This window comes from Rhinolophus sinicus, chromosome 15, assembly GCF_057876585.1.
Source record: "Rhinolophus sinicus isolate RSI-liver-muscle chromosome 15, RSI-T2T, whole genome shotgun sequence".
Taxonomy (NCBI): Eukaryota; Metazoa; Chordata; class Mammalia; order Chiroptera; family Rhinolophidae; genus Rhinolophus; species Rhinolophus sinicus.
The window spans coordinates 85806041-85866988 of record NC_142515.1 but is presented as its reverse complement, the minus strand read 5'-3'; the positions used below and the strand labels follow the sequence as shown (position 1 = coordinate 85866988).

The 60948-nt window shown below is 40.3% G+C and overlaps 3 protein-coding genes across 3 annotated transcripts; all 3 read right to left on the bottom strand.

The window, feature by feature from the left end:
- Positions 1-283: 283 nt before the first annotated feature.
- Positions 284-12261, bottom strand: LOC109439472 (uncharacterized). Its single transcript, XM_019719787.3, has 4 exons — positions 12123-12261; positions 2996-3122; positions 2749-2809; positions 284-2071 (listed from the first exon to the last, which is right to left on the bottom strand). Exons 1-4 carry the CDS (start codon positions 12123-12125, stop codon positions 418-420), a joined length of 1845 nt encoding a protein of 614 aa, XP_019575346.1. The 5' UTR covers positions 12126-12261; the 3' UTR covers positions 284-417.
- A 14540-nt stretch (positions 12262-26801) lies between these two features.
- Positions 26802-38793, bottom strand: LOC109439473 (uncharacterized). Its single transcript, XM_019719788.3, has 4 exons — positions 38625-38793; positions 29176-29302; positions 28916-28976; positions 26802-28509 (listed from the first exon to the last, which is right to left on the bottom strand). Exons 1-4 carry the CDS (start codon positions 38670-38672, stop codon positions 26949-26951), a joined length of 1797 nt encoding a protein of 598 aa, XP_019575347.3. The 5' UTR covers positions 38673-38793; the 3' UTR covers positions 26802-26948.
- Positions 38794-58891: 20098 nt separating this feature from the next.
- On the bottom strand, positions 58892-59842 carry LOC141572813 (olfactory receptor 7A17-like). The gene has a single exon (XM_074338683.2). The coding sequence runs from the start codon at positions 59834-59836 to the stop codon at positions 58892-58894; it is 945 nt and encodes a 314-aa protein (XP_074194784.2). The 5' UTR covers positions 59837-59842.
- Positions 59843-60948: the final 1106 nt, after the last annotated feature.

Below are 60948 nucleotides of genomic sequence, written 5' to 3'. Positions count from 1 at the left end.
AAATTAACCCTATTGGTATATTACAATTATATTTCATGGATCCAACAGACTTCAAAATGGGAAAACAAAAATTTTATAAGCTGATTTAAAGAAAAAGATTACCTACTAAAAGCTTATCTACTATTGCTTAGAGTACTTACAGAGTTGTCTCAACTCAGTGTTCATTTGCAAAAGTAACAAGCAGAATCCACAGTCCAGAGACTGACTTTCAGAATGACCCACCAATAAAAACAATGTATTTTTAACTTTAAAAACATTTCTTTCATGTTGTGAATTTTCTGGAGTATTATAAGAACTAATGTGCATTAGGCTTTCTCATATTACTTACATTTATGGCCATTTCTCTCCAGTGGAGTTTTCACATAACTTTGAGTGTATTTTTTACAACTGACATTTCCTGTATTAATCAGTTATACTTTATCCAGTGTGCATTCTCATGACATGCTTATGTAAGGATGTGGGCCAATTGAAGGCCTTTCCACAATGCTTACACTGAAGAAGTTTCTCTCCAGTGTGAATTCTTTCATGGCTTCTAAATGAACTGGGCCGACTAAAGGCTTTCCCACATTCTTCGCATTTATATGGTTTCTCTCCAGTGTGCACTCTCATGTGACCCCGAAAGGTTGTGCGATAAATGAAGGCTTTCCCACATTCCTTACATTCATAGGGTTTCTCTCCAGTATGAGTTCTTTCATGTACTTGGACGTAACTGGAACAACTGAAGGCTTTACCACATATTTTACATTCATAGGGTTTCTCTCCTGTGTGAGTTCTTTCGTGTATTCGAAATGAACTGGGACAGTTGAATGCTTTCCCACATTCCTTGCATTTATAAGGTCCATCTCCAGTGTGTGTCATCATATGTCTTCGAAAGCTTGTGAGAGATACAAATGCTTTCCCACATTCCTCACATTTATAGGGTTTCTCTCCAGTATGAGTTCTTTCATGGATTTGCAAACCTAGAGCAGAACTGAATGTTTTCCCACATTGTTTACATTCATAGGGTTTCTCTGCAGTGTGAGTCTTTTCATGTCTTCGAAAGGAAGTGGGACAACTGAGGGCTTTACCACATTGCTTACATATGTAGGGTTTCTCTCCAGTGTGAGTTCTCACATGGACTTGAAAAGTGGTGAGCCAATGGAAGGCTTTTCCACATTCTTTACATTGATAGGGTTTCTCTCCAGTGTGAGTTCTTTCATGTGTTCGAAAGGAACTGGAACAACTGAAGGCTCTACCACACTGTTTACATTCATAGGGTTTTTCTCCAGTGTGAGATCTTTCGTGTATTCGATATGAACTTGGACAATTGAATGCTTTCCCACATTCATTACATTTATAAGGTCCATCTCCCGTATGTGTTATCATGTGTCTTTGAAAGCTTCCAAGAGAAATGAAGGCTTTCCCGCATTCCTTGCAGTCATAGGGTTTCTCTCCAGTATGAGTTCTTTCATGTTTCCGAAGAGAACTGGGACAACTGAAGGCTTTATTACACTTTTTACATTCATAGGGTTTTTCTCCAGTGTGAGTCCTTTCATGACTTCGATAGGAACTGGGGCAACTGAGGGCTTTCCCACACTGCTTACATTCATAGGGTTTCTCTCCTGTGTGAGTTCTTTCATGTGTTTGGAAGGTCTGATGGTATCTAAAGGCTTTTCCACATTGTTTACATTGATAGGGTTTCTCTCCAGTGTGAGTCCGTTCATGTTTTCGAACAGACTGGCGATATCTAAAGGATTTCCCACATTCCTTACATTTATAGGATTTCTCTACACTGTGATTTCTTTCGTGTTTTTGAAAAGGTTGGAGATAACTGAAAGCTTTCCCGCATATCTTACACTTATAAAGCTTCTTTCCACCTTCCTGATACTTGTATGGTTTGGGCGCAGTGTGAGATCTCATGTGTCTATTAAGGGATGAACGACTCATGAAGACTTTCCCACACACACTGCACTCCCATGGTTTTACTTTAGTAGAAGTTTTCTTGTTCAGATTAAGATTTGGGATATGGCTGAAGTTTTCTCCACATTGACTACCTTCTTTATTTTCATAGAGTCTCTCGACCATATGACTTCTTTAAAAAAAAAAACACGGAGTAAATGATTAGTGATTTACTAGTGATTAGTAAAATTAGAATTATGTATTTACAATTTATAGGGAAAGAGGTTTTCTGAACTGTCTGAATTGTTTGAAACTCAATACACTGAATGTTCTGAAAGAAGATTAGACCATAGCTGTTATCAAAGTAGTGATATTCGTATGTGGAGTTTCTGAATAATGATTCCAAGTGAACTATTTTGGAAAAACTGAACATCTATGTAATAATTAAGAAAACATATTTTTGGTAGCATTTTTCCAAAAGGAAATAAATTTTTTTTTTTCATGGCTCCAAACCCATGTTTTTATTTTATTTTATTAAATTTATTGGGGTGACAATTGTTAGTAAAATTACATAGATTTCAGGTGTACAATTCTGTATTACATCATCTATAAATCCCATTGTGTGTTCATCACCCAGAGTCAGTTCTCCTTCCATCACCATATATTCGATCCCCCTTACCCTCATCTCCCACCCCCCACCCCCCGTCCCCCTTACCCTCTGGCAACCACTAAACTATTGTCTGTGTCTATGAGTTTCTGTAAGGAAATAAATTTGAAGCTGGGTTATTTTCTGTCTGCTTGTTTTTAAATTTTCATGACATATGAAGATTCCCCTGTGGGACACTGCTTTCTGTTGTGAGTGTAACTCACCTTAGATTTCTTCTCTGGCTTTTGTACTGATCTTCAATGTGATGGTCTTCCCATTTTTTCCCTAAGATGCAGATCCAGAAGAAAAAAATCACAGAATTATGACATTACTGGTCTATGATGAGCTCTGCCCATGTCTGGTTTATTTACCAAAGTGTTCCCTTTCCCATTCTAAATCAGAGAACAATGCTGACAGACAAGAAACACTTGTTCTGTAAGTGACTAAGTGAAGGAATGTCATCATCCTTACCTATTGAGGCCAGGTTCCTGAAGGTTTCCCGCATCACATCTCTGTAGAGTTTCTTCTGTGAAGGATCCAGTAAGGCCCACTCCTCCAGGGTGAAGGTCACAGCCACATCCTCAAAGGCCACTGAGTCCTAAAACATCCACCACATGTACACAGGAAGACAGGTATGATAGACAGAACTGGGGATCTATAGTCAATTCATAAGAAGTTCACGTATGATTCTGTGATCTCAAAATATTTATTTTACAACTCGGTCATCAGAATTCTTACTATACATAATCACTTCCTCCAATTTAATAATATCATGAAAACATGGAAATTATTTCTACGTTTTTACTATGATCACTTCAAGTCTTACTGTTTCCTAATGGCTAGGGCCCAAAGCACATTGGAGAAATGCGAGAAATGCTATAGAAATGAAAGAAGTATTTCCATTTTAAGATCATCAATTCTTTGTAAGAAAAATCTTTCCTCTCCTTCCTTGTTACCCACTGTATCATGCAGCACTCCATGATGTGTGAGGTTTTAATGACTAAAAACTCTGTGAAGAACTGGAAGCTTTTTATTCTATTCTGATTCCTAAATATGGGAGGCCATTATTTGTGGTAATCCAGCAAACAAGTAGGACCAACTGGCCATACAGTCCTTAAGCACATCAGGACATTAGCAGTAGCCATACAGCTAAACGAATGAAAATATTCTGTGGAGAGTATTAATTTTAACTTGTCTATAAAAACATTTATCACAGATTGTTACTCGTTTTCATTTCTGTCCCATTTCATGGGGCTGGGAAGTTATTCAGAAGTGAACAGCTCAGGCATGACAACTTCGACCTCCACAAAATCCCTACACTCATGGGATTCAGAGCTGCTTCTCACCAATTTCTAGCATATACCCTTGTATGCACACGTGAGAGGATAAGATACCAGAGGATAAGATACCAGAAGAGCTCTTTCTGGTAAAACCGTAACAGTGTATCCTGGGCCCTGCTGACCCTGAGGGAGTTAACTGAAGACCACAATTTGCCCATCATCATTATACAAAAAAAAAATAAAAAAAAAAAATAAAGGGCTCAGTAGTGCTTTCCTCTAAAAGAACATAAAACTTCCCTTTTCCACTTTCAGGAGGCAATGATTTTCAACCAACCACTCTAGAGGCTGCCCTCACTCTTCTCATTTCCATGACCTCATGTGGTGTACAGGAACATGACAGCCTGACCTCTGGCCATAGGAATCCCTCAGCCACATAATTCCCTGAAAAACTGGTCTCTGAAAAAGATCATTAACCTATTGATATCTATATGCAGGGGATAGAGAAAATGCTCCCACCAGTAATTCTGATGGTAGAATTTACCCATTTGGTTAAGGAACAGAATAGGAAATCCCCACTTCTCAGTGGGTGCACAGAGTAAAACGAGCTGCTTGGGTTGGTGCTAATTACTCTTTCTATGGTGGACCTGTAGTACTTGCTCATCTGTAGTACTGCCTAGTACATTAGCAAGCCTGAGACTGCCGACTATGAGGAATGGCTGCTCACATGTTTGTCCTTCGCTGGTATTTGGGAACTGGGATATAAGAGGCCACACCACCCTAACTGATAAGAGTGGCTCAGTGTGCTTAAACTGTATATGCAAAGAATATAGTATGTCCCAAACTCTTGTTTTTGTTCTGAGAGTGAATTTTTGTTATGCTTGGCAGAGGGTGCCTGTGTGATCTGCACCCTGAAACCACTCTGAGCATTGAATTTCTAATGAGCTTCCCTGGAAGACAACAGATTACATTATGTTGTTAAAACTTTGTTGTTGTGGAATTGAGCCCATCATGTCTAATTACACTAGGAGAGAACATCTGGAAGCTTGCATCTGGTTCCCTCCCTACAGGACAAATTTATTTACATACTAAACAAGACTAATGAATGACACTTACTGATCCTAATAAAAAATTTGAATTTTCCATTGGTTAACATAAAAGGAGAATGAAATAAATGAAAATATTGTGCAAGTTCTTAGAAATAATTCAATGTTACCTCTCCCAAAATATATCTTTATAAAATTCCATCAATCCCCAAAACAGACCTTTTAGGAGTCAACAAAAACAATTCCTCCAAACCTGATAGGAAGAATGAGTCGAAAAATGGTCAGGTCTTCTGAAGAACAAAGTGGCTGCTTGCCTAATATACAACAAGAATTCTTAAACCACGGAATTTCAGATAACTTCAAACTATACTGCAAAGACACAATAATCAAAATAGTATGATATTGGTAAAAAAAAGAGACACAAAGACCAATGGAACAGAACTGAAAGCCCAGAGATAAACCCACACATATGGCCAACTAATTTTCAACAAAGGAGCCAAGAATATACAATGGCAAAAGTAAAGTCTCTTCAATAAATGGTGTTGGGAAAACAGGACAGCCATATGTAAAAGAATGAAACTAGACTGTTATCTTATACCACACACAAAAATGAACTCAAAATGGATTAAAGACTTGAATGTAAGATCTGAAACAATAAAATACATAAAAGAAAACATAGGCATTAAGCTACTGGATATCAGTCTTAGTGTTTTTGCGAATTTGACTCTAAAGGCAAGGAAAACACAAACAAAAATAAACAAATGGGACTTCAATAAACTAAAAAGCTTTTGCACAGCAACGGAAACCAACAAAACAAAAAGGCAACCAACTACATGGGAGAACATATTTGCAAATGATATTTCTGATAAGGGGTTAATCTCCCCAAAATATGAAGAACTCATACAACTCAACAACAATGAAAAAAACCAACATGATTTAAAAAAATGGGCAGACATTTCACCAAAGATGTACAAATGGCCACTAGGCACATAAAAAGATATTCAACATCACTAACTATTAGGGAAATGAAAATCAAAATCACAGTGAGATATCACCTCATACCTATTAGAATGGCTATTATCAAAACAACAAGAACAAATGTTTCTTGGGGAATACTTGGAGAGAGGGGAACCCTTGTATACTGTTGGTGGGAGCATAAACTGAAACAGCCACTATGAAAACCAGTATGGAGGTTCCTCAAAAAATTAAGAATAGAATTACCATATGATCCAGCAATTTGTCCTCTAAGTATTTATCCAAAGAATATGAAAACACGAATTCAAAAAGATATCTGCACCCCTATGTTCACTGCAGCATTCCAGATGTGGAAACCTAAGTGTCCATCAACAGATGAATTGATAAAGAGGATGTGGATTATATACAGAGGGCGCCAAAAAAATGTAGACACATTTTAAGAAAGGAAAAAACTGTATTAAAATTGTTAATACTCAATGTATACTGATAACAAAAGATGAATACAAGTCATGTGTATATAGTTTTTTGGCACCCCTGGTATATACAATAGAATATTACTTAGGCATAAAAAGAAGAAATATTGCCATTTGTGACAATGGATGACAAATGGATCTTGAGGATATTATGCCAAGGGAAGTAAGTCAGGCGGAAAAGGATAAAAACCATATGATACAGACAACAGACGGGTGGTTATCAGAGGACAAGAGGGTGGGGAGAAGGCAAAATGAGTAAAGGGGGTCAAATATATGGTGATGGATGGAAACTAGACTTTTGGTGGTGAGCATGCTGTACAGTGTCTAGAGATGTTGAAGTAACAGTGTTGCCCACCTGAAATTTATGTTATTAACCAACATTACCTCAATAGAAAATAAAATGGTGAAAAAAAGTTAAAGAATTACATTTGGAAAAGAACGTAATTTTACTATTTTCATTTGCCCTGTAATGTGGCAGTCTGAGTTTCAAGTCACAAATTTTGGCAGCAAAAATTGGTAACAAGTATCTGTTTTTAAAGTGGTTACATAATCTCACCATCATATTCACTTTTTTTTTAAAATTAAAGTTTACTGGGGTGACAGTTGTTAGTAAAATTACCTAGATTTCAGGTGTACAATTCTGTCATACATCATCTGTGTATCACATTGTGTGTTCACCACCCAAAGTCAGTTCTCCTTCTATCACCATATATTGGATCCTTTTTACCCTCATCTACTGCCCTCTCCCCCCTAATCCTCTGGTAACCACTAGACTATTGTCTATGTCTATATTCACCTTTAAAAAAGAAGAGTGACGTACTGGTATGAAATCATGCGAAGGATTTACCAATAGAATACTTAAGCAAAGCGTATTGTAAGATATTCACCACGTGACACTGTCTACAACTCTTCCAGTTACCTGCAGAGGTAGGAGGAACCCCACCAGAGATTTGGCTGAGATGTCTAGACTGATGACAACACACACATGCCAAAGGGTCTGAAAGAATTTATGTTTATTACTTCCCTCCTGGAAGTATCTGAAGAGGGCAGGCCTCTCAAGCAGGTGAGAAATGCCTTGAGAGGGCAAGAAAAGGAGCCTTGCCTGGGTTTTCACTGAGGTTAGGTAGGGGGTGGGGTAGGGCGAGACTTTGTGCACAGGGGCAGCACCTTCCATGGACTGAATCTTTCACCAGCACTGAGGGAGTGAGAACCCCAGGCTTCCTTATCGCCACGCCATGTACAGACGTGGGGCAGAAGGGGAAATAAGGAGGGCTGAAGGTTTAAAGCTGTCAGCAAACATCAAAAAACAGACTCAGAGCCTTCTGGTCTTTGGTCTGGTATGTGCGGCGCTTGGAAAATGGCATTCAGTCCTCACAAGAAAAAACCCAGAGAACTAAAAATCAACAATTCTTTTTAGATCCATCAGAGAATTGAGGTTACAGGGAAACTGCGGGTTCCAAAATTAGAGAGACAAAAAACTTAGCCATTTAAAAATATGCCCAGAACATTCTGTTCTTAGCAAGGCCTGTCCTCAGTCTATTTTACAAGAGTGTATGTAAGTGACTGGGATTTTCCAGGTGCTAAATGATGGGGGTGGGGACAGGCAACTGGAGTCCCCTCTAGCCTTCCTGCTCACCAAAGGTGGGGGTGGGAGACTGAGATAGATGTTTTCCTCTCCTGACAACCAATATGTGGCATCTCAGAACTGACACTGCTGCTCCAACTGTCACCAAATGTATGTCCAACAGTTCAATTCAATACTAACACTACCCAGAGTTAGTGTCAGACTTCCCAGACTAAGCACTCACTCCTACAAGACTGCCCCCGCTTCAGATGCCAGCCATAAAACAGGTGCCTGGGCTACCGACATTTCTACCCAGTTGTCCCCAAGTCTATAGATTCCCTCGACACCCTTTTAGGTCTGGTAATTTGCCAGAACAATCCTAGCATCCAGGAAGGCATTTGATTTACTATTATTGGTTTTGAGAAAGGATACAGCCCCGGAACAGGCAAATGGAAGGGATGCATAGGGAAAAGTATGGGGACAGGGGGTGAAGGGGTGGGGTTAACCCGGAGCTTCCACAAGCAATCCTCCCAGCACCTCGACGTGTTTACCAACCTGGAAGCGCTCTAAATCCTGTCTTTAAGCATTTTGATGGACATTTCAATTACATAGGGACAACTAATTAACTCAAGACTGTTGGTGATTAACTCAATGTCCAGCCGATCTTAATCCCCACCCCGCTGGAGGATGGAATTGGGGCTCAAGTAGTCAACCTCTAATCAAGGCTTGGTGTTTCTGAAGCTCTCCAGGAGCCCACCAAGAAATGCCTCATTAGAACAAAAGACGCTGTATCACCCCTTTCATTCAGGAGATTTCACGGACTTTAGAAGGTCTTTGCTGAACTGATCAGTGTCATCAGACAACCAAATTTACTGAAAATACTTCATCATCAAGAAAGATATTAGGAAACACTTACATACAAATACTTGGAGGTTAAACAACACACTTCTAAATAACTCATGGATCAAAGAAGTCTCAAAAACAATGAAAAATTATTTTGAACTAAACAAAAATGAAAATACAATTTACCAAAATTTGTGGGATGTAACAAAAACATTATCTAGAGGGAAATTTATAGCATTGAAAGTATACACTTTAAAAAAGGTATCTGTAATCAAACCAGAAAAATAAAATCAAATTAAACCTAAGTAAGCACAAAAGTAGAAATATAAATCAGAGAAGAAATCAACAAAAATTACAGGAAACCAAAAGATTCTTTGAAAAGATTAATAAAATTGAGAAACATCTATACAAGCTGAGAAAAAAGAGAAAAGACAAATTATTAAGAATGAAAAGGAAGGTGAAAATGTAAAGGCATTTGACAAAATTCATAATCTATTTATGGTAGCAAACTAGGACTAGAGAGGCATTCCCTTTTCTTGAGAAAGATCATTACAAGAAACCTGCAGTTAACATATACTTAATGGGGAAAAATTGGATGCTTTTCTGGTAAAATCAGGGAGAAGGCAATGATGTCCTCTTTACCAATCCTAATCAACACTGTACTGGAAGTCTAAGCTAATACAATAAGACAAGAAAAACAAATAAAAGGTATACAGAATGAGAAGTAAAAAATTAAACTGTCTTTGTCACATAAGATGTGATTATCTATGGAGAAAATCTCAAAGAAAACAATAACAAAGAAAATCTCTTGAACTAATAAGAGGACAGCGTAAGGCTGAAAAATAAATGGTTAATTTACAAAAGTCAATCCTTTCCTGTAGATCTAAACAAATGTAATCAACTGATATTTCGCAAAGGATCAAAGGCAATCCAATGGAGAAAACACAGCATTTTCAACAAATAGTGCCAGGAAAGCTAGACATCCAGATGCAAAAATCAATTAATCTAGACACATATTACATTTTCAAAAAACTAACTAAAAATAGATCATAGATCTTATATAAAATGCAAAACTACAAAACTACTAGAAGATAACATAGGAGAAAATCTAGGTGACCTAAGGTTTGGTGATGTATTTTTTAGATACAACATCAAAAGCAAGACTGATGAAAGAAAAAATAAGTTTGACTTTATTAAAATAAAACCTGCCTGGTGAAAGACAGTGTTTAGAGATTGAAAACACAAGCCACGGACTAGGAGAAAAATCGCTGCAAAACACTAATCTGATAAACGACTGGTATCTAAAATGTCCAAATAACTCTTAAAACCCAACAAGAAGACAAACAACACAATTAAAAAGGACAAAAGATCTGAACACACACTTCACCAAACAAGAAAAACAAATGGTAAATATGCATAGGAAAAGATGCTCAACAGCACGTATCACTAGGAATTGCAAATACAAGAAGAATGAGATATTACTAAACACTTATTACAGTGGCTAAATTCAAAGCATGGAGAATAAATACCAAATGATGGTAAAGATGTGAAGCAACAGGCCCTTATCCATTGCTGGTGAGAATGGAAAAATGGTGTGTCTACTTTGGAAGACAAGCAGTTTCTTAATAAACTAAACTTATTCTTTGACAATTCAGCCATCATTCTCCTTATTTCCCCAAATAAGTTGAAAATCTATGTTCATAAACAAACTTGCACATGAATGGAAAGGCTTCCTCTCTCAGATTAAAGGCTTTAATTCTCACAACTCTTAGCCAGATCCAATTTAAGGTTCTCACCCCCCACCCCAAGTTCATAAACACTTCGTCTAGAAAACAGAACTGACCTTCACAGACTTTCTCACTGTACACAAATTACTGTGAGTGCACCTACATTGTGGCTGGAACGCGGAAGTCTACGTCTAGAAACAGGCCCAAGGAAACCACAGATACAACCTTAGAAAAGGGATCGCGGTCCTCCATCCCCTACCTCTGCACCCCTAGCTTTCCAGGGCTATAGCTTCTCTCAGCGTAAAGGCTCCTTCCATGGTGGGTGTGAGGACACTTGCAGGGGGAGGCTCCCAGGAAGAACCAACAGGGCCTTCAAGTATTTCCTTTGCAGGCTCAACGGGGCCTTAGCTTGGGTCACTGACCTCAGGCTTCTGCTTCCCACCAAATTGCTCTGGACCACCACAGACATTTTAAATACACAAACCCAATGTTTGAACAATCCAGAAAAATCATTCAAATCCAGTGTTTATGTGTAAAGGATAGAAGAAAATTGTAAGGCATTTTTCTATTTCAATAAGAAAACCTGCAAGTACATATTCCTTTCAGAAAATAAATGTCAGTTAATTATTACTTCCATGGCAAGTGTTTGGAAAACAGTCAAAGCCCTGATACTACATTTGAAATCACCCAAAAGAAAAGAACAGATCTTAGAATGCTGCTAAACCTGCTTATGGAAGAAAAAAAAGGAAAAAAAGTTTTTTAACAAATTCAACACAATAGTGCAATATTTTTTTATCCCTGAAATTCACCCCTTTTTTGCCTCTTTGGAAGTACTTTACACTGTCTGTCAAGATCTACTGATTAAATACATTTATATTTATTGAAAAATAGAGAATTAAAGTGAATAAAGTCACAAACCCAGAGAAGGGTAGTGCTGACCCAGAACTGTGATGAAAGGACAGATCACCCAGGAAAGTTACCAAACAGGGACACCCATTGGATGTCGGTGCCCAGGAAAGTTACTGGGGGGAGAGGCATGTGGCTTTTTATACAAAATAGTTCCAGCTGATTATTCTATGCTTTTCTCTTATGTCAAATATTCACAGGCAAAAAAATAAAACTTTAAAAAGAGCCATCCATGGCTGTGTGGAGAAATGATAAACAATTAAAATACTGCGTAGTGTGAAATGCACCACGGAGGACAAACAGTTAATAATGATGCCGTGAACTGGAGAGGGGAAGATGGCGTTTGGGAATGCAGGGAAAGATCTGGAAATTTAGGGATTGATAGTACCAGGAAGACCTAGGCTGGGAGGACAAGGTCATGGATTTGAGGCCGTGCTCCCCAAACATCTGGAAAACTCAGGAGTAAATGGGTGCCCCCGGGGAGAAAGGAGAGACTGGGGACCCGAGACCAGCTATTCCCATGTAGGAACCCAGAGACCGAGTCACGATTGTCTCCTGATGGCCCTTTCAGTGGTAACCGCAAATTCTGGGGGAGACGCAGCCGCACGGTGACCACAGAAAACTCTAGGGGATTCCGGTTGCCGGCCGAGCCCCAAAGCTGTTTGCCGCGCCCCTGGCGGACTCGCATCTGAAAACTCTTTAGTGACCGCGAGGAGGCCGGTCCAGCCACGCTGGTTTCACCAAACCCTCCTTCCCCCTCTTCAGACACTCGGCCCCGCACACTCACCATTTCTCGGTTTCTGGGGTTCCCTGTCTTCTACGCTTAGACTCTTGCGGCAACTGCAGGTGACAGGACAGAAGATGTGGCGGAGCCACCTGAAGCCTTAAAGGGCAGCGAGAGGGTACACGAGCCAAGCTGCAGGAAGAAGCGGCGTACACCCAGTCCACGCCATCCATGCCGTCATATAGCACCGCCCCCACGTACGTTACTTGCGACTCCTCTGATTGGACAGTTCGTAAGGCCCCGCCCTTCCCTGCCTGAGTGACAGCAGGCTGGAGGTCTCGTCTTTGAGCTGACCTTGTCTTGGCTGCGGGTCAGAACCTACCTTTTCAGAGGACCCTGTGTTTAACCGTAAGATGGCTAGGCCATTCACGGAACTGTGACCCTTCTTCACAAACACACTTAAAAGTGACCTCACCATAAGTAATGAATGATGAGTCTGGTTCCATTTTGATTTTTGACCTGTTCCAATAGGGAGACATCACCCTGCCCTCCCCCACCCCCACTCATCTGGTACTTTTATAGAATCCCACGGTCTTAGGGGCACTTGGCTCTGGTGGAAGTTTGACTCCACAGTCCTAGACCAGATCCGAGCCCTCAGACGACAGCATGTGTGAAACATATGAGGCAAAGTAATTCATTCCTTGAAAGATCAAAGGAGGCAAAACTAAAAGACCACTGCTTAGTGAAAAATAGTAGATGGCAAAAGTATGAAAAAATAAAGAATCAGGACAGTGGTCGTCTATGGGGCAGGACAGAGATGAGTCAGGGACGGGAATATCAGGCCACTGCCCACAGGCCATTTATGAATCTTGAGGATTCCAAGGCTGTTCATGTTGTTATTACTAAGTGTTACCACAACATGGTTTGTACAGTCTTTTCTGAATATATTTGATGATAAAAATTTTAAGTCAGGATAGAAAAGAACATCATTTGTTTATGTTCATTTGTCCTGTTATGTGGCAATCTGAGTATTCATTCATGGTTTCAACAGGAAAAATTGGTAACAAGCCATGTGTCTATTTAGAAAGAATGGGTTACATAAATTCATCATCATATGTACTTTTTCAAAACAGAGGATATTGATATGAAAAGATCTGGAAATTTTATCAACAGAACAAATAAGCAAAGTGTATTGCCATATATACACCACGTTACCGTTCCTATAACCTGTAGAGACAGGTGGACCCCCGATACCACCCAAGGTTTGGTTGACTAGTGGGGACTAACACACACCTACCAGGAATATGTGAAAGGGTTTATGACTTCCGTAATGGAAATGTCTGGAGAGGGGAGAGGAGGCCTCTCAAAGCCAGTGAGAAATGGCTTGAGAGAGCAAGGAAAGGATCCTGGCTTGTTTTTTTTTTTTTTTTTTTTTTTTTTTGATTGAGATTAGGGGGTAGGCTAGGGTTAGAGTTCACATGCACAGACACCAAGGGGGCTTTTCATGGATTGAATCTCTTGCCAGCGCCAAAGGAGTGAGCAGCCAGGTGCTTTTTTTTTTTTTTTTTTTTTTTATATCACCTTGTACAGATGTGGGGCACATGGGGAAGAAGGAGAGGTAAGGCTTTAAAGTTGTCAGCTGTCGGATAATAGAAAATACATACAGGCATACCTTGGAGATATTGCGGATTTAGTTCTAGACCACTACAATAAAGTGAGTATTGTAATAAAGGGAGTTGGAATCTTTTTACTGGTTGAGGGTCTTGCCCTCATTTTGTAAAAACCACAACATAAGTAAAGCACAATAAAGCAAAGTCTGCCAGCATGTTGGTCTCTGACCCTGATTTTTGGCAGACAGCTCCTGAAACCCTTGTAAATTCTGAAGTGATAAGAGCACTTAAGAGCATCTTTTGTTCTAATGAGGCAACTCTGGTTGAGCTCCTGGGTGGGGGTTTCACCAGAAACACTAAGCAATGCTTTGGAGCTTGGCATTTTCAGCCCCACCCACCCCGTCCTCCAGAGAGGGGCGAGGGGTCAAAAATGGAGTTAAAAATTGATTATGCCTTTGTGAGGAAGACTGCATATTCCCAATAGTATGGGGTTCACAGAACTTCCAGGTTGGTGAGACTATTCACATACCGGGAAGGCAACACACCCCAAGTTCATTGGGACTTTTCCAGACCTCACCCTAAGTATCTCTTCATTTATCTGTTCATCTTTATCCTTTATCATATCCTTTAATAAACCGGTAAACGTAAGTGTTTCTCTGAGTTCTGGGAGTTGCCCTAGTAAATTGATTGAACTCAAAGAGGGAGTTACAGGAATCTCTGATTTGTAGCCAAGTCAGAAATAAGCTGTGAGTAACCTGGAGACCTACTACTTGCTATTGGCATCTGAAATGTGTGTATGTGTGTGGGGGGGGGCAGTCTCGTGGGACTGAGACCTTAACCTGTAGGATATGACATTATCTCCAGATACATAGTGTTATGATTGAGTTAAGTTATAGGACACCAGCTGGTGTCACAGAGAATTGCTTCTTGTGGGGAAAAATGCTCACACAGTTGGTGACCAGAAGTGTCAGAACTGAAGTGTTCTAGGTGAAAGTGAAGGAGACACATAGGAGGCAAGAACTGAGTTTTATATACTCAGGAAGAAAACTGTGTTTTTCCAACATACTAGCAGTCAAACATTAAAACAGAGTCAGAGACCTCTGGTTACTCATCTGTATTGTAAGGAGCTTAGAAGGTGACATTCCCATCCTCACCAGAAAAAAAAGCAAACTTAAAATCAACAACTCTTTTTAGAGTTATCAAAGAATTGAGGTCTCAGGGCAAACTGGTGTCTCCAAAACTGGAAAGAGAGACAGGAAAATAACCAACTTAAAAAATGCCCACAATATTCTGTTCTTGTTAACAAGGCCTGTCCTCAAAGATTCTGTTTCACCAGCGCCTAGCAGGCTGGGATTTTACCGGCGCCAAACTGACATGGTGGGTGGGAAACTGGGAACTTAAGTCCCCTCTAGCCTTTCTGCCTGACCTAAGTTGAGGCTGGGGGCAGACACTTAAAAACACTTGTGAGGGTGGCTGGTTAGTTCAGTTGGGTAGAGCACGGTGCTGGTAGCACCAATGTTACCGGTTTGATCCCGGTATGGGCCACTGAAAGCTGCGCCCTTCTTAAAAACAAAAACAAAAAGACAAAAAAAACACCCCAGAACACTTGTGAGGTTCACAGGCAGGTTATCCTGCTGACAGTGAATATGTGGTGTGTTTTCCAAACTACTTCCCCACCTCTCTGATACCACCTGGGTGGCCTATGATTCAATTCTACCACTAACCAGAGTTTAACACCATACTCCACAGTGTAAGGCTCAGTCCCTTCAGGGCATTATATAATGATAAAGGGGTCAATTTTCCAAGAGGACATAGTAATCCTTCACATGTATGTGCATAATAACACAGGAGCAAAATACACAAGGCAAAAACAGAGATATGTGGGCAGTGAATCTTCTTAAGTTAGACTTTTCTATCTTACAAATTTATTTAAAATAAACTGAGAAATTTGTGTGACCATGTAGGACTATTTATTTACTAGTCTTTCTTTAAATTTAACTTTTGTACATAGGAACCCACTCTAAGATTTAATTCCTTTAAGCACTAATGGTTATAAAAGTGTAACCCACAGAAAGTGAAAATTCTCAAAATTTTCAAATCTCTTGCTAACTAAAAGGACAAATTGTATCCTAGTTTGTCCTTCCCCTCTAGCTCACATGGGGCTATTTTAGGAATAAGTAGTATATTATGATGCAATAGGCATTTGGATTTGCCTCCTTAAATGTAGTAGGATTTCCAAAGATGTACATAAACTTTGATTAGTTTTCCCCACATCAAATAAAACAGAAATTCAATTACTTTAGCCTTTTAAATTTCAGTGTTCTCCAGGGACACTCACATACAAAACACTGATGTAAAAATGAAACGTGGACCTGAAAACTTAAACACATTCATCTCACATCTTGAGGCTCTCTTGCCTAAAAGGAACAAAAAGTCTAATTCCACAATTTTCTTGCCTTACTGATATCATATCTCAATCAACTTACATTTTTAAGCCAAGAAACTAAAAATGTTATTTCTCACACAGGGAATAAAAGTATACGGTGCTCAGGGAGACCAGAGCCAAAGGGCTACACTATTCAGTCGATAAAGGATCCAAAGGAAAGAAACACAAGTTATTGGAATCAGCTCAGATGAACAGCCTGCTTTCCACAGCAGGAAAGCCACTTTTAGAGGGTTCTACATTCCAGACTTTCCCGGATGAGACAGAACCCCTGGAGTGGGTCAGTCATTGGGGAAGGAGGGAGGGACCCCTGAGCCGCCCCAGGAACTCTGGGAGCTCCCACACTTTCCTCTTCTGGGGGAATAATGGAAACGCTCCCTCCCTTAGGCTTCATCTCACAGTGAGGAAACTCTCAGCTGGATTCAGTATAAGGTTCTGACCCAAATGAACTCCTAATTCACAAACCCTAACCCAGGACACAGAACTCCTCTCCCCGACTTTCTCCACGTGCACAAATCACACCTGCACTGTGGATGCAAAACTCCTACCTATGTCTAGAAACAGTCCCGTGGAACCACAAGTAAAACCTAAGAAAGGGCGTCACTGCCCACCAGGTACTCCTGCACCCCCAGCTCTCCAGGGCTGCAGCTTCTCTCAGTGTAAAGGCCCCTCCACGTGGGTGTGAGCAGGTAGGACACCTGCAGGGGAGGCTCCCCAGGAAGAACCACTGGGCTTTCAAGTACTTTCCTTTACGGGTTCAAGGCGCCTGAACTTAGATACCCTGCCTTCAGGTCTCCACCCCCCACTGGAGTTGCTTTGGAACATTTTGATATTTTAAATACCAAAAATCCAGTGTTTGAACAATCCAACCAAATCACACAAACCCAGTATTTACATGAAAACGAAGGAAGAAAAAGGGCCTTTCATTTGTTCAATTAGAAAACCCCTAATACTATATTCTTTTCCGAAAAAGATGTCAATGAATTATATCTTCAGGAAAAGTAATTGGTTTGTAAATATTTAATCATACTTGAACACTTCTGCTGTGCAAGTCTAAACCTGGAATTTTATTTGAAAACACCCAAAGTAAGAAACAGACCTCAGAAACTTACTACACATTCTCAGAAAGAGTGAGCGATTTCTACCTCCACAAATAGAATGGATTTGAGACCCTGCTTCCCAAACATTTGGAAAGAAAACTCAGGAGAAAACGGGTGCCACTGGGGAGAAAGGAGGGGCTGGGGACCACACAGACCTTAGGTCCTCCCTCGTATGATCCCCGCAGATCCAGTCACGACTGTCCCCTGATGACCCTCCCCGTGGTCACCGCACCGTCTGGGGAGACGCGAGGCTGCGGGCGCAGAACTACCCAGAGACACTCCCCGGCCGGGGCGAAATCGCCGCGTGTAGTGACGGGACAGGACGCCCCGGGGTCCCCGCTGCCGGCCCAGCCCCCAAGCTGCGTTGTTGGAGTTGACTGAGGACCTACCAGCGCCCCTGCGGGCCTTGGCGCCACAGAGTCCGAATTTGACCGCGGGTCGGTCCACTGCCGTTGGGTTCTGGGACACCCGCTCTTCCACACTCACCATTTCCCGATTTCTGGGGTTCCTGGGCCTCGTCCCTATAGCTCCGGCGGCCAGTGCAGGTCACAGCGGGACTGACGCTGCATCAGAGACACCTGGATCGTTAACCGCAGGTGAGTCGCGGGATCCAGAGCGCAATCAGTAGCATCCCTGCGTTTGTCTGAGCGTCGCCCCACCCATCTGCCTTGCTGACCCGCCCCTCTGCCCCCCCCCCCCCGTTTTTCTGAGTGACAGCCCAGGGGAGGTCAGATGGCTGAACAGAACAAGCTTCGGTCGGTGTGTGAGGGCCCAGTATCTTCCAGAGAGGTTCTTTTTTCTTTCTTCTTATTTTTTCCTTAGTATTTTCATCTTTTATTAATCAACCTTTCCTTTTCCTTTTTTTTTTTTTTCAGTTTTTTTTATTGGGGAAGGGTAACAGAACTTTATTGGGGAACAGTGTGTACTTCTGGGACTTTTCCAAGTCATGTTGCTGTCTTTTCAATCTTAGTTGTGGATGGTGCAGCTCAGGTCCAACTCCAGTTGCTGTTTCTTCAATCTTAGTTGCAGGGGGTGCAGCTCACCATCCCATGCGGGAATTGAACTGACAACTTTATTGTTAAGAGCTCACGCTCTAACCAACTGAGCCATCTGGCTGCCCCTTCAGCAGCTCAGCGGCAGCTCATCTTCAATCTAGTTGTGGAGGGCACAACTCACTGCCCATGTGGGAATCGAACTGGCAACCCTTTTGTTAAGAGCTTGTGCTCTAAGCAACTCAGCCATCTGGCCACCCCCTTGAGCATTTTTATAACCATTGTTTTGAACTCTGTTTCTGGTAGGTTACTTACCTCCATTTTGTTTAGTTCTTTTTCTGGAGTGCTCTCCTGTCCCTTCATTTGGGATGTATTTCTTTGTTTCCTCATTTTGGCTGCCTCTCTGTGTTTGTTTCTATGTATTAGGTAAATCTGCTACATCCCAGTAAATCTGCTACACCTCCCAGTATTGGTAGGGTGGTCTTATGCAGTAGGTGCCCTGTGGGGCCCAGTGGGGCAGTCTCCTTGTTCACCTGAGCTGGGTGCTCCAGGAGTGTCCTTTGTGTGCATCGTGTTTGCCCTACTATTATAGCTGAGCCTTGATTGCTGTTGGCATGTTAGTGGGTAAAGTTGACCCTCAGGCTGACTGGCTGTGAGGACTGGCCATGACCACAGTGTATGAGCTGCTACAAGGGCCTGCCACCATGGAGCTGAATTTGCCCCAGTGTGCTCTGGTGCATGCCGAGACCACCCTTTGGGTATGCAGCTTGTGGGGCTAATTGGGAGGTACTCTAGTGCAGTCTGAAGCTGTGTATTGGTTCTGGGCCCTCTTTGGAGGGGCTCTAGTGCAGGCTAAGGTTGGCCACTGCCTGTGACCAGCCTGGGCCTTCCTGTTACAAGCTTCAAAGTGATCTGTGGTTTGTAGCTGTTTGTGGTGGGCCTGGAGGCACATGGGAGAGGTCATGTTGCGAATCGAATCTGACCAGTACTGGGCCTGGGGCTATTCATCCAAAGGTACAGTGGAGCCCAAAGCCTGCTGCTGCCTGCTGGTTGTTTGTAAAGCTCTGCCACTGAAAAAGCCTCGGGCAGTATGTTAGTTGGGTGAGGAGGGATCTCAGGTAGTCACCAAGGTTCAGCAAGTGGTGTTCACCAGGTTAATGTAGATTTGGATTTGGCCACATGGAAAGAGGGCTTAACATATGCATAATGGTGGCTGTCCCTCCAGCCCTCACCCTAAGCCACACAACTCAGTTTCTCCTTGTATGTCTCTGTTGCCACCAATCCGCTGTTGGAGCCCAGGCTGAGTACCGGTGAGACAGTAGTCTATGCGTGGGCCCTTTAAGAGGATGCTTGGGTTTTCAGCATCCTTCATCTCACCAGGACCAATAGAATCCCTGCTGATTTTCACAGCTAGATGTGTGGGGGCTTTTCTTCCCATCAGTCATAGGGAGAGAAAGCTAGGGAGCTTGATGTGGAGCTGGGACCCCTCGATCCTCAGGGGGGACCTCTGCAAATGAAATATCCCTCCCAATTTTCAACTGCCACATGTGGGTGTGGGGCTGACCCACTTCACATCTCCGCCCCTCCTACCAGCCTCTATGTGGCTTCTTCTTTAGATCCTTCATTATAGGACTTCTGTTCAGCTAGTCTTCAGATGGTTCTCCAGGTTGATTGTTCCGTAATTTAGTTGTAATTTTGATGTGGTCATGGGAGGAGGGGAACAATAGCATTTACTGACTCTGCCATCTTGACTGGAACCCCAGGAATGTTGGCTTTTCAATAAAATGTATTCCTGGCCCTAGAGGGACAGTGGTGTCTTCCTGCAGCTCATGCTGAATTCAGGACATATGTGTGTGCAGGGAATTCCAGAGTCAGTTTCCAGAGAGAGTGATGTCCTTGTCCTGAGCAAGAGGTGTGCTGAGGCCAGGCCAGACTGGGACCAGGGTTCTGAGGTCCTCCCTGGGTCAGGGGTTGGCACAGGGTGCTAATCAACTCATGGAACTGTAACTGTTATTAAAAACACACTGAAAAATGAACTCACCATACGTACGAGAAATAAAGTCTGGCTCCATTTTGATCTTTGACTGTTAACAGCATTGAGGCTTCCATCCATCCCTGTTCAACCTCCATACATTTGATACTTTAGCTAAAGAATCCCATGGCTGCCCAAGACCTTGGCTCTGCTGGGAAGTTGGGACCCTGAATTCCTCATCTGGGCTCAGGGACTTTTCTTTGACCAACCATAAGTTGTGAGATGTGATCAATATAAGTTGTACATTTTACAGTACAAGAACATTTATTTTAGATAGTTTTTGAGTGTATGCCTAGAGATTTTGAAATGTAAAATGCTGTGGTATCCCTAAGGCAACTGAATTCCTATTATCACCAATATAAGAAAAAACAATAAAGGTTTGGGAAACGTGGGAGGTACCTGAAAACTGTTAATTACTTAACCCATAATTCAAAACCCCAATTGCATTTATTTATTTGAAAGCTTTATTGATACACATACCATAAAATGCATCCCTTCAGTGGGTACAATTCAGTGGGTTTTTTAGTTATATTCACAGATATGTGTAATTAGCACTATGATTTTTGAATATTTTCATCACTTCAAAACGAATCCTCAGTAGGCTTTAGCTGTCACTTGTCTATCTTCCCATCTTCCTCATTCAAGCCACAGTCCTAGGCCACTTCTAAGTTAATATGTCTATGGATTTCCTTTTTCTGAATTTATATATATTTGGAATCATATACTAGATTGTCTTTGTAATTGACTTCAGTTGTTTAGCCTAGTTTTGGTTTATTCCTACCTTTTGGCAGTTGTGAATTATATTGCAATAAATTGTCATGTACAAATTTTTGTTTGGAGGTATATTTTCATTTCTTTTGGGCATATACCTAGGAATGAAATAATGGGTCTTATGGTAATTCTAGGTTTATTTTTTGAGGAATTGGCAGGCTGGTTTCCAAAGCAGCTGCACCATTTTATTTTCCCACTAGTAGTGGATGAGTGTTCCAACTTCTCCATATTCTTGACAAAACTTATATCACTTTTTGATTCTAGCCATCCTTGTGGTTGTGATGTGGTAGTTTATTGGGGTTTTGATCTGAATTTCATTGAGGACTAATGATGTCCAGAGTATTTTCATGTACTCTTCTTGTGCCTTCACACATCTTCCCTGCAAAAATGTCTATTTGTATACTTTAACATTTTATAATTTGGTTATTTGAGTTTTTATTGAGTTGTAAGGGTTTGTCACATATTTTTGATATAAATCCCTATCGGATATATGATTTGCAAAGTTTTCTTCCATTTTGAGTTGTGTTTTTACTCTCTTGCTTTACAAGTTTTACTTTTAATTGTGGTAATATACACTATAACATTTACATTCTAAGTGTACAGTGCAGTAGTGAGCAGTACATTGACATTGGGAAACCAATCTCAGAACTCTATTCATCTTAAAATTAAAAATTTTTTTTCAATTACAGTTGACATACAATATTACATTAGTTTCAGTGTACAACAAACTTATTAGACATTTATATAATTTGTAAAGTGATCACTCTGATAAGTCTAATACCCATCTGACTCTATACATAGTTATTACAATATTATTGACTACTTTCCCTATGCTGTATTTTATATCCCCATGATTATTTTTATAACTGGCAATTTGTACTTCTTAATTCCTTCACCTTTTTCACCCATCCCCATAATTCCTCCCACCTGGCAACCATCAATTTGTTCTCTGTATCTATGAGTTTGTTTGTTCATTTATTTTGTTCTTTTAAATTCCACATATAAGTGAAATCATATGGTATTTGTCTTTCTGACTTATTTCACTTAGTTAACAGCTTCTTGGTCTATTCATGTTGTTGCAAATGGCAAGATTTCATTCTTTTTCTACGGCTGAGTAATATTCCATTGTATATATATATATCACATCTTCTTTATCCTATTGATGGACATTTCAGTTGCTTCCATGTCTTGGCTATTGTAAATCTCCTTTTGAAACGATTTCAAAAAACTGAAGAGGAAGGAAGTCTTCCAAACTCATTTTCCAAGGCCAGCATTACACTCATACGAAACCCAGACAAAGACACTACAAAAAAAGAAGGTTATAGGCCAATATCCCTGATGAATATACATGCAAAAATTCTCAACAGAATATTAGTAAAATGAATTCAGCAATACATTAAAAAGGTCATACACCAGGGGTGTCAAAACTGCGGCCCGTGGGCCAACTGCGGTCCGCTATCCATTGTTAATTGGCCTGCAGCAAATTCCAAAAATATATTTAGTTTACTTAAATAAAACAGGTGAGGCAATACGTACTTCACCTCGAGTGAGTGGCCCGGCTGTTTGTGTATTTTACTGCATATGGCCCTTGGTAAAAAACGTTGAAAAAAGTTTTGACACCCCTGTCATATACTATGATCAAATGTGATTTATTCCTTGGATGCAAGGCTGGTTCAATATCTGCAAATCAATTGATACGGTATATCACAAAAACAAAATGAAGGGTAAAAATCATATAATCATATTGATAGATGCAGAAAAACCATTTGACAAAATCCAACATCCATTTATGATAAAAACTCTCAGCCAAGTAGGGATAGAGGAAATATATACATGATAAAGGTCATATATGACAAACCCACAGTTAGTATCATACTCAATGGTGAAAAGCTGAAAGCTTTTTCTTTAAGATCAGGAACAACATAAGGATATCCACTTTCACCACTTTTCTTCAACATAGCATTAGAAATCCTAGCTGGAGCAATCAGACAAGAAAAAGAAATAAAAGTCATCTGAATTGGAAAGGAAGAGTACAACTGTCACTTGCAGATGACATGATACTATAGAGAGAACCCCAAAGAATCCACCAAAAACTATTAAAACTGGTAAATAAATTCAGTAATGTTTTTATCTTTCGAAACTGAAATCATTACATATTAACATCTCCCTATTCCCCCTTCCCCTAGGAACTGGCAATAATCATTATTTGTGCCTCTATGAATTTCACTATTCAATGTACCTCATACAAGTGGATTCATACAGTAGTTGTCCTTTTGTGACTAGCTTATTTCACTTAGTATAATGTACTCAACGGTTTACCCATGTTGCAGTATGTGTCTGAATTTCCTTTCTTTCTAAATGTGAGTATTACATAACTAAATTTTGTTATCCATTCACTGACGGACACATGGGTTGCTTCCATGTTTTGACTTTGATGAACAAGTCTCCTGTTAACACAGGCGTGGAAATATCTGTTTGCTTTGCTAAATTCAATTCTTTTGGGTAGATAGCCCTAAGTAGTATTGCTGGATCACATGGTAACTCTGTATTGAATTTTTAAGAAACTGCCATGAGTTTATATGAATAATTAGAATTCTAGAGAATCTTGCATTTTGAGTCCTTGAGACCTTCTAATGAGTCCTTGCATTTTGGCTTTAGCCAAAATACAGGGTCATGTATGATAGGAGTAATTTGTCTATATGAGTTCCGATGATGTCCCAGTGGAGGTGTCTATTTACCATCAGCAGTAGAGATTCCTTCCTTCACCAGGGAAGTATGTGCATTGATTATACGAGTCGTTTCAGTAGTGTGTTTTTTCACATCAAGTGCAATGGTCAATCACTAAGTTAGCTGTAGCACAGGAAGGAAGTCCTTGGAACTTTGCCTAGATATTTAGGTTAAGGTCTTTAAATGGTTTCGTATTACATGGGACCATGGGGCTAAGGGAAATACAATCAGGTGTGAAGTGTCAATATGTGTCCCAGAAATTCAAGTCAATTATCACTTGTAAATGAAATGAGCCTCTTCAGATTGAAATTAATATGTGCAAAGGAAGGAGTGAGCTTAGTTTACACTTGGGTATTGTGAGACAAGATATTCCCAGAGTTCTTTAAACCAAATGGGGTAACCTTGGATAAGGAGTTGTTGCTATTGGTGGGACCACGCAGTTAGATCATTGTCACTGGCCAAAGGAGTTGTCCCAACGTGCAGATGAGTTTTGATTCTTGGCCAGCAAATTCTCTAATGCTAGCATGATTGACTAGTATTTGACTAGTAATTGATCTGATGCTTGAGTTCAATCATTGATCAGGGATGGTCTGTTTGATCTAGGGACAAAATGCAGAATCTCTGCAGTGGACTCCACCAGGTGTGGTGGCAGCATCCAGTTTATAAAGTATATGCTGAACTCCCAGGTCACTCATGTCTTCCCAAGTAACTCCCAACGTGGCCAATATGTCTAGAAAAGAGGTGACCTCCTCCAGAATGGATTGTATTAATGTGAAGAAAACACATTTCCTCCTGTAAATTGGATATGCCAGAGGTGCCAATTTTTGCTCTGTCCTGAAAGTGCCAATACCTTTTCAATGAGAAGCCTCTATTTAGTAAGCCGGATTGCTTGATTGGACCTGAGGTTCTGTCTTTCTTCCTTGCTAGGCTTGTGTTTTCTCACAATTTACCTAAATTTAGAGACTTCAGTTGAGTCATAAAGGTGACATTAAAAATATTGTGCGGTATACGTACTAAGAAGTGAAATTATATATTTTCACTGAGATACATTATGATAAATGATGTAATGCACTGTAGGAAATACATCAGTGTTTAGATAGTAAGTACTAAAGGCATAGCTGTTTCGGAGGACTGGGAACTGGCCTGCAATCATTGCAAGGCCAAGTCTTATCCTGTTGAAGAGAAAGATGTCACACACCTCCTTTTCAAAGGTACTCAGTGACCATGATGGACCAAGACTAAAGGAAATACATTTTGTAACCATGTCTCACAAAATGGTAATTCTAAATCATAAAAAATATTGCCCTCTTTTTACTAATATGACTGACTGGGGCTTCTTATGAATTAAGTTTAGTTGCACTACATTGTTTTTGTTTTCTAGAAAACAAGGTTTATGATTACCAATAACATAATAAATTTATCTCCGTATGATATTCAATATACAAAAACATCTTGGTGCCTTAAATAGCAATCAAAATATCTAATACAGGCCAAATCTTAAAAGTCCTGAGCAATTGTCTATGTTACACTCCAACAGTCATTGTTTATTTTGTGGTCATTCTTATTATTAGAATTCATCGTACCCCTCCTTTCTACAACATGCAGGATCCTGTGGGTCACTGGCAAGAGGACACTGAAAAAACCAACCATGATTTAAGGTTTTGTTATTAAGGCTGAATGACAATTAGTGTCATTATAGTGAAAAACATTGCAACTATAAAAGAATAAAACATAAAATATGCCTGAGGAAAAATTACCTTAACTTGAACGAACATGATAAAATTAGCCATAAAGTGTAATGATTAAATGAAGAGAACACAAAGTTTATTTGAAAAATCCACAATTATAATGGGGGGTATTTTAACATATCCTCTCAGGAAATGAAAAACACAGTATTTGGTAGCATACAATAGCTGAGAAAACAGTCAAAATATTTTTATGAAACACCCACAGAAGTGTTTGATACATACGAGTACGTTTCATCACATACAATCAAACATAAGTGAAAACATACTGAGGGATTACATTCAGCTGCAAGTAACAGGAAACACCCACAGACTTCCTAACAGGAGGCAGGGGCCTGTTCTCACATCGAAGCACTGAGTCATGGCAGCCACTGCACATGCAGCAGAGAAACAAACACCTGTGTCCCTCTCTATTTTGTTGCCCTATCACAGGTCCCTCTTCTTAATTCAAACTCTATTCACCAAATACCAAAGGAAGGATGAAAAGCAAAGGGCCAAATATAAAAACTATACTCTTTCCTAAACTTCCCATATATAAAGTTGATTCCAACTATTTATTAACATGGAAAATAGAAAAAAGGCTCCTATATCCATCACATCAAAAAAGAAGCTATGTCAGAGGAAAAGGTAGACTATATATATATAAAGGTATATTCTAGGGATATAAAGGACTTCCACAAGCCACTAGGAAGATCCAAATACCAAAGTACTCATATCCTTTTCAGTGGAACCCTAACAGAAAAAATACAACATAAAAAAATTGAACCTAACTGTATATAAGAAATACTTAATTCACCCATGCATCTAACATTCTTCAAAATGATAAGAAAACATTATTAAATGTTTTAAGGAAAAACCACTACTTATTACTCTTATGTCTTAATGTTGAAAGATGACTCTCAGAATTATTGCACTTGAATATGCATTTCTGAAAGTAATTAGTAGAAATCCGCTCTAGTGATGCACTTCTAAAACTGTTCAATAAACACAATATTTACATCTTTAATAAGGACTTTCATGTTGAAAGTTTTCTGGCACATTGTACATGAATTTACATCAAGCTTTTTCATGTTACTTACATTTATTTCTATTTCTCTTCCATGGGAATTTTCAAATGTAAGAATGTGGAGCAATTCAAGAGTTTCCCATGCTGTTTACATTTAAGGGGTTATATCCAGTGAGTCCTTTCAGGGATAACTGAAGCTTTTCCCACATTCCTTATACTAACGAGCTTTCCACTGTGAGTTCTTTGTGTTTTCGAACATCACTGGGAGACTTAAATGCTTTATCCTTTATTTATGGGGTTTCTTCGCAGTGTGATTTCCTTCATATTTTCGAAAAGAACCCAGACAACTGAATGTTTTACATTTTTTTTTCATGCATTATGATTTCTCTCCAGGGTGATTTCTTTCATGTTTGAAAACTTGGTATCTGAAGGCTTTCCCAATTTACATTCATAAGGTTTTTCTCTAGTGTTGAGTCCTTTTGTGTCTCTGAAAGGTACTACTATGTCTGTAGGCTTTCCCACACTCCTTACATTCATAGGGTTTCTCTCCCGTATGAGTTCTTTCATGTGTTTTTAAGGAACTGTGACCTCTGTAGGCTTTACCACATTGCTTACACTCATAGGGTTTCTCACCAGTGTGAATTCTTTCATGTATTCGAAGGTCACTGGGATACCTGAATACTTTACTACATACTTTACATTCATAGAGTGTCTCTGCAGTGTGAGTTCTTTTATGTATTTGGAAACCCTTACGAAAACTGAAAGCTTTACCACATTGCTTACATTCATAGGGTTTCGCTCTAGCATGTGTTTTTTCATGTTTTTGAAGAGAACCACGAACTCTGAAGGCTTTCCCACATTGTTGACACTCATAGGGCTTCTGTCCAGTATGTGTTTTTTCATGTTTTTGAAGATAACTGTGATCTCTGAAGGTTTTACCACATTGCTTACATTCACAAGGTTTCTCTCCTGTGTGAATTTTATTGTGTATGTGTAAGGAACTGTAATGTTTGAAGAATTTACCACATTGTTTACATTCATAGGGTTTCTCTCCAGAATGTGTTATTTTATGTTTTTGAAGAGAACTGGGATAAGTGAATGCTTTGCTACATATTTTACATTCATAGGGTTTTTCTCCAGTGTGAGTTCTTTCATGTACTTGAACATAATTAAAAGAACTGAAGGCTTTACCACATATTTTACATTCATAGGGTTTCTCTCCAGTGTGGGTTCTTCCATGTACTTGAACTTGACTGGAACAAGTGAAAGCTCTACCACATATTTTACATTCATAGGGCTTCTCTCCAGTATGTGTTCTTTTATGTTTTTGAAGAGAACTGGGATAAGTGAATGCTTTGCTACATATTTTACATTCATAGGGTTTCTCTCCAGTATGAATTCTTTCATGTGTTTTTAAGGAACTGCGATCTTTATAGGCTTTATCACATTGTTTACACTCATAGGGTTTCTCTCCAGTATGAATTCTTTGATGTATTTTTAAGGAACTGGGATCTCTGTAGGCTTTACCACATTGTTTGCACTCACAGGGTTTCTCTCCAGTATGTGTTCTTTCATGTATTTTTAAAGAGCAATGATCTGTGTAGGCCTTACTACACAGTTTACATTCATAGAGTTTCTCTTCAGTGTGAGTTATTCCATGTAATCGAAGTGAACTTGAACAACTGAAGGCTTTCCCACATTCCTTATATTTATAGGTTTCTTCCCCATTGTGATTTCTTTCATGTTTTTCAAGCCACTGTAGATAACTGAAGGCTTTACCACATTCTTTACATTTATATGGCTTCTCTCCATATTTTCGAAATTCATATGCTTTGTGTACAGTGTGACATCTGATGTGCCTACTAAGGGATGAAAGATACACAGAGACTTTTCCACGTGCCCTGCATTCACATGGTTTCACTCCAGTAGTTTTCATCTGCAGATTGAGATTTGAAATAAGGCTGAAGTCTTCTCCATATTGACTACACTCTTTACTTTCACAGAATCTCTCTACCATTGGACTCCTGTAAAAAAAAAAAAAAAAGGAGAGAGAGAGAGAAGCACAGTATTAATTTCTTTATTAATGATTTTATATTCATTATATTTATTATGATTTCTAGGAAAAGTATAGGTATACTGTTTTGTCTGAATTGTCTGAAAATAAATATACTGAATGTTCTCCAAGAAGACTTTATCCTTGCTATTAGCAAAGTGTGATATGTATATATAGGGTTTATTAATGCTATTTCCAAGTGAACTATTTTGCAAACACTAAATGTGTATGTTACATTTAAGAAAGTATTTTGGTAAAAATTTTCCAAGAAAGACATTTGAAGCAGGGTTTATTAGTTTTGTTTGTTGCTTCTTTTAAAAATTTTATAGCCTACTAGAATTCTCACATGAAACACTACTTTCTATTGTGTGACTCACCTTAGTTTTCTCCCCTGGTTTTTACAGTGATCTTCAATGTCATGTTCTTCCCATCTTTTCCCTAAAACGCAGACCCAGAAAAGTGATTCCAAAGAATTCGTATTATGGAAAAATTATTAGCTTCCAGATAAATGATGAGTTGTGACCATACCCAGATTATTTATCAACATCCTTGCTTTCCACATTCCGCATCTTGGAAAAATATTGATGAGCAAGAAACATTTACCCTCTGATAAATGAAGCAATGTCATTATCCTTACCTACTGAGGCCAGGTTCCTGAAGGTTTCCCGCATCACATCTCTGTAGAGTTTCTTCTGTGAAGGATCCAGCAGAGCCCACTCCTCCAGGGTGAAGGTCACAGCCACATCCTCATAGGCTACTGAGTCCTGTGACATCCCAATACATGTAGAGTAGGATATGTGAGCACTGGACATCTAGACTCCATGTATAAGGTTACATATGATTCTCTTGTCTCTGAACATTTATTCTATAACTTGATCGACAGAAGCTTGATGTCAGCCCACACTTACTTGCTCATAAATTTGACAGCATTGTGAACACATGGAAATTACTTATACATTCTTACTGTGATCACATGGCATTTATTTTTTTCTAATGTCAGGGTTCAGAGAATGTTTGGAAATGACAGAAATGCTATTCAAGTGAAACAAGTATTACTAGTTTAAGACTATTAATTCCTAGTGAGAAAATTTCTTTCATCTTTATTACCTACCATTTTCAGCACTCCATGAGGCAGAGGCTTAGATCTACATAAGGTTTTAATAAACAAAACACAGTGAAGAACTGGAAGCTTTTCCTTCTATTCCCATTACCAAACATGAAAGTGCAAGAGGCCTGTGGAAATCACTTTCAACAAAGCCAGCTGACCATGGCGTCCTAAAGTCCTCCAGGCCTTTAACCAGTAATCAGATACTGTTGGCTGAATGTAAATATGCTTGTGGAGAAGCACTGCTTGTAACTTGTGTAATACTGATCACAGACTGAGTTCTTCCTTTCCTTGCTGTTCAATTTAACGGGGTTAGAAAGTTATTGGGAACTTAGAGCACAGACACAAGGAAGAAAAAAATGAAATGTTAGACCACAAAATTCCTATACTCGTGTGCCTCAGGGCAGCTTCCAGTCACTTTTAGAACATACAATGAGAGAATATGCCCGAAGAGCTCTTTCTGGTTAAATCCTAACAGCGTGTACCCTGGGACTTGCTGCCCTTGAGGGAGAGGTTAAAAGCTATAAATTGTAATGGAGTTCATTGACGATCAAATGGTTTGATGGCGAATTTGACCATGATTATAGAACACTTAAAGGATTCAACATTGCTTTCCTCCAAAAGAACACAAAATTTCCATTCTCCAATTTTAGGAGGAAAATTTTCCTGACAAGTCACTCTAGAGGCTGCCCTGCCACCTTCAAGTCTGGCACTTAAGGAACTTAGGAGCTGCCAGTCTCAATCTCATTAAAAAAAAACCACAACAAAAACAAAAAACAAAATTGAAATGAACTTCTCTGTGACCTCTTCAGAGTCTTGAGGTCACAGAGAAAATGGCATCTCCAAAATTAGGAAAGAGAAAAGATGGTATTTTGAGATATGCGCCAAATATTCTGTTCTTAACAAGGCCCGTTCTCAAAAATATCTATTTCACCAGAGTCGAATACAAAGACGATGAACAAAAAAGACAGAACACAATGTCCATGAAGCCTAGGACAACCTTCTTTAATATGAGGATTAAAATACAAACAACGGGAATACCTGGAAAAAAGAAAGACGGAAGAAACAGGAGAGGTAAGTGAAGTAATAATCACTGACCTATCCTAAAATTAATGACAGATGACACACTGTAGAACCAGAAAGCTCTAAAACACTAACCACGAAAAACACCAAAAATGCATACTCAAGTATATCATATTGAAAGTAGACAAAAATCAAAGACAAAGGGAATATATTGAAAGAAGCCAGAAGGCAAAACAGACCTTGGGTATAGAGAAACAAAGATTTTGAATTAAATTCAACTTTTTTTCGGAAACTATGCAAGCAAGAACAGAGTGGAATAAAATATTGAATGTTTTAAAATTAAAAAACCACTCTGCATAATTTTGTATTGAGGAAAATAATCTATCAAAAATAAAGAATAAGGACTTTCTGAGACAAACATTGAGGGAATCTGTCACTAGTACACCTACTTTAAATGAAACATTAAAAAATTCATCATAAAGTATGTAAATCATAAAAGGTGGAGGATTAGAAAAGGAATAAATGAAGGTAAAATTATTTTGCATTTCTTAAAATACTAGCAATAAATGTATTTGGTAATTATATGCTTATGGGTAACAGAAATAAATGACAGAATGTGACAAGGGGCAATGAGCGAGGAATTGGAAATAGTGTGGTATGAGGTACTTGTAGAAACAGTGAAGTGTTACAGTGTGACTTGACAGATGTGGGTTAGTTGTACATGTATATTCAAAAATAAAGGGAAACCACTAAAAAAACTTTAAAAAAATGTGACTGATATGCTGAGAGAGGAGAAAAAAACCAATTAAGTAAAATCCTCCATTAAAGCCAAAGAAGGCAGAAAAAAAGCTGCAGACAGACAGAAACAAGGGCAGCAAATAGAAAAGGACAGAAAAGAAAAGATAGAAAAGAACAAGGGAAGCAAATAGAAAACAGTAAAAGGTTTGGTAAATATTACTCTGACTGCATCACAAACCATTTTAATCATCAATGGTCTCAATACAATTGAAAGATACAGTAAATATCAGATTTTAAAAAATGACTTTTATGTTGTCTATAAGAAACGCACTTTAAATATGAAGACACAGATAGATGAAAGGTAAAGGGATGGAGGCAAGTATACTAGGCTACAGTAATCAAAGGACAGATATATGAATTGTAGACAATGAAGTTTTCAAACCAAGGAAGACTCAGAGATAAAGACATTATATGGTGACAAAGGGGTCCATCCCCAAGAAGACACAGCAATTCTTTAGGTGTGTGTGCCTAACAACACAGGTCAAACTACATAAGGCAAGAGCTGATAGAATGCAAGAGGGAACAGATGAAGCCACTGCTGTGGCCAGAGAGTTCAACACCTCTTATCATGAATTATAAATTCTCGTAGCAGAAAATCAGGAAGGACAGAGCAGAACTGAGCAGCACTATGCAACAGCTGGACTTAACTGTCATCTGTGGGATACTTCATGCAACAATAGAACACACATCTTCTCAAGTTCACATGGAACATTCACCAAGACAGAACTCATCTGGGACATAAAAGACACCATAAAAATTTGAAACAACAGAAATCGTGTAAAATATGCTCTTAGATCACACAGAAATTAATCTGGAAATCAGTAAAAGGAAGGTAGTTGGAAAATCCCCAAATACGTGGAGATTCAACACACTTCTAAATAACACATAGGATCAAAGGGAAAAAAAAACTCAGGAGAAATGAAAAACTATTTTTACCTAAAAAAATTAAAATAAAAAAAAGCAGTGCCTACAGGGAAATTTTGGCCATTGAACAAATTCACTGGAAAAAAGAAAGATTTGTAATCAATAATGGAAGCATCTACTTCATGAAACAATAATAAGAAGAGCAAATTAAACTCAGAGCAAGCAGAATAACAGAAATGATAAAAATTAGAAAAGAAATCAATATGATTGTGGAAAAATCAATGGAGGAAGAAATTTTAAAAGCACTTCTTTGACAAGATGCATAAAACTGGTAAATATCTAGACAAGATAACTAAGAAAAGAGGGAAGACAGAAATGACTAATATTAGAAAGTAGAGGGGAAAATGAAAATACGAAAGTATTTAATAAAATTGAACATCGACTTATGATAACAAACTAGCAATGGAGGGGAAAGTCCACTTCTTGAGAAAGAACATCTTCATGAAACCTGTAGCTAAATTCATCACACTTGTTTCTCATGACATGAGTGACTGTGAAACACCAGAAAGAACCCACAACAGAGATAACTCCTGGAATCAATAAGAGAGTAAAGCAAGGATTAAAAATACACAAGTCAATTGCTTTCCCACGGACCCCCACAAATATACTCAATGGATCTTTGACAAAGGAGGCAAGGCAATTCAATGGAAAAGGACAGTATTTTAAATAAATATTGCTGGAAATAATGAATACCCACAAACAAACATATAATCACAAAAATGAATGGAGACGCAGACCTTATACCTTTCACAAAAATTAATTCAAATACATTGTAGATCTAAATGTAAAATGTAAAAGTGATAATCTCCTACGAGATAACATAGGAGAAATTCTAGGTGCAAATAAAAGAATAATGAGGTATCACTATGCACTGAGTAAATGGCTGAAACTCAAAACAGCACATACTGGTGAAGAGGTGAAGCTGCAGGGAACCCTCATTTATTACTGGTGGGATGGAATCAGGCACGCCCACATTGGAGACCGGAACTTTTAATTTATTAATAAATGTACTCTTACTATGTATAGTAAGATCCAGAAATCTTGGTATAGGCCTAAATGAACTGAAACCTTATGTTCTCACAAAAACCTGTATATGAATATTTGTAGGCACTTTATTCACAATTGGTAGGAGTCCAGAGTTAAGCAAGATGTCCTTCAAGATGCAAACAGACAATCAGTAGTAAATCCAAACGGTGAAATATTTTTCAGTGATAAAAAGAAACGGGGCATTAAGCCATGAAAACACAGGAGGAACCTTAAAAGTACATTGCTAAGAAAAAGAAACCAGTCTGACAAGGCTACGCACTGTATGATTCCACGTAATGACAACCTGCAACAGACAAAACCATGAGCCAATAAAAAGATCTTTGCGTTTGAAGGATTTAGGAGGTGGAGATAGGAATGAATGAATAAGTGATCACAGAAGCTTTTTAGGGAAGTAATACTACAGTTTGTAATACAGAAATGATGGATATACATTATTATACATTTGCCCAAACCCATATATCCCATAACACAAACTCAACGCTAAGGTAGACTGTGCACTTTAATACAGCAATATTGGCTCAGCAATTGTAACAAATGCACCATAGTCACACAAGATGAAAAAAATAGGGCAAAACTGTGTAGATGCACAGGGGTTATGTGGGAACTAACTCTGTGTTCTCTTAACAATTTTTCTGTAAACCTAAAATGGCTTAACAAAACTGAAGTCTAACCAAAAAAAAAAGAAAAAAAAAAAAAGGAAAGAAAAGAAAAAGATGAAGGCAGACTCACACAATTCACCTCGATGACTGACTGATGGATGAAACAGGCCACGTGTCATTCACCCGATCTGACCTTATGTCAATAAGCCAGCCTGGTGCTCTAGGAGCCTGAGAGCAGGAAGGAGGTGAAATCTGCATGGAACGCAGTGTTGGAGAGCATGCCATCTATATTCTGAGAAGCGCCATGGTAACTGTCAGTGTCTGGAACTCCAAGTGGATGAGGTGTGTCCTGGTGAGTCCTGGGATGTAGACTTAGTAATGGACAGACAAGTGTCACCTACATTTATATTCTGGGGATCTGAGTCAAGAGATTCCCAGAGTTCTTTTACCACAAAGTGGCAATTCTTAGACAATAGTCCAAGAGCCTGTGAACATATGCAGGTGGGGACAACCGTGGGACAGCAGCACGATGACTGCCTGATGCTGGGTGAGCTGTGTGACCCTTGGGCTTGGGCCTTCATCAGAAACATCTCAATTCAGGGATGAAGGACAGCAACTTTCCACGGAACTCCATCATGTACGAATGTGCACTGTCCTCCTGAAAGCCTGTGCTGCCCACGGCTGTGCATTCAGTGAATCCCAGGGAACAGCCCAGGGAATCAAGAGGTCCGGCAGATGGGTGACCTCCTCCAGCACCACGGCTTCTTTCAAGGGACAGGAGTAAGGCAGGTCATCCCTCCTGTGGGTGGTGTGGAAGGAGAATGGCTGTTCCATGATGTGACTCCTGCTGGACCTCTGAGCTAGACCTAGACCAGAATGGAGTTGCTTCCCGTAAAGCCTCTCAGAGACTGTCTTGTTAATAATCGATGTTTTCCTTCGGACATTAGCCAGCTCTCCCCTGTGTCACACACAGCACACTGGTTACTGGAAGGGGCCGTCGTCCTGACCCCATCAAGCATTTTCCCATACCTGTAACTACCATACACCAGTACCCCTGTCCACACTGCCATGTTCTATATAATCCTTTGGAGACTGCCAGGTGGCAAGGAGGATAACCACTGCATCTTGCAGACCCCCAAGACGCGCCCTGTATGTACTGCGTTTCCCTGAAAATAAGACCTAACCGGACAATCAGCTCTAATGCATCTTTTAGAGCAAAAATGAATATAAGACTCAGTGTTATGTTATGTTATATTAGACCCAGTCTTATAGTAAAATAAGACCCGGTCTTATATTAATTTTTGCTCCAAAAGACGCATTAGAGCTGATCGTCCGGCTAGGTCTTATTTTCAGGGAAACACAGTAAGTTTCCCTTAATAAACGGTTAATTGCCAGACTGATGTGGCCTACCTCATTCCTCAGTCTTTCCCTGGGCTCCACTTATGTAGGTAGATGTTCAGTCTCCAAAGCTATCCCTTGGGTCTGCTGTACAAACAGGTCGCATAAACCAGAGAGCTATGGTTTGGTTCCATCATATCACAAGCAGGTGTCAGCAGCCAAGCTGGGCAGGTGTTTCCAGGGCCTCCAGGGCCAAAGGCATAACCGGCACCTCAGTGGAGGGTCCCATGCTCAGCACTTATGGAGCCTCTGTCTTCAAGAGGGCCCAGTACATGGCAGTAACTGCAGCCCTGATGGCACACAGTGTGGGGCCCAGGACAGTCCCTTAATCAGAAGCCTATGGACAACTCAAGGTCCTCCTCCAGAGGCTCCCATCGCGGCCAACAGGGTTAGAGGCCTCCTCCATGACAACCGGTTGCTGTACGGAGTCCAAGTACCCTGGACTTAAGCAGGGTTTGAACTAATCCCTTTGCTGCGCCAAACTGAAACTATGGTGCTGGCCACTGTAACCCAGGGGGTCGGGGTCTTTGTTGCAACAGGTGCAGGGGCGGCAGCTGCAGCTGCAGCAGCAGCGTAACTTAGGGGTCCTGCTGGACCCTCTGGAATCTCGCCACTTATGGCTGCCATCCGTCTCTTCTTTTTCTCTCTGAAATAAAGCCTCTTTAAGGAGTCACAATCTGATGGGCTCACCTCATTCACAGGGTATAATCATCCTTGTACCCGAAGAGCTCCCCCTAATGTCTGTGCAAACCCAGCCCCAGTCACACTTTCACTCTAAACACAGGGTTTCGGCCAAAACATCAACCCAGGACCACTGTAAGGAGGGTTTCATTCCCATGCTCTGCTCACGAAGAACAAAGAATGACCAAAACTGTCAACTCAGAGTCCTCTGTACACAGACCCCAGGCTGGGTGGGTCCACGCTACAGCACAGGGAAGCACAGCTCACAGGGCTCCCCAGCGAGCGGCAGCTCCCAGTGCAGGAGCCTCCAGGCTTTAGTGAACATGTTCCCATACTTGGGGTCTAGATACCCCTGGTTGAGACAGAACCCCTGGAGTGGGTCAGTCCCTGGGGAAGGAGGGTGGGACACCTGAGCAGCTCCAGGAATGGACTCTGGGAGCTCCACCCCCCCCCCCCCTCTTCTGCAAGCATGGAAGTGCTCCCTCCCCCAGACTTCCATTTTCACAGTGAGGAAACTCAGCCTGATTCAGTTCAAGGTTCTAAACCATGTAAACTCTCAAAGTCATGAACCCTTTGTGCCCGAGACAAAACCCCTGATCTTCACAGATTTTCTCCATATGCACAAACTACACTGAGTGCACCTACACTCTGGATGAAAAACTCAAACAGAAGATCTAAAAATGTCGAGGCCTAAGAAGCCACAACCACCACCTCAGAAGGGGCGTCACCACCCCTCCCACACACATGCACCTGCACCCCCAGCTCTCCAGGGCTGCAGCTTGTCTCAGTGTAAAGGCTCCTCCATGGTAGACGTGAGCAGGAAGGACACCTGCAGGGGAGACTCCCCAGCAAGAACCACTGCGCCTTCAAGTACAGTGGTACCTCGGTTTTCGACCGTCATCCACGAGTTCTGAAACGTTGGGAAACAGCCGACAGCTAGGCCTCAGGGTCTTGCACTCAGCGGAAGCCACGTGACATGTTCAACTTCCGAGGCGTGTTAGAAAACCAATGCATTTACTTCTGGGTTTATGGCGTTCGTAAACTGAAATGTTTGTCAACTGAGACGTTCGAAAACCGGGGTACTACTACTGTACTTCCCTTTGCAGCTCTTAGCTTGCATCACTGACCACAGGCCTCTGCTCCCCACTGGAGGTGCTTTGGAACACAGTTGATATCGTAAATGCCAAACCCAGTGTTTGAACAATCCAGCAAAATCACTTAAAGCCAACATTTATAGGGAAAGAAAGAAAATTTAAGGGTCTTGAACTAGTTCAACTAGAAAATCATAAATACGTATCTGCTCTTTTCAGAAAAAGATGTCAGTAAATTTCTAGAAATATAAAGTGGCTGATAAATAATCATACTTGAACATGTCTGCTCTGCAAGTCTAAACGCTGCAATTCTATTTGAAAACACCCAAAGCTAAAAAAACGGACCTCACTACTTACTACACATGTTCGGGGAAGAGTGAAAGAATTAATTCGAAAATAAAATGTAATCATGGAATATGTTATTTTTTCTAAAATTCACCTGTTTTTTTTTTTGGCCTGTTTGGAACTATTTTATAGCCTTTCAAGCTCTACTAAGTAAATGCATTTTACCCCTATTGAAAAGCGGACACTTAATTAAGTCAATAAATCTTTTCAGGGTGACAAACCCAGGGAGTGGCAGTGCTGACAGGAGAGAACACCCAGGAAAGGTTCCAAAGAGGAACCTCCACCCAAAGGACTTCCCATAGGACGTCCGTGCACCCCGGGAAGGCCCTGGCGGAGAGGTGCAAGGATTTCAAGCAACGGAGTTCCTTGAAAGGGTGATTATTCTTGCCTTTCCTCTCCCTTAAAATATCCACAAAAAAATGTAAGAGCCATCCATGACTCTGTGGAAAAAGGATAAACAATTAAAAAAGGGCAATTAAAATATTGGATCTGTTTGAAATAAACCACGGAGGGCAAATAGCTGAAAAAGAAGTTGGCTTGGGAATTAATTCAAGGAGCGACCTAGAAATTTGGAGACTTACCGCCTGCCAGTCCCAGGAAGAGACAGGCTGGGGGCACAGAGTCGTGGATCTGGGACCTTGCTTCCCAAACATTTGAAAAACTCAGGAGAAAACGGGTCCCCCTGGGGAGAAAGGAGACTGGGGGTCACACAGACCACAGCTCCTCCTACGCACGAACCCCGGAGACCGCGTCACGATTGTTTCCTGATGACTCTCTCGGTGGTGACCGCACCATCTGCGGAGACGCAGGGCTGCAGGCGCAGAGCTGCCCAGAGAGGCTCCCAGGCTGAAGTCATCGCGCGCAGTGACCAGACAGAAAGCTCAGGGTCCCGACTGCCGGCCCAGCCCCCACGCTGCGCGCCGGAGGGGACTGACGTCCCAGAGGAGCCCCAGTGGACTCAGGTCTGCAAAGTCCTGAGTGGACCGCGGGGAGGCCGGGTCCCACCACCGCCGATTCTAACCGGTTCCAACCAGCCTCTCGAACCCGTCTCTGCACACAGGCCCCGAACACTCACCATTTCTAGGTTTCCTGGGTCTCCCAGAGTCCAGCCTATGACTTCCATGACCAGCTCAGATCACAGCGCGACAGATGATGCGGTAAAGCCACCACGTACCGTGAAGGCCAGGCGACAACCGACCCTCAGCACCGTTAGAGCGAGTGGGGACGTCCCCGACTTCCCGTTGCATCGCCCCACCCATCTGCCCCTCATTGGACAGTTCACAAGGCCACGCCTCCTCGTGCCTGAGTGACAGCCGACGGGAGGACAATTGGCTCCCCGAAACCAGCCTGGATAGCGGGAACTTGACCCTGCCTGTTTCATTTGAATTTAAACAGAACTTTTTCCTATCCTGGGGCTGTCTCTATTGCTTTCCCCCAGCTGTTTGTGGATGCGAGGGCACTGGAATGCGCAGGGACTTTCTGATTGAGTTTCTAGATGGAGCAAGTTAAGTACAGAGCATAAAGACAGTCCTGGACCGGCCGCAATGGAAAGAAAGGGTCTTATGTCCTCTAGGGATCAAGTGCTTGGCTTAGGTTGTGAAACCACTTATGGAACTCCACCCTTGTTTAGAAACTTACTAAAATGCGGCCTCACCATCTGTAATAAAGAGTCTGGTCCTGAAGCAGGGCCTGGTTGACACCCACTCAGTAGAGGCCTGTGGGGACAGAGCCAGAAGAGCAGTTTCCAGGCTCCTGGCCTCACGTGCAAAGGTGCTCACTTGGGTAGTAAATGGCCATCAGCTGTGGCTCGTAGGCCGTCAGCTGTAACCAGTAAGCCATTGGCCACTAATATAACTGCTGTGGCTACACTAGCAGCAAATGGGGGCTAGCAAGAAGATGGTGGCTGGCCAGCACGGATTGCAGCTAGCAAGTGAGGTTGGTTGGCAGAAAGAAGCAGATGGCGGAGTGTGGATTGCGGATCGCGGATCATGTGGCTTCTGCTTCTATATCTCCAACCTAGCTGTCAGCGAGAATATAGTGGTATGACTCCCCTATCTATGGCTCCGTGGGTGTTCCTTTTTGGCCTCACCATATCCTGTGTTCTTATGAGGGGAGCGGGAGCTGATACCCCACATGACACGTGGCATGACAAGGCCTCTCTACGTCCCCAGCTTCATCTTAGTTGACCTACTTATAGCTTAACAATAGCTCAACCCCCAGTGGCTTGAGCTCAGAATGTCCCCTGTCCCATCCAGTTCCCTGATTTAGAAAATTACCCTGAAATTTATGATTAATATCCTTAGTCTTATTGATCACAATCTCTGTAGTCTAGCCTTCTTTCCAGGCTACTCCCACCATTGTTCCTAGGTTGCTGGCTCCACCATAAAATACCATGGCAACAGGGAAGGCTCCATGCAGACCCCCCTGGAACCCTCACATAACCTCTGGAGGACCTCCCAGATTTTCCCTTAAAAACCCCAAGCCAGTCTGAGAATGTGAAGGCAGTTTTTGGAGGTGTTAACCCACTGCCTTCTCAGACCACTGGTGCTCTGATAATATACACTTATTCTATGACCCAACTCCTCTGTCGGTCTATTGGCTGAGCGGTGCAGGCAACACAGCCCGGGCTCATTTGGCCTCTGGTTTCAGTCCCATTTTAATATTTGATCCTTGTAACCCTTGAGCCTTCCACCCATCTCTTCCATACCACCTCTCATCTGGTCCTTAAGAGAAAGAATCCTAGAACAGTTGGCTTTGGTGTGTCCACATAAGAAAAGTCTAAACCTGTGGAGAATTTTAATGAGTTTATTTAAGTCAAACTGACAATTGCTGGGAGCAAAATCTCAATGCATTGAGAAAATGCTGCAAAGAATGGCAGTTGTACAGCTTATTTTATGAGGTTTGACAATTAAGTTTGCAAACTCATCCTAGAAAAAGTGCTACATACCTCATTGCTGAATATCACTATGGTCACCTTCGAAGTACTCCCCTTCGGAAGCTATGCACCAGTGTCAGCACCTAGTCCACCCTTCAAAACAATTTTGGAACTCTTTTTCTGGAATGGCCATCAGAGCTGTCATCGTATTACCCTTGATGTCCCGAATGTCATCAAAATATCTTTCTTTCAATATTTTCTTTATCTTCAGGAAAAGAAAGAAGTAATTGAGGGCCAGATCAAGTGAGTAGGGAAGGTATTCCAATACAGTTATTTGTTTTCTGGCTAAAAACTCCCTCACAGGCAGTGCCGTGTGAGCTGGTGCATTGTCGTGATGCAAGAGCCATGAATTGTTGGCAAAAAGTTCAGCTCATCTAACTTTTTCATGCAGCCTTTTCAGCACTTCCAAATAGTAAACTTGGTTAACTGTCCAGTTGGTACAAATTCATAATGAATAATCCCTCTAATATGAAAAAGGTTACCAACATCGTTTTGACTCTTGATTTGGACTGACGGAACTTTTTTGGTTGTGGAGAATTGGCTGACTTTCACTGTGCACTTTGACGCTTTTTTTCAGGGTCATATTGGTACACCTATGTTTCATCACCAGTGATAACATGGCCCAAAACATCGTCTTGCCTCTCCAAAAGGTCTTGGCAAACTTCGACTCTCCTTTGCTTTTGTTCATCAGTGAGCTCCTTCGGGACCATTTTTGTACACACCTTTCTCATGCCAAGATTTTCAGGTAAGATTTTCCTAACTGTTTCTCTATCGATGTTTACTTGGTCTGCTATGCTTCTCACAGTCGGTAGACAATTTTGATGCACAATTTGACGAATTTTTGCAATGTTTTCGTCAGTTCTGCTTGTTACTGGCTGCCCTGACCTCTCTTCATCAGTGTCGCGTTCTCTCCCCTCAGAAAAATGTTTAATCCATTTGTACACTGCCGTTTTCTTCATGGCATTATCTCCATAAACTTGGACTAACATGTCCCTGAGCTCACTTCCACTCTTGCCAAGTTTAACAACAAATTTAATGTTTGTTCGTTGCTGTAATTCAAGCTCAGACATTGTTGCGACAGCATCCCAAAACACGCAAAAACAATAATGAACGCCACTCAGCAAGACACTGCCACATGTCGACATGAACCCAGCTGTGAGACCCTGATATACCAAGGTTATGAAACCTTACTGAGCTGTTTGTACAGGGCTGCCAGTGTAAGTGCACGGTGGCAAGTTCGTGAACTTAATTGTCAGATCTCATATACATTAGAATCAAAGGAGAAGATGTAAGGAGGGTTACATGAAATCTATTGATGGTTGATTAAGTGGGCAGAAGAAAGCAAAGTGGGGAAATCTCTGGGATTGGATAAAAAGTAAAATGGAGAGACACACTTCTTTTACATTGGATAGTTGATAATTAACATTTTACAGCACATAGAGATGGTATGCGGGGAACAAGATGACAATGAGGGGTTCTGTGGTCTTGTGCTCTGGTGCCGTGGATATGCTCTGAGGGGTCTGGAAAAAAGGGATACTCCAAGAGTAAGTTATCTTAGATGAAAAAAGACAGTAGACAGGCTCACTTAAAGTAAATATTGATCTTTGTCAAGAAATCTACAGGTCCAGGATGTGACTACTGAACATGACCAACTTTCAGTTAGGAATTTTTTTTTGAGACCATTATTCTATGTGGTTAATTTCAGTGATTTATGCTTTCAGCTTAACAAAGAAAGTATATGAACAAAAAACCAAAAACTAAGGAGGTTAGTAATAAGAAATAGAAGATAAAAACAGAATAAAGTGTAGAAACAGAACAGGATAAATTAAAATGGGGTAGAAAAGAACACAAATGTCAATTCAGCCATAAAAAGAAATGAAGTATGGATACAGGCTACAACGTGGATGAACCTTGACTATATTGTGCTAAGTGAAAGAAGGAACCTACTCACAAAAGAACACAAATGATATGATTTCGTTGATATGAAATATCCAGACTAGGCAAATCTATAGAGAAAGAAAGTAGATTAGTGGTTGCCAGTAGCTGGGGGGAGTCAGGAAAGGGGAGAAGCTGCTAATGGGTGTGGGTTTTCTTTTTGTGTGATGAATACACGCTGATTTCTCAGCAAATACTTGTCAACAACGGGCCAAAAGCTATATGAATGCACATATGTCTTCATCTAACAATTTTACCCTATTTTCTTAATCAACAAATTTTGCAAATCTCATAAAGAAGTGGCCATCTATGTATTGCTTACAGTCAAACAAAATTAGTAAGATCCTATAAGTTCAATAATAGATAAACAAGGGTTGTTGATATATGTGAAATGATACTTGGTAGGCGTGGAAATAATAACAAATGTACATTTAGTTATATGGAATTGTGTTCAGCATATTGTTAAGTGTGAGAAGCCCATTTACAGAATGACGTTGACGGTGTGTTTCCACACCGTAACTTACACAAGTCTAGGAACAGAAAATTCCAGGACTTGACAACCTCATGATGCCTGGACCTGTTCTGTTCAGAATAGAGGTTGCCAGAAAGTTCTCTGTCTGGAGAACAGAAGGCAGAATGCAAAATGTGGCCTTCAGGCTTGTGAAATGGGCGAAGGACTCTCACCTCTAATTCCACAATGACCTCATGGACAAGACAGGTTCTCACTTTCCCCACAGAGGACCTATGATCAGAGGACCCATCGTCTTCTGATATACACCTCCTGCCACCCTAACTGTCACAGAGTAACTGCCACCAAGCCAGAGAATACATAACATAATTGCCGTAAAATATCCCATTTCGTATTTTGGTTAATAGTAGAGAAAGAGACAAAGAGGGAAGGAAACTCAGGATGAAACTAGATGGGACAAATATGACAGATGTCCAGGTCCTCACACAGATGAGAATAAGAAGGCTGAAATCCTCCCACAAAGATCAGGCAGCACTGTAGACACCTCCCTCCAATGCAAGGGCACCTGCTGAAATGACAAGTGTTAACCCAAAGCAGAAATGCTAAGGACAGAGACACTCCATGGAAATAAATTGCGTATTGCCTAACCCTCTTCTGAGGACACGGGCATATCGGTAAACTGAATGTTTTAGAAGCATACTCTCCTGTTGTAACCACAAAGTCTGCACAGAACACAGGTTGTATTAGTAAACGTCTCATTAAGCCTTAATATAGTAATTCAATTGCAGACTCATGCCACACGGTTAGATAAAGCCCCCAAAATTCAGTTTCTACATTTTTCCTGGAGAAATCAGTAATCGGGGTCAAAGAGAAGGGTGTCAGCCCCTCCTGAAAGAGGATCTTCTTTTCTTTGGACTTTCAGAATGCCGCATGTCTAATAAGATTAAATTACTGATTTTTTGTGGGACATATTTCTGTTTAGGGTGGTGGAGCTCAGACACCCCTGGCTTCTCCACGAGGCTCGTGTCAACAATGCCCTTCTCAGCAGAGGGCCCTCACACCGAGCCCTTGCTCCTGACACTGACGTCACACCAAGGCGCTCAGTGTCTCAGGATGTTCTGTGCACTGAGATATGGCTCCTGGCAGTAGGAGGCGATGGGGTCCCAACAGCTTCACTCATCCTACGCCCTCCAGGGATGGATCAGAAGGAGCAGGCTGATGGAACAGACAATAACAGATGTTAATTTCTCTCTTTTCCCTTGAAGGAACTGAGAGAAAAAGGAATTCATTAAGGAATTCATAAAGGTACAGAAATTCATTATTCACTGGTCTGCATTTATGCCATTTTTGTGCACTCTTTAGATAATTATCAGAGGGATTAAACAGAACCCCCTCCCCATAAACAGTGAAACACACACACACACACACACACACACACACACACACACACACACAAGAACTTACTTATTAGGTGTCACTTCTTGTTTTGGCCTAACCACCAAAAAGAGCCAGACTGTGTTTGGTTCCTGGTTTAAGGCATAAAAGGGGGAAAGACCCACTCAGTACCAAGGCCCCATCTCCGTAGACACTTGGCTTCAGGTATTGAAAACGGTTCCAATAAGTCGTATTGCATGGAGTGTGTAAAGGCTGCAGGCGTAGGAAGAGACAAATCAGAGAGAACAACATGGCAGGGGCTGCCCGACAGAGAGACAAAGCTCTGTGTCTAAGCTAAGCTGAAGAGAGGATGGAGGTAGGGTGTGTTTACAGGCTCAGCTCTGTGCAGGAGAAAGGGGCCTGTGTGTAGGTCACAGCAGATGCCCACGGCCACTGTAAGCTCGCCGCCTGTGGAAACGCCATGGTGCCTGTGTTAGGCTGGTGTGTCAGATGAGGGCTAGAAGGAAAAAGAGGGCATTTATATGGGAATCACAGCGCTGAGACCTCGCCCTTGGTATCCCTGTGATGAAAGCTGCGTGGCTTCCCCTTGTTCTCACTGTGACTTTAGTCTCATGGGGAGCTCTGGGGACACCTCTGCCCGGGGGCTCTGAACCTGTCTCTGTCCATCCTGGTGATAAACAATTCAGAAAACATGTTTGGGACTCTCCTTCTCCCCCAGAATCTATGATTTCACCATGATCCAGTCAGGCTTTGGGGACCACTGCATCCTGACACAGAGGGCTCTGCAATGATGTGGCCACAGGGGCTGAGGTGCTTGTGTCAGAAGACTTTTCTGAGGTATTAGGCAGGGTTAGGAAGAGCTGCTGTTAGAACCAACAAGTGGCCTGGTAGCATGTTCCTTAGGATGTTGTAGCAAGACGGTAAAGGGGTGACATCAGTCACTGATGACCACCTGGCGACCTACAGTAGACACTTCATCACCCTGCCTAACATTGCTCTCAGGTTTGCAGTATCCTCCTGGAAGAAATGAGTTTCAGGATTTTCAATGAGTTGGGTGATTTACTACATTCCAGAGATTACAACTTAACACTTACTCCTTAGTCTGATGTTCTGTGTCTGCCCATTGATAATTGTCTCTTTAATGTGTGACAACTAAAGAGAACTCTGTTTTTGATCCATTATTTACCTCCTACTCTCATATATTTTTATACCACTTTTCATGAAAAATGTTCTCAAAACAATTTTCTACACATACTCTTTCAGTTTCCCTCTCCTCTCAACATGCTTGAATCAAACTTCTTGTATCCTTCAACCACGTGTATTCAAAATGTTCTTTTCAAGATTCAAATGCCTCTTATATCAGCTAGCCTTGCCTGTGTAACAAACTACCCCAAAATTTAGTGATTGAAACAATTATGAACTCAGCCTTCTAGAGTTGAGCTATACGATCTGTGCTCAGCTATGCAGTTCTTCTGTAGATCTTTTCTTGCCCATTCATGTGTTGGTGGGTGACCCGAAACTGTAGGGTCAAGGATGGCCTCACTCAAAGGTCTGGTGATGTGTAGGTTATCCATATAGGTGCAGTGGTTTTCTTCTATGTGGCCTCTGTACCAGAATAGCCTGAACTTGTTCACATGGCAGCAGCATTTCAAAAAGGCAAAAGTAGAAGCTGCAAGGTCTCCTGAAGCCTAGGTTCAGAACTTGTACAATGCACCACATTTTGTTGGTAAAACGAAGCCACAAGGCCAACCCAGAATCAAGGGCTATGGAAGAAGATTACACCTCTTGATGGAAGGTGACCCTTTATAATCTACCACAACTCTACGTGACCAAATTCCCTTCCTCCTTGATCAGTTAGTGTGATTTGGCACTAGCAGCCATTGGACCCTCTTCTTCCTTTAAAACAGCTTTATTGATGTATAAATAACACATAATAAGTTGTGTACATTTAACATGTACAGTTTCATAAGTTTTGACACTTGCATACAAACACAAAACCATCACTACCAATGTAATGAATATGTCTTAACACTCACTTTTTTTGTGCCTTTGGAAGTCTCTCTCTCCTGCCTTCCCTGTCTCCCCATTCCAAGGCAAACATTTGTCTAATTTCTGTCATTATAGAATATTTGCATTTTTTCAAGGATTTTATTATATATAAATGGGATCATACAATATATACTTCTCTTGTTTATCTGGCTTCTTTCACTCAGCATAACTTTTTTTTAGATTTATCCTTATTTTTATGTGTATCAATAGTGTTTCTTTTTCTTTTTTTTGTTAAGCAGTATTACATTGTATGGATATACCACAAACTGTTTATCCATTCTCCTCTTGATGGATATTTAGGTTATTTCCAGATTTTGGTTTCTACAAAGAAATCTGATATGAGCATTTGTGTACAAGGTTTTATATGAATATAAGCTTTCTTATGTCTTAGGTCAGTAGGTGTGGAATGGTTAGATCACATGGCAGATGTGTTTAACATTAAGAAACTGTCAAACTGTTTTCCAAAATGACTATAATTTTACATTTCCATCAGGAGTGCATGAAAGTCCAGTTGTTCTTTTTCTGCATCAACACTTGGAATTGTTTGTTTTTGTAATTTTATTGATTCTGACATATGTTGGTATCTTATTTTTTCTGATTTGCATCTCTAGTGATGAATGATGCTGATTATCTTTTCAGATGCTCATTTGCTATCCTTAAACTTCGTCAGTGACAAATCAGTTCAAATCTTTTGCATACTTTTAGGTTGAATTTTCTTGTTTCATTATTTCTGAGTTTTAAAAGTTCTTTGTATTGGGGAACAGTGAGTACTTCCAGGACTTTTTTCCAAGTCAAGTTGTCCTTTCAGTCTTAGTTGTGGAGGGCGCGCTCAGCTCCAGGTTCAGTCGCCATTGCAAGTTGCAGGGGGCAAAGCCCACCATCCCTTGTGGGAGTGGAGGAATCAAACTGGCAACCTTGTGATTGAGAACCCACTGGCCCATGTGGGAATCCAACCGGCAGCTTTCGGAGTTAGGAGCACGGAGCTCCAACCGCCTGAGCCACCGGGCCGGCCCTCTTTTCATTATCTTAAAGTGTCTTTTAAAGTAGAAATTCATAACTTTGATAAATTTGACAATTTCTTTTTACACATTATGCTTTATTGTAAGGCAAAATAAATCCCTGTCTAATACAAGATTGCAAATATATTCTCCATATTTTTAAGAGATTTAAAGATTTTTATGTTTTTATTTAGATCTATAATCCATTTCAGTTAAATTTTAATATCTTGCAAGATGTGGCTCTAACCTCATGCCTTTACATGTGGATAGCAAACATTTTACATCAGTTGTTAAAAAGACTATCCTTTCTCTAAAGTGCCCTTGTTATACACATATCTTGAAAGTGAATTGACAATATTGTTATGGGTCGATTTCTGGACTATTTTGTTCCCTTAATATGTGCCTATCTTTATACCAATACCACAGTATTTTGATACTGTAGCTTTATAAATAAGATTTGAAATTAGGTAGTATAAGTTCTTCGGCTTTTTTATTTTTCAAAGTTGTTTTGTCTATGATTTTTCATTTGCATATGAATTTCAGAACCATTTTGTCAATGTCTACACAAAAGCCTTGTGGGATTTTTATTGACATTATATTGAATCTATAGATTTATTTGTGGAGAATTGGCATCTTAAATATATTAGGTCTGTGAAGATGATCATGTGTTTTTTTCTTTTTTGATCTCTTTATAAGGTAAATTATATTGATAGAGTTTTGTGTGTTGAATCAACCTTGCATTACAGAGATAAACCCAACTTGGTTGTGATTTATTATGCTTGTTATTATATACTGCTGAATTCTATTTGCTAACATTTTGTTTATGAATTTTGGATCTATGTATATGAGGGATATTTTTCTGTAGCTTTATTGTAATGTTTTCTTCCTGTTTTTGGTAGCAGTGTAACTCGTAGAATGAGTTGATGAGTGTTTCCTCCTCTTCTATATTCTGGAATATATTATGAAAGAAATAATGCCAATTCTATATAAGGGTACATTTCAACAGTGAAACCAATTGGTACTGAGATTTTCTTTCTTTGGAAAGTTTTGACTCTAACTTTAATTTCTTTAATTGGTATGGGATTATTTTTACTAATTAATTTTTCTTTAGTGAACATTTGTATTTTGTGTTTTTCAATGACACATAAATTTTATCTAATTTTAAAAATTTATTGGAAGAGAGTTGTTTATAGTATTTCTTTTTTTAAATGTGCTGTTGGATTTTGTTTGCAATTTTATCGAGTGTTTTTTCATCTATATTCAAAAGAGATAGTGGTCTATAGTTTTCTTTTCTTGTATGTCATTTCTGGCTTTGGTAGCTAATGTGGGCCTCATAGAATGGTTTAAGAAGTGTTTCCTCCTGTTATATTTTTGGAAGAGATTGAAGAATGTTGATTATAATTCTTCTTTAAGTTGTTTGGTAGAAATTGCCAATGATGACATCTTGTGTCTGGCTTTGCATTGTTTAGGGATTTTTTATGACTGATTCAATCTCTTTATGGGACTGTTCAAATTTTCTATTTCTTCTTGAGTTCAATTTTTGTACTTTGTTTCTAGGAATTTTCCCATTTCATCCAGGTTGGATACTTTGTGGACATTTAATTGTTCAGAATATTCTCTTATATTCCTTTTTGTTTCTTGTAAGGTCGGTAGTATGTCTCCACTTTAACATGGTTTTAGTTATTTGTATCTGATTTTTATTTTCTTAGTATGTTTAGCTAAATTTTGTCAAATTTGTTGATATTTTCAAAAAACCAACTTTTACCTCCATTAATTCACTGTATTGTTTTCTTCTCAATATATCATCTACCTCCACTCTAATCTTTGTTACTTACTTCTTCCTTCTAGCTTTTCTTTGAGTTTCCTCTCCTATTTCCAGTGTTATAAAAGATTAGGGTACTGATTTGAGACCTTTCCTCTTTCTTAATACAAGCATTTACAGGTTTAAATTTCCATCTGAGCACTGCTTTGACTGCCTGCCATAAGTTGTAGTATTTTGTCTTTTCATTTTCATTCATCTGAACATATCTTCCAACTTCTCAGGTGACTTGTTTGATCGCATTATTGTTTAAGTGTGTTTTGTATAATTCAATATTTGTGAATTTTCCAGTTTTCCTTTTGTTACCCATTTCGAGTTTTCATTCTATTGTTGAAACGATACTTGAAAAGATTCTTTGTATTATTTCAATCTTTTAAAATTTATTGAGCCTTGTTTTGTGTCCTCACATGGTATTTCCAGGAGAATGTTTCATGTGCACTGAGAAGAATGTGGATTCTATTGTTTTTGGATGAAATAGTCTCTATGTACCTGTTAAGTATATTTGGTCCAAATGAGGATGTCCCACAGATCTCTTAGGCTCTGTACATTTTTCTTCATTTCTTTTTCTGCTCCTCAGATTGGATAATTTTCAATTTTCCTATTTTCAAATTTACTAAATCTTTCTTCTGCTTATCCAAATCTGCTGTTTAATCCCTGTTCAAAAAAGTGAAATTTTTTTTTCACTTCAGCTATTTTACTTTCAACTTCAAAATTTCTATTTGGTTTCTTTGTATAATTTCTAGTTGGTTCTTTTTTATAGTTTCTACATCTTAATCAATATTGTCTATTTTTTTTCATTTATTATTCTTCTGACTTGTTTTAGTTTTTTGTCCATGGTTTCCTTTAGTTCATTTAGAATATTTAAGATAGTTGAAGTGATGTCACCAAGATGGCAAAGTAGGAGACCCCAGCCTCTATTCCCCCATAAATATCAACAATTAGACAGCTATCTATCTACAAAAACAGCTCTGGGAGAGCTCAGGAGTCCACTTAAGAAACATAAGCTACACAAGTGGAACAAGAAACCTGGGAATAACAGCACAAAAAGGAAGGAAGGACATCTTCATTTTGCCTGCATCATCCCATCTCAAGGCTGGCACTGCTCAGAGCCAAGTGGGAACCGTCTAGATAGAAAGCATTCTCCTCACTGGGAAAGGGAGAGCAGCGTGATCAATCAGCTTCCCCAGGCTTTGGGGGCACCACATAAATGACCTGCTTCTGCCTCCCTTTACTCAGACCAGATGTATAGAAATGTCTGGGAGGGCTGGCCCGGTGGCTCAGGCGGTTGGAGCTCCGTGCTCCTAACTCTGAAGGCTGCTGGTTCGATTCCCACAGGGGCCAGTGGGCTCTCAACCACAAGGTTGCCGGTTCAATTCCTCGAGTCCTGCAAGGGATGGTGGGCAGCGCCCCCTGCAACTAGCAATGCAACTGGACCTGGAGCTGAGCTGCGCCCTCCACAACTAAGACTGAAAGGACAACTTGACTTGGAAAACAGTCCTGGAAGTACACACTGTTCCCCAATAAAGTCCTGTTCCCCCTCCCCAATAAAAAAACAATCTTTAAAAAAAAAAAAAAAGAAATGGCTGGGAGAAGAAAGAAGAGCATGAGCTACCAGTATCAACCATGCAATGAGAGTGACTTCTGTTCCAAGTAACCTGCTCTGAGAAGACCCCAGCATCTTTCCCTAATGAAGAAGCCAACAGCCAGCACAGCCTCTGAAGACCCAAAGGTATTCATATTGGCAGGTGCTAGCCACCTGAGCACCTCATCATGTCAGCCTTCACAAGCTTGCCAGAGCCCAGAACCCGCACTGGCACCTAACCCAGGCCTCTGTAGCTGTGTGAGTGCAAGATGACAGCCTAGATCCCTGCAGCTGACACCCACTGCCATGCAGGTGGTTGGGGATAGATCCTCCATCCCTGCACTTGCACATTTGCTGGCCTGAATCTTGTCACAGGATTCCACAGCTGTGCGTGTGCCCATGGTGATATGCAGCCATGGAAGTGCATGACAACAGTTAGGCCCCCACAGCTACTTGTGGCCTGGACTGGGCCCTATTTCTAGTCACCAGCCTGCACCACAGGGCTAACCTAAAGCTACCCTCTCCAGCTGTGCCCTTGCATGCCCCCAGTCTGACTCACATCACATCACTGGCATCTACTCTATGCACGGGGGGGTGGGGGTGGGGAGAAGGAAGGGGGGAAACCTTACAGCCCTAAGGGTGTACGTCAATAGCCAGGACCCTCACAGCTACCTGTGGGTCTGGCTCTGACCCGTCTCCTGTCACTGGCCTGTGCCACTGTGCTCAGCAGCAGTTAGCCCTCTCAGCCATGTACCTGCATGGCCCAGCCCAACTCACTCCACTGGATTCCAGTGTCATGTATGCACCATGGGAAGATGCAGCAGCCACAACAGTGTGGACTGACCCAGGTCCCCAACAGCTAGCAGTGCACTTACAGTTGGCCAGGCCCTTGCTCCTGGCTTGACCTGACCACTGTTTGTATGTCTGCCAGCACCTGGTGCTACTACACAGGCCCCTGCAGCTTTGCAGCTGAGTATGTGCTTGACACTGTCTGTGGCCACTACTGCTCTCTACCCTGGTCCTTAAATGCTGGACCGAGAGGTACCACTGAGGCCTTCAATAGCTCTTGTAGCCACTGGGGAACCCCTGCAGTTCTCTCCAAGAATGGCTCAGTTGGTGATGGGGTGGATCCCTGCGGCCTGAGCTGATGAGACAACGTGCCCACCTTGGACCCTGGGTCAACACACACCCCTGCACTTGGTGAAGGTCTTTCCTTACTGAAGTGAGTCCATAAAGTCTGGAAGAGGTGATTGCTTCTTCAAATGTGAAGACATTTAGGTAAGGCTATAGGGACCAAAAAAAAAAGAAAAGAAAAAAAAGAAAAAATCAGGGAAACATGACCACACCAAAGGAACACAATAAACTTCCAATAACTGACCCCAAAGAAGATATATGAGTTGCCCTACAATGATTTTGAAATAATTGTTCTAAGGATAGTCAGAGAGGTACAAGTATAAGAGAACACAGATGAGCAATTTAATGATATCAGGAAAATAATACAGCAACAGAGGGAGAAGTTCAACAAAGAGATAGAAAACATAAAGAGCCAAACAGAAATTAGGGAGCTGAAGACTCCAAAGATTGAACTGAAGAATTCAATAGAGATCTTCCACAGTGGATGGGGTGAAGCAGAAGAAAGCATCAATGAGTTTGATGACAGATGATTTGCAATTATTCAATCGGAGGAGTAAAAAGAAAAAATAATGAAAAAGAATGAAGAAAACAAGTTGGATTATGGGACACTATTTAAAACAACAACAACAACAACAACAACAACAACAACAACCACCCCTCCCAGAAAGAGAAGAATGGGAAAAGGCAGAAAGGGGTCCAGTATAATATGCAAGGGATCTGTGAGGCATCTTGCCCATGTTTGTGTTAGGTAATAGGTAGATAAACCTTGGATCGGGCTGTGGACACTGCAGTGGCCCATGACCCAGCTCCAGCTCCTCTTGGCCATGGTCCAGAAGCCCCTGGAAAACACTGACTTAGATAATCCCCCACGAATGAGAGAGTCTTTGTGGAAGTCCAGATTTCTACAAATTCGGGTGCTCAAAAGTTTTAGCACTTCTTTAAAGCAACCCTCCCACCCCCCAAACAAAAAAGAAGTTTGTACTTATTGGAGCTGGTAAGAGGAACATCTTGACATTACATGAATCCTACTAGGCAGCACAACTTAGGGACATGAGAACCATTCTTAGTCCATGATTTCTCCCATGGGAGAAATGGAAAGTGAGTGAGTGAGCACCCAGCTGTGAGGGATGCTGCAAAAAGGCTCATTTCTCTCTCACCCCATCCATGGTACTGAACCAGGAGATCCGTGACTGAGGGGCGGGAAGAGACAGGGAGAGTGGCCAATAGGAATCTCAGAGGGCATTAGAGAGGTGCAGATCCTACTCACTGCATTGTGGAAACCACCAAGAAGCCCACCCATGAGTTGCTGGAAAGCCTCATCCATTGACCCCCAAACTGGCCCATAGGTACCCCCAGCATTCCGTATGCCTCATCCATACACTCCCCATTCTGTGCATGCTTCTTTTTTTTTTTTTCCTTGTCTTTTGTTTTTTTTTTTACAGGATTTTATTGGGGGAACAGTGTGTACTTCCAGGACGTTTTTCCAAGTCAAGTTGTTGTCTCCTTTCAGTCTTAGTTGTGGAAGGCGCAGCTCAGCTCCAGGTCCAGTTGCCGTTGCTAGTTGCAGGGAGCACAGCCCACCATCCCTTGCGGGAGTCAAACTGGCAACCTTGTGGTTGAGAGGACACGCTCCAACCAACTGAGCTGTCCGGGAGCTCAGCGGCAGCTCAGCTCAAGGTGCCGTGTTCAATCTTAGTTGCAGGGGGCAGGGCCCACCATCCTTTGTGGGACTTGAGGAATTGAACTGGCAACCTTGTGGTTGAGAGCCCACTGGCCCATGTGGGAATCGAACCAGCAGCCTTCGGAGTTAGGAGCATGGAGCTCTAAGTGCCTGAGCCACTGGGCCGACCCCTGTGCATGCTTCTTAAAGTGGTGGTAAGAGTGAGCTTTGGCAGACTTGAATGTGCAGGTCTGGGAGAGACCATAGTTTCTCTCTCTCTTTCTCTGTCTCTCTCTCTCTCTTTTTCAGTTTCAGGTGTACAAAAGAATGTAATAGATATTTACACCCCTCACACAGGGATAATCCCCCTCCCCCAATCTACTACCCCTCTGACATCGTATATAACTGTTATAATTCCATTGACTCTATTCCCTATGCTGTACTCCACATCCTGTGACTATATATATATATTATAGTTGACATTCAGTATTATAGTCTCTTGAGCTATAATGCCTCCTTCAGGAAAACAAAGAGAGGCTGTCAGCACTTGGTCTTGTGTCTTGTAGGCTTGACAGAGGGCATACAAGTTTAAGAATCCTGCCACAAGAGAGAGCAAGAAGTGTGGCACTAAACTGAAAAAAAAAAAAAAAAAAAAAAAAAGTGTGGAGCTGATGTAACCATAGAAGATAGGAGAAGGCCTTAGAACCTCTAGCAGGACTGACAGAAGGTATTTCTCCTCTAAGGCAGTTAGTAAAGACTGGAGGAAATCACCACTAATTCATATGCAAAGGCAGCAATGCAAAACTTCAAGGAACATGTAAATAAACAAGGAAACATGAGACCACCAAAGTATCACAATAATAGCCCAGTAACCAAATCCAAAGATATGAATGAATATCTATAATTTACCTGATAAAGAGTTCAAGATAGCTGTTTTATAGACACTCAATGAGATACAACAAAACACAGAAAGACAATTCAATAAAGTCAGGAACATAACACATGAACAAAATGAAAAGTTTAACAAAGAGGTAGAAATCACAAAAAAAACCACACCAAAAAGATATTCTGGAGCTTAAGAATTCAATGAATAAAATGAAAATGCAATAAAGAGCATCAACAGGAAAATGGCCCAAGAAAAAAAAGTATCTGTGAGATACAAGACAGGAACTTGGAAATTATTTAGTAAGAGTAGAATTTGAAAAAGGAATAAAAAAAAGGTGAAAAACGCCTACGTGATCTTTTAGATACCATCAAAGAAGAAATTTGTGAATTACTGGAGCTACACAAGGAGAAGAGAGGCAAAGGGAGAAAAAGCGTATTTAAAGAAATAAGAGATGAGACCTTCCCAAATGTGGGGAGATTAGATATCCAAGTTTATAAAATTCGTAGATCACCGAACAAACTAAACCTATGGAGATCCTCTATAAGACATGTTATCTGTAAAAGGAATTGTTTGTTTCATTTCTTTTTCTGAAATTTCATTGTTAGTATCTAGGAATGCAATGATTTTTGTACATTGATTTTGTATCCTGCAACTTTACTGTATTTGTTTATTATTTCTAATAGTTTTTTTGTGGAGTCTTTAGGGTTTTCTATATAAAGAACCATGTCATCTGCAAAAGGTGACAATTTAACTTCTTCCTTCCCAATTCAGATGCCTTTATTTCTTTCTCTTGCCAGATTGCTCTGGCTAGGACTGCCAATACAATGTTGAATAACAGCGGTGAAAGGGGGCAACCCTGTCTTGTTCCTGAACATAGAGAAAAAGGCTTTAGTTTTTCACCATTTATTATATTAGCTGAGGGTTTGTCATATATGGACTTTATTATGTTAAGGTATTTTCCTTCTATACCCATTTTATTAAGTGTTTTAATCATAAATGGATGTTGTATCTTGTCAAATGCTTTTTCTGCATCTATTGATATGATCATATGATTTTTATCTTTTATTTTGTTTATGTGGTGTATCACATTGATCAATTTGCATATGTTGAACCATCCTTGTGCCCTGAGATAAGCGCCACTTGATCGTGCTGTATAATCTTTTAAATGTACTGTCGTATTCAACTTGCTAGTATTTTGTTTAGGATTTTTGCATCTGTTTCAACAGAGACATTGGTCTGTAGTTTTCTTCTTTTGTGTTATACTTACCAGGGTTTGGAATCAGGGTAATGTTGGCCTCGTAAAATGAGTTAGGAAGTACTGATAAACGTTCAGCTCTTTTGGGGAAGACTTAGAGGAGGACAGGTGTTACATGCTCTTTGAATGTTTGGTAGAATTCACTAGTGAAGCTTGGACCCCTGGCCTTGGCCCTTTGCTTTTGGGGAGGTTTTGGATGATCGTTTCAATTTCCTTACTGTTGCTCAGTCTATTTGCATTTTCCAGTTCTTCGTGATTCAATCTAGGAAGGCTATTTGTTTCTAAGAACTTGTCCATTTCTTCTAGGTTATTGAATTTGGTAGCATACAGTCCTTCAAAGTATTCTTGTATGATGCTTTGTATTTCTGTGATATCTGTCATAACTTCTCTTTCATTTCTGATTTTGTTTATTTGTGCTTTTTCTCTTTTTATCTTAGTGAATCTAACCAGGGGTTTGTCAATTTTATTAGTCTTTTCAAAGAACCAGCTCTTTGTTGCTTAATTTTTGCTATTGTTCTCTATTTCATTGAATTTATTTATTTTTGTTCTCTCATTTAATTCTCTCTAATTTTTATTATTTCCTTCCTCCTGCTGATTTTGGGTTTCAGTTGTTCTTTTTCTAGTTCTTTAAAGTGTAATGTTAGGTTGTTTATTTGGGATTTTTCTTGTTTCTTGAGATAGGTCTGTAATAATATAAATTTCTTACTTATTACTTTGTTTTGCTGCATCCCAATAATTGATAGGATATATTTTCATTCTCATGTATTTCTATGTATCTTTTGATCTCTCCTTTTATTTCTTCTTTGACCCAGTCATTCTTAAATAGCATGTTGTTTAATAGCCACATATTTGTGGTTTTCCTGCTTTCTTTTCAAAGCCCTGTGATCAGCAAATATGCTTGGTATGATTTCAGTTTTCTTAAATTTGTTGAGGTTAGTTTTATGTCCCAACATATGGTCTATTTTTGACTACGTTCCACGTACACTAGAAAAAGAATGTATAGTCTAGTGTTCTAGGATGAAGTGCTCTATAATTATGTCCATTTGATCTAATGTATCATTTAAGGTTGATATTTCCTTACCCATTTTCTGTTTGCATGATCTATCCATAGCTGTCAATGATGTACTTAGGTCCCCTGTTATAATTGTGTTTTCGTCAATTGCTCCCTTTAGTTCTGTTAGTAGTTGCTTTGGTGCTCCCTGATTGGGGACATATGTATTGATAAATGTTATGTCTTCTTGTCTTATTGTCCCCTTTATCATTCTGAAATGTCCATCTTTGTCTCTTGTTATCTTTTTTATCCTGAGGTCTGTTTTATCTGCTATAAGTGTGGATACACCCACTTTTCTCTGGATACCATTTGCTTGGAGTATCAATTTCCACCCTTTCACTTTGAATCTGTATTTGTCCTTGTAGCTGAGATGTGTTTCTTGGAGGCAGCATATGGTTGGGTTTTGTTTTTTGATCCAATACGCTCCTCTGTGCGTTTTTATTGGTGGTTTAGCTTATTTACATTTAGGGTGATTATTGATATATGAAGATTTCCTATAACCATTTTGTCTTTTGTTTTCTGGTGTCTTGGTGTCTCCATTGTTTCTTTGCCTTTTTGTTGCTGTCTGCTATTTTTGTGTGGTGGTATTCTAAATATGATTTTCCCCTCTGTTTCTTCTTTTTTTTATGTTATATCTCTAAGTTCTCGATTTTTTTTTTGAGTGGTTACTGTAAAATTTATGTAAAACAAAGTTTCATCTATTGAAGGACACTTTGGATAATTGGATAAAGAAGATGTGATATATATACACAATGGAATACTATTCTGCCATAAGAAAAAATGAAATAATGACATTTGCAACACATAGATGGATCTTGAGATTATTATGCTAAGCAAAATAAGTCAGACAGAAAAAGTCGAGAACTATATGACTTAACTCATATGTGGGATATAAAACTGAAAAGTTAAAATGAACAAGACAAACAAAGAAACAAAAACTCATAGATGCAGACAACAGTTCAGTGGTTACCAGAGGGTAAGCGGGAGAAGTGGTAATAGAAGAGAGAAAAGGGGGTTAAATATATGGTGATGGAAGGAGAACAGATTCTGGGTGGTGAACACACAGTGCAATATATAGATGATGTATTATAGAAATGTACACTTGAAACCAATATAGCTTTACTAACCAATATCACCCCAATAAATTTAATAAAAGATATTTCAAAAAATAAAATAAAACTGACAACCATTCTACATTAAATCTTTGTGTCTAAGTTTCTATATTTTTAAAATTTTACGTTAATTCAGCCTATCATTATTTTCATTTCTATTCTCTCCAACTTTCTTGTAAACTTCTGTTCAACATAAAAGGTGGAATTATTGAGTAGGTGTGTGTACATATATGACAGTGAGTGTGTTTACTTATTAAAAACAATATATAAATACACATATACACAAACACACTACTAACTCATGAAAGAGTTCTTGGATCCAACAAAGTATTTCCACAGATTCCATTCACCTGGACCACATTCATAAGAATTATTATAATCCCACGTTACCATCAGAAAAAAGGAAACTAGGCTCAAGGAGATTCAATTTTTCACAATAATGTAACAATGCGATTAACCTTTTTGTACACTTGCTTGAATTATGTATACATGGACCCATTCAATATGTATTCTTAATTTTGTAAAGTCCCTTTAATTCGGCAAATTGTACACTTTAACTATGTGCAGGAAAAATGAAATGATGCAATAGCTCAAGGTAGAGCGCAGGTAACTGAGTCACACTTTAACATTGGGAGGGAGAAATGTCACTGGGTAGAAAACAAAGTGGATATATGGATATAAAAACAGTGATGTAAATATAAGGCAAATCACATTTGGTAAACTCATCTCTTTTGTAAACTAAAAGATTAAACTGTCAAAAATAGGTTCAAGACGGGTGCACTACAGCCTAACACCTCATCCTCGATGAGCTATAGAAACGTAAAATAGAGACTCCCAGCTGATGCAGACTTATGAGTATGTGAGCAGACAGTAGTCAATTACTATCATATAATCCCATTTACAAATGCATTAAAGAAAACATAGCATTTAGGACAGTTTATTATGCAGCATCAGCTAAATCATACAACAATCAAGGCAAACAAAACTGAGGACAATTACAATTACAATAATCTCTATTTAAACATTTTCATATGTTTTGATGTTCAAAGACAGCATTCATGATCACTCTGTTATATTTCTTTCTGTCATCCCAAGGAATCTTTTCAGAGCCCCGTTTATGTCTTTATTCCTGAGACTGTAGATGAAGGGGTTCAGCATGGGTGTGACCACTGTGTACATCACCGAGGCTGTTGCACTTGAGTGTGAGCTGTGGGTCACAGCAGAGCTGAGGTACACTCCTAGGCTTGTTAAATAAAATAAGGAGACAACTGAGAGGTGAGATGCACAGGTAGAAAATGCTTTATACTTCCCCTGAGCAGATGACATTCCACGTATGGAGGAAACAATCTTGGAGTAAGAGTAAAGGATCCCAGCCAGGGGACCACCACACACCAGCACAGCTGCAAAATACAACACCAGGTTGTTAAGAAAGGTGTCAGAACAGGCAAGTTGGATCATCTGGTTGAGTTCACAGAAAAAGTGGGGGATTTGCAAATCTGCACTGAAGGACAGCCTCAGCACCATTAAGCTTTGTAACAAAGAATGCAAGACACTCAAGATCCAGGACAACAGAACCAACTGTCCACAGAACCGGGGGTGCATGATGACCGTGTAGTGCAGGGGGTGACAGATGGCCACGAAGCGGTCATAGGCCATCACGGTCACGAGGAAGTTATCCAACCCTGCAAAAAGTATAAAAAAGTACATCTGCGTGATGCAGCCTCCATAGGTTATGACTTTGCTCTGCGTCTGGATGTTCATCAGCATCTTAGGGACGGTGGTGGAGGTGAAACAGATGTCCGCAAAGGACAGGTTGGAGAGGAAGAAGTACATGGGCGTGTGCAGGTGGGAGTCTGAGCTGACGGCCAGGACGATGAGCAGGTTTCCTAACACAGTGATCAGGTACATGGAGAGGAAAAGCCCAAAGAGGAGCGGCTGCAGGTCTGGCTCCTCTGAAAGTCCTAAAAGAAGAAATTCTGAAATTCGTGTACCATTGTCTGGTTCCATGGAGGTGATGACTAGGAATGAAAATATAACAAGATTAATCTTCACACATGGACACTAGTGACATGTTGAAATGACACAATTTATATTTTGCAGTCAAATACATATATAATACATATATGTTTTGTAGAAAACTGATCCCCTTTAAGGACTCTTCCATTACATCTCTGATTAGGAATTCCTGTCCCACTCTCAGCTTTCTGCACAGTAAATCACGTATTTTATAGGATTGATGAGAAATTCTTTCTTGCATTTGAGGAATACCGTGTTTCCCCAAAAATGAGACCTAGCCAGACCGTCATCTCTAATGTGTCTTTTGGAACAAAAATTAATATCAGACCCGGAATTCTATTCTATTCTATTCTATTCTATTCTATTCTATTCTGTTCTGTTCTGTTCTGTTCTGTTCTGTTCTGTTCTGTTCTGTTCTGTTCTGTTCTATTCTATTCTATTCTACCTGGTCCGATATTAAAATAAGACCAGGTCTTATGTTAATTTTTGCTCCAAAAATTAAATATATGCATTGGAGCTAATGGTCCAGCTAGGTCTTATTTTCGGGGAAACACAATATATGCTGAGTCCTGACATTTACTCATCAAGGACTGTAGGGTGCTGAGAAGCAAAAGTTCTTATAACTCAATGAAGGGGAAAGAATATAAGGAAATAAAAAAATCATATAACATCAGTCTGGGCAGGTTCTTTGAAGGAAAAGAAAGAAGGTATACAAAAGATGGATGAGTGTGTTATTTTTACTAGAATTGAGAAAAACCTGCAAAGAATGTGCCGTTTGAACAGAGACCTCAAGGAAGACAAAGGGCAAGACATGAAGACATCTGGGAAGTGTGTAGCTGAATAAGAAAGAGCCAGTGCAAAGGTCCTGAGGTTGGCACTTGTTTCAAATAATCATGTCTCACAAGGAAACCTGTGGTGAGGGAATGAGCAAGGAGAGTGATAAGGATGGAGTGAAAGAGAATGTTGAGGACTGAGAAGGCCTGTCAGCTTCAGCTGAAACTACAAGACACAGGGAGTCGGTTGATTACATGTTCCTCCCACGTTATTTATTTATTTATTTCCCAAGGGCTCCAGTGAGTAGAAGTGATCCCTTCTTTGTTTCC

Excerpts from the sequence above, each read along its gene's own strand:
- LOC109439472 (XM_019719787.3), bottom strand. Across the intron at positions 2,810-2,995 it reads CAGGAACCTGGCCTCAATAG|GGAAAAAATGGGAAGACCAT; the intron begins GTAAGGATGATG and ends TCTGCATCTTAG. Across the intron at positions 2,072-2,748 it reads AGCCAGAGAAGAAATCTAAG|AAGTCATATGGTCGAGAGAC; the intron begins GTGAGTTACACT and ends TTTTTTTTAAAG.
- LOC109439473 (XM_019719788.3), bottom strand. The coding sequence starts at position 38,672 with ATGGAAGTCATAGGCTGGACTCTGGGAGACCCAGGAAACCTAGAAATG. Across the intron at positions 29,303-38,624 it reads ACCCAGGAAACCTAGAAATG|GACTCAGTAGCCTATGAGGA; the intron begins GTGAGTGTTCGG and ends GGGATGTCACAG. Across the intron at positions 28,510-28,915 it reads AACCAGGGGAGAAAACTAAG|GAGTCCAATGGTAGAGAGAT; the intron begins GTGAGTCACACA and ends TTTTTTTTACAG.
- LOC141572813 (XM_074338683.2), bottom strand. The coding sequence starts at position 59,836 with ATGGAACCAGACAATGGTACACGAATTTCAGAATTTCTTCTTTTAGGA.